General features: G+C 40.1%; 2 long non-coding RNA genes and 1 pseudogene across 2 annotated transcripts; 1 reads left to right on the top strand and 2 right to left on the bottom strand.

Annotated features, from left to right (window-relative positions):
• Positions 1–30,995: 30,995 nt before the first annotated feature.
• LOC139358325 (uncharacterized) lies at positions 30,996–55,643 on the bottom strand. The gene is made up of 3 exons (XR_011613095.1): positions 55,622–55,643; positions 54,817–54,879; positions 30,996–31,011 (listed from the first exon to the last, which is right to left on the bottom strand). It is a non-coding gene; the product is annotated as an uncharacterized lncRNA (long non-coding RNA).
• LOC105487092 (serine/threonine-protein kinase PRP4 homolog pseudogene) lies at positions 33,263–36,286 on the bottom strand (annotated as a pseudogene).
• A 10,462-nt stretch (positions 55,644–66,105) lies between the features above and the next one.
• LOC105487091 (uncharacterized) lies at positions 66,106–70,164 on the top strand. The gene is made up of 3 exons (XR_011613094.1): positions 66,106–66,181; positions 68,351–68,460; positions 69,198–70,164. It is a non-coding gene; the product is annotated as an uncharacterized lncRNA (long non-coding RNA).
• The last annotated feature ends 1,925 nt before the right edge of the window (positions 70,165–72,089 follow it).

The following is a 72,089-nucleotide window of genomic DNA, read 5'->3' as shown; positions in this document are numbered from 1 at the left end:
TCCCATGCCTATGTCCTGAATAGTACTACCTAGGTTTTCCTCTAGGATTTTTATGGTATTAGGTCTAACATTTAAGTCTCTAATCCATCTTGAATTAATTTTCATATAAGGAGTAAGGAAAGGATCCAGTTTCAGCTTTCTACTTATGGCTAGCCAATTTTCCCAGCACCATTTATTAAATAGGGAATCCTTTCCCCATTTCTTGTTTCTCTCAGGTTTGTCAAAGATCAGATGGCTGTAGATGTGTGGTATTATTTCTGAGGACTCTGTTCTGTTCCATTGGTCTATATCTCTGTTTTGGTACCAGTACCATGCTGTTTTGGTTACTGTAGCCTTGTAGTATAGTTTGAAGTCAGGTAGCGTGATGCCTCCAGCTTTGTTCTTTTGACTTAGGATTGTCTTGGAGATGCGGGCTCTTTTTTGGTTCCATATGAACTTTAAAGCAGTTTTTTCCAATTCTGTGAAGAAACTCATTGGTAGCTTGATGGGGATGGCATTGAATCTATAAATTACCTTGGGCAGTATGGCCATTTTCACGATATTGATTCTTCCTATCCATGAGCATGGTATGTTCTTCCATTTGTTTGTGTCCTCTTTGATTTCACTGAGCAGTGGTTTGTAGTTCTCCTTGAAGAGGTCCTTTACATCCCTTGTAAGTTGGATTCCTAGGTATTTGATTCTCTTTGAAGCAATTGTGAATGGAAGTTCATTCATGATTTGGCTCTCTGTTTGTCTGTTACTGGTGTATAAGAATGCTTGTGATTTTTGCACATTAATTTTGTATCCTGAGACTTTGCTGAAGTTGCTTATCAGCTTAAGGAGATTTTGGGCTGAGACGATGGGGTTTTCTCAATATACAATCATGTCATCTGCAAAGAGGGACAATTTGACTTCTTCTTTTCCTAACTGAATACCCTTGATTTCTTTCTCTTGCCTAATTGCCCTAGCCAGAACTTCCAACACTATGTTGAATAGGAGTGGTGAGAGAGGGCATCCCTGTCTTGTGCCAGTTTTCAAAGGGAATTTTTCCAGTTTTTGCCCATTCAGTATGATATTGGCTGTGGGTTTGTCATAAATAGCTCTATTTTGAGGTACGTTCCATCAATACCGAATTTATTGAGCGTTTTTAGCATGAAGGGCTGTTGAATTTTGTCAAAAGCCTTTTCTGCATCTATTGAGATAATCATGTGGTTCTTGTCTTTGGTTCTGTTTATATGCTGGATTATGTTTATTGATTTGCGAATGTTGAACCAGCCTTGCATCCCAGGGATGAAGCCCACTTGATCATGGTGGATAAGCTTTTTGATGTGTTGCTGAATCCGGTTTGCCAGTATTTTATTGAGGATTTTTGCATCGATGTTCATCAGGGATATTGGTCTAAAATTCTCTTTTTTTGTTGTGTCTCTGCCAGGCTTTGGTATCAGGATGATGTTGGCCTCATAAAATGAGTTAGGGAGGATTCCCTCTTTTTCTATTGATTGGAATAGTTTCAGAAGGAATGGTACCAACTCCTCCTTGTACCTCTGGTAGAATTCAGCTGTGAATCCATCTGGTCCTGGACTTTTTTTGGTTGGTAGGCTATTAATTATTGCCTCAATTTCAGAGCCTGCTATTGTTCTATTCAGGGATTCAACTTCTTCCTGGTTTAGTCTTGGAAGAGTGTAAGTGTCCAGGAAATTACCCATTTCTTCTAGATTTTCCAGTTTATTTGCGTAGAGGTGTTTATAGTATTCTCTGATGGTAGTTTGTATTTCTGTGGGGTCGGTGGTGATATCCCCTTTATCATTTTTAATTGCGTCGATTTGATTCTTCTCTCTTTTCTTCTTTATTAGTCTTGCTAGTGGTCTGTCAATTTTGTTGATCTTTTCAAAAAACCAACTCCTGGATTCATTGATTTTTTGGAGGGTTTTTTGTGTCTCTATCTCCTTCAGTTCTGCTCTGATCTTAGTTATTTCTAGCCTTCTGCTAGCTTTCGAATGTGTTTGCTCTTGCTTCTCTAGTTCTTTTAATTGCGATGTTAGAGTGTCAATTTTAGATCTTTCCTGCTTTCTCTTGTGGGCATTTAGTGCTATAAATTTCCCTCTACACACTGCTTTAAATGTGTCCCAGAGATTCTGGTATGTTGTATCTTTGTTCTCATTGGTTTCAAAGAACATCTTTATTTCTGCCTTCTTTTCGTTATGTACCCAGTAGTCATTCAGGAGCAGTTTGTTCAGTTTCCATGTAGTTGAGCGGTTTTGATTGAGTTTCTTAGTCCTGAGTTCTAGTTTGATTGCACTGTGGTCTGAGAGACAGTTTGTTATAATTTCTGTTCTTGTACATTTGCTGAGGAGTGCTTTACTTCCAATTACATGGTCAATTTTGGAGTAAGTACAATGTGGTGCTGAGAAGAATGTATATTCTGTTGATTTGGGGTGGAGAGTTCTATAGATGTCTATTAGGTCTGCTTGCTGCAGAGATGAGTTCAATTCCTGGATATCCTTGTTAATTTTCTGTCTCGTTGATCTGTCTAATGTTGACAGTGGAGTGTTGAAATCTCCCATTATTATTGTATGGGAGTCTAAGTCTCTTTGTAGGTCTCTAAGGACTTGCTTTATGAATCTGGGTGCTCCTGTATTGGGTGCATATATATTTAGGATAGTTAGCTCTTCCTGTTGAATTGATCCCTTTACCATTATGTAATGGCCTTCTTTGTCTCTTTTGATCTTTGATGGTTTAAAGTCTGTTTTATCAGAGACTAGTATTGCAACCCCTGCTTTTTTTTGTTCTCCATTTGCTTGGTAAATCTTCCTCCGTCCCTTTATTTTGAGCCTATGTATGTCTCTGCGTGTGAGGTGGGTCTCCTGAATACAGCAGACTGATGGGTCTTGACTCTTTATCCAGTTTGCCAGTCTATGTCTTTTAATTGGAGCATTTAGTCCATTTACATTTAAGGTTAATATTGTTATGTGTGAACTTTATCCTGCCATTATGATATTAACTGGTTATTTTGCTCATTAGTTGATGCAGTTTCTTCCTAGCCTCGATGGTCTTTACATTTTGGCATGTTTTTGCCATGGCTGGTACCGGTTGTTCCTTTCCATGTTTAGTGCTTCCTTCAGGGTCTCTTGTAAGGCAGGCCTAGTGGTGACAAAAATCTCTAAGCATTTGCTTATCTGTAAAGGATTTTATTTCTCCTTCACTTATGAAACTTAGTTTGGCTGGATATGAAATTCTGAGTTTAAAATTCTTTTCTTTAAGAATGTTGAATATTGGCCCCCACTCTCTTCTGGCTTGTAGAGTTTCTGCCGAGAGATCTGCTGTTAGTCTGATGGGCTTCCCTTTGTGGGTAACCCGACCTTTCTCTCTGGCTGCCCTTAAGATTTTTTCCTTCATTTCAACTTTGGTGAATCTGGCAATTATGTGTCTTGGAGTTGCTCTTCTCGAGGAGTATCTTTGTGGCGTTCTCTGTTTTTCCTGGATTTGAATGTTGGCCTGCCCTACTAGGTTGGGGAAGTTCTCCTGGATGATATCCTGAAGAGTGTTTTCCAACTTGGTTCCATTTTCCCCCTCACTTTCAGGCACCCCAATCAGACGTAGATTTGGTCTTTTTACATAATCCCATACTTCTTGCAGGCTTTGTTCATTTCTTTTTCTTCTTTTTTCTTTTGGTTTCTCTTCTCGCTTCATTTCATTCATTTGATCCTCAATCGCTGATACTCTTTCTTCCAGTTGATCGAGTCGGTTACTGAAGCTTGTGCATTTGTCATGTATTTCTCGTGTCATGGTTTTCATCTCTTTCATTTCGTTTATGACCTTCTCTGCATTAATTACTCTAGACATCAATTCTTCCACTTTTTTTTCAAGATTTTTAGTTTCTTTGCGCTGGGTACGTAATTCCTCCTTTAGCTCTGAGAAGTTTGATGGACTGAAGCCTTCTTCTCTCATCTCGTCAAAGTCATTCTCCGTCCAGCTTTGATCCGTTGCTGGCGATGAGCTGCGCTCCTTTGCCGGGGGAGATGCGCTCTTATTTTTTGAATTTCCAGCTTTTCTGCCCTGCTTTTTCCCCATCTTTGTGGTTTTATCTGCCTCTGGTCTTTGATGATGGTGATGTACTGATGGGGTTTTGGTGTAGGTGTCCTTCCTGTTTGATAGTTTTCCTTCTAACAGTCAGGACCCTCAGCTGTAGGTCTGTTGGAGATTGCTTGAGGTCCACTCCAGACCCTGTTTGCCTCAGTTGAAAATGCAGAAATCACCGGTCTTCTGTGTCGCTCGCGCTGGGAGTTGGAGACTGGAGCTGTTCCTATTCGGCCATCTTGCTCCGCTCTTTCCCTGTTATGGCCATTCTTGCAGGGGTAAGGTGGTATAGCACTGTGGTTTTGATTTGCATTTCCCTGATCATTAGTGATGTTGAGCATTTTTTTTATATGTTTGTTGACCATTTATGTAGCTTCTTTTCAGAATTGTCTATTCATGTCCTTAGCACCATGTTTTTACTGTACTTTTTACACTTAGGTATGTTTAGATACAAATATTTACCATTGTATTACAAGGTCTACTGTATTCAGCACAGTAACATGCTGCACAGGTTTGTAGCCTAGAGCAAGAGGCTATACTACATAGCCTAGGTGAATAGTAGGCTACACCATCTGGGTTTGTGTAAGTGCACTCTTTGATGTTTACACAATGACAAAATCACACAAGCACACATTTCTCAGAACATATCCTTGTTATTAAGCAATACATAACTATTTATTATTTCAACCATATTTACTTCCCAGATATTATGACATTGCCAGTTTTGCTTTGCATCCTCTTTGACACAGAAAGATTTTGTTTTGTTTTGTTTTGTTTTGTTTGAGACGGAGTTTTGTTCTTGATGCCCAGGCTGCAGTGGAATGGCACTATCTCAGCTCTCGGCTCACTGCAACCTCTGCCTCCCAGGTTCAAGTGATTCTCCTGCCTCAGCCTCCCAAGTAGCTGGGATTACAGGCATGTGCCACCATGCCCAGCTAATCTTTGTATTTTTAGTAGCGACAGGGTTTCTCCATGTTGGTCAGGCTGGTCTCAAACTCCTGACCTCAGGTGATCCACTCGCCTTGGCCTCCCAAAGTGCTGGGATTACAGGCGTGAGCCACTGCACCCGGATGACACAAAAAGATTTTTAAATAAGAGTTTATAATTCACATTTTTGTTTTTTAATTTCTAAGAGACTTGAGATTTTGCTATTATACCTTATGCTTTATTACATTGTAGAAAAGAAATATGACCCTTTAAAATGTTATCCAATAGAAATATAATGTAAGCCACAAATGTGAGCCACACATATAATATTAAATATTCTAGTAGTCACACTTAAAAAGCAAAAGAAACAGACAAAATCAAATGTCATATTTTTATACAATCTAACATGCCAAAATGTCATTTGCACATTAAAATATTAATGAGATATTTTACTTTTTCTGTACCAATTTTTTTTTTTTTATTATTATTATACTTTAAGTTCTGGGGTACATGTGCAGAACATGAAGTTTTGTTACATAGGTATACATGTGCCATGGTGGTTTGCTGCAACCATCTACCTGTCACCTATATTAGGTATTTCTCCTAATGCTATCCCTCTCCTTGCCCCCCGCACCCCCACAGGCCCTGGTGTGTGATGTTCCCCTCCCTATGTCCATGTGTTCTCCTTGTTCAACTCCCACTTATGAGTGAGAACATGCAGTGTTTTTCTGTTCTTGTGTTATTTTGTTGAGAATGATGGTTTCCAGTTTCATCCATGTCCCTGCAAATGACATGAACTCATCCTTTTTTATGGCTACATAGTATTCCATGGTGTATATGTGCCACATTTTCTTTATCCAATCTATCATTTATTGATGGACATTTGGGTTGGTTCCAAGTCTTTGCCATTGTGAATAGTGCTGCAATAAACACACATGTGCATGAGTCTTTATAGTAGAATGATTTATAATCCTTTGGGTATATACCCAGTAATAGGATTGCTGGGGTCAAATGATATTTCTAGTTGTCGATCCTTGAGGAATTGCCACACTGTCTTCCATAATGGTTGACAGAATTTACAATCCCACTAACAGTGTAAAAGCTTTCCTATTTCTCCACATCCTCTCCAGCATCTGTTGTTCCCTGACGTTTTAATGATAGCCATTCTAACTGGTGTGAGATGGTATCTCATTGTGGTTTTGATTTGCATTTCTCTAACGACCAGTGATGATGAGCTTTTTTTCATATCTGTTGGCTGCATAAATGTCTTCTTTTTCTTGGTGGGGGGAGGGGATAGAGCCTCGCTCTGTCGCCCAGGCTGGAGTGCAGTGGCGCGATCTCGACTCACTGCAAGCTCCGCCTCTCGGGTTCACGCCATTCTCCTGCCTCAGCCTCCCGAGTAGCTGGGACTACAGGCGCCCGCCTACACGCCCGGCTAATTTTTTATATTTTTAGCAGAGACAGGGTTTCACCATGTTAGCCAGGATGGTCTCAACCTCCTGACCTCGTCATCCGCCCACCTTGGCCTCCCAAAGTGCTGAGATTACCGGCGTGAGCCACTGCGCCTGGCCATAAATGTCTTCTTTTGAGAAGGGTCTGTTCATATACTTTACCCACTTTTTGATGCTTTTCTTTTTTTTCTTGTAAATTTGTTTAAGTTCTTTGTAGATTTTGGTATTAACTGTTTGTCAGTGGATAGATTGCAAAAATTTTCTCCCATTCTGTAGGTTGCCTGTTCACTCTGATGATAGTTTCTTTTGCTGTGCAAAAGCCCTTTTGTTTAATTAGATCCCATTTGTCAATTTTGGCTTTTGTTGCCATAGCTTTTGGTGTTTAGACATGAAGTTTTTGCCCATGCCTATGTCCTGAGTGGTATTGCCTGTGTTTTCTTCTAGGATTTTTATGGTTTTAGGTCTTATGTTTAAGTCTTTAATCCATCTTGAGTTAATTTTTGTATAAGGTGTAAGGAAGGGGTCCAGTTTCAGTTTTCTGCATATGGTTAGCCACTTCTCCCAACACCATTTATTTATTTATTTATTTATTTATTTATTTATTTATTTTCAGATGGAATTTCGCTTTTGTTGCCCAGGCTGGAGTGCAATGGCTCAATCTCGGCTCACCGCAACCTCCGCCTTCCAGGTTCAAACTATTCTCCTGCCTCAGCTTCCCGAGTAGCTAGGATTACAGGCATGTGCCACCATGCCCAGCTAATTTTGAATTTTTAGTAGAGATGGAGTTTCTCTGTGTTGGTCAGGCTGGTCTTGAACTCCCAACCTCAGGTGATCCGCCCATCTTGGCCTCCCACAGTGCTGGGATTACAGGCATGAGCCACCTCGCCTAGCCCCCAACACCATTTATTAAATAGGGAATCCTTTCCCCATTGCTTGCTTGTGTCAAGTTTGTCAAAGATCAGATGGTTGTAGATGTGTGGTATTATTTCTGAGGCCTCCGGCTCCATTGGTCTATGTATCTGTTTTGGTACCAGTACAATGCTGTTTTGGTTACTATAGCCTTATAGTATAGTTTGAAGTCAGGTAGCATGATGCTTCCAGCTTTGTTCTTTTTGCATAGGACTGTCCTTGACTGTGTGGGCTCTTTTTGGTTCCATATGAAGTTTAAAGTTGCTTTTTCCAATTCTGTGAAGAAAGTCGAAGGTAGCTTGATGGGGATAGCATTGAATCTGTAAATTACTTTGGGCAGTATGTCCATTTTCACAATATCGATTCTTCCTATCCATGAGCATGGAATGTTTTTCCATTTGTTTGTGTCCTCCCTTATTTCCTTGAGCAGTGATTTGTAGTTCTCCTTGAAAAGGTCCTTCACACCCCTTGTAAGTTGTATTCCTAGGTATTTTATTCTCTTTGTAGCAGTTGTGAATGGGAGTTCACTCATGATTTGGCTCTCTGTTTCTCTGTTATTTGTGTATAGGAATGCTTGTGATTTTTGCATATTGATTTTGTATCCTGAGACTTTGCTGAAGTTGCTTATCAGCTTAAGGAGATTTGGGGCTAAGATGGTGGGGTTTTCTAAATATACCGTCATGTCATCTGCAAACAGAGACCATTTAACATCCTCTTTTCCTATTTAAATACCCTTTATTTCTTTATCTTGCCCGATTGCCCTGGCCAGAACTTCCAATACTATGTTGAATAGGAGTGGTAAGAGAGGGCATCCTTGTGCCGGTTTTCAAAAGGAATGCTTCCAGTTTTTGCCCATTCAGTATGATGTTGGCTGTGGGTTTGTCATAAATAGTTCTATTATTTTGGGATACGTTCCATCAATACCTAGTTTATTGAGAGTTTTTAGCATGAAGGGTGTTGAATTTTGTCGAAGGCATTTTCTGCATCTATTGAGATAATTGTGTGGTTTTTGTCATCGGTTCTGTTTATGTAATGGATTATGTTTATTGATTTGCCTATGTTGAACCAGCCTTGCTTCCCAGGGATGAAGCTGACTTGATTGTGGTATAAGCTTTTTGATGTGCTGCTGGATTCAGTTTGCCAGTATTTTATTGAGGATTTTTGCATCAATGTTCATCAGGGATATTGGCCTGAAATTTTCTTTGTGTGTGTGTGTGTGTGTGTGTGTGTGTGTGTGTGTGTGTGTGTGTGTGTGTCTGCCAGGTTTTGGTATCAGGATGATGCTGGCCTCACAAAATGAGTTAGGGAGGATTCCCTCCTTTTCTATTTTTTAGAATAGTCTCAGAAGGAATGGTACCAGCTCCTCTTTGTACCTCTGGTATAATTCGGCTGTGAATCCATCTGGTCCTGGACTTATTTTGGTTGGTAGGCTATTAATTACTGTCTCAATTTCAGAACTTATTAGTCTATTCAGGGATTCGACTTCTTCCTGGTTTAGACTTGGGAAGGTGTATGTGTGCAGGAATTTATCAATTTCTTCTAGATTTTCCAGTTAATTCGTATAAAGGTGCTTATAGTATTCTCTGATGGTAGTTTGTATTTCTGTGGGATCAGCGGTGATATCCCCTTTATCATTTTTTATTGCATCTATTTTATTCTTCTCTCCTTTCTTCTTTATTAGTCTGGTTAGTGATCTATTTTGTTATCTTTTCAAAAAAAAAGCTCCTGGATTCATTGATTTTTTGAAGGGTTTTTTGTGTCTCTATCTCCTTCAGTTCTGCTCTGATCTTCATTATGTCTTGTCTTCTGCTAGCTTTTGATTTTGTTTGCTCTTGTTCTCCAGTTCTTTTAATTTTGATGTTCAGGTATCAATTTTAGATCTTTCCTGCTTTCTCTTGTGGGCAGTTAGTGCTACAACTTTCCCTCTACACACTGCTTTAAATGTGTCCCAGAAATTCTGGTACATTGTGTCTTTGTTCTCATTGGTTTCAAAGAACATCTATATTTCTGCCTTCATTTCGTTATTTACTAAGTAGTCATTCAGGAGCAGGTTGTTCAGTTTCCATGCAGTTGTGCAGTTTTGAGTGAGTTTCTTAATCCTCAGCTCTAATTTGATTGCACTGTGGTCTGAGAGACTGTTATGATTTTCATTCTTTTGCATTTGCTGAGGAGTGTTTTACTTCCAACTATGTGGTCAATTTTAGAATAAGTGCAATGAGGTGCTGAGAAGAATGTATATTCTGTTGATTTGAGGTGGAGAGTTCTGTAGATGTCTATTATGTCTGCTTGGTCCACAACTGACTTCAAGACCTGAATATCCTTGTTAATTTTCTGTCTCGTTGATCTAATATTGACAGTGGGGTGTTAAAGTCTCCCACTATTAATGTGTGGGAGTCTAAGTCTCTTTGCAGGTCTCTAAGAACTTGCTTTATGAATCTGGGTGCTCCTGTATTGGGTACATATATATTTAGGATAGTTAGCTCTTCTTGTTGCATTGATCCCTTTACCATTATGTAATGCCCTTCTTTGTCTCTTTTGATCTTTGTTGGTTTAAAGTCTGTTTTATCAGAAATTAGGATTGCAACTCCTGCTTTTTTTGCTTTCTATTTTCTTGGTAAATATTCCTCCATCCCTTTATTTTGAGCCTATGTGTGTCTTTGCATGTGAGGATCTCCTGAATACAGCACACCGATGCGTCTTGACTCTTTATCCCATTTGCCAGTCTGTGTCTTTTAATTGGGGCATTTAGCCCATTTACATTTAAGGTTAATATTGTTATGTGTAAATTTGATCCTGTCATTATGATGCTAGCTGGTTATTTTGCCCATTAGTTGACGCAGTTTCTTCATAGTGTTGATGGTCTTTACAATTTGGTATCTTTTTGCAGTGGCTGGTACCAGTTGTTCCTTTTCATGTTTAGTGCTTCCTTCAGGGGCTCTTGTAAGGCAGGCCTGGTGGTGACAAAATCTCTCAGCATTTGCTTGCCTGTAAAGGATTTTATTTCTCCTTCACTTATGAAGCTTAATTTGGCTGGATATGAAATTCCGGGTTGAAAATTCTTTTCTTTAAGAATGTTGAATATTGGCCCCCACTCTCTTCTGGCTTGTAGAGTTTCTACCAAGAGATCTGCTGTTAGTCTGATGGGCTTCCCTTTGTGGGTAACCTGACCTTTCTCTCTGTCTGCCCTTAACATTTTTTTCCTTCATTTCAACCTTGGTGAATCTGATGATTATGTGTCTTGGGGTTGCTCTTGTCAAGGAGTATCTTTGTGGTGTTCTCTGTATTTTCTGAGTTTGAATGTTGCCTATCTCACTAGGTTGGGGAAGTTCTCCTGAATAATATCCTGAAGAATGTTTTACAACTTGGTTCCCTTCTCCCCATCACTTTCAGGTACACCAATGAAATGTCGATTTGGTCTTTTCACATAATCCCATATGTCTTTGAGGCTTTGTTCATTCCTTTCATTCTTTTTTCTCTAATCTTGTCTTCTCGCTTTATTTCATTAAGTTGATCTTCAATCTCTGATATCCTTTCTTCCTCTTGATCGATTTGGCTATTGATACTTGTGTATGGTTCACAAAGTTCTTGCACCGTGTTTTTCAGCTCCATCAGGTCATTTATGTTCTTCTCTAAACTGGTTATTCTAGTTAGCAATTCGTCTAACCATTTTTCCAGGTTCTTAGCTTCTTTGCATTGGGTTAGAACATGCTCCTTTAGCTCGGAGGAGTTTGTTATTACCCACCTTCTGAATTCTACTTCTGTCAATTTGTCAAATTCATTCTCTGTCCAGTTTTGTTCCCTTGCTGGCAAGAAGTTGTGATCCTTTGGAGAAGAAGACGCATTCTGGTTTTTGGAATTTTCAGCCTTTTTGTGATGGTTTCTCCCCAGTGTCATAAATTTATCTACCTTTGGTCTTTGATGTCGGTGACCTTCGGATGGGGTCTCTGAGCGGATGTGCTTTTCCTTTCTGTTTGCTAGTTTTTCTTCTGTCAGGCCCCTCTGTTGCAGGTCTGCTAGAGTTTGCTGGAGGCTCACTCCAGACCCTGTTTGCCTGGGTATCACTAGCGGAGGCTGCAGAACAGCAAAGATTGCTGCCTGTTCTTTCCTCTAGAAGCTTCATCCCAGAGGGGCACTTGCCAGATGCCAGCCAGAGCTCTCCTGTATGAGGTGCCTGTTGGCCCCTACTGGGAGGTGTCTCCCAGTCAGGATACATGGGGGTCAAAGACTCACTTGAGGAGGCAGCCTGATCCTTAGCAGAGCTCAAACACTGTACTGGGAGGTCTGCTGCTCTCTTCAGAGCCATCAGGAAGAGATGTTTAAGTCTGCTGAAGCTGCACCCACAACTGCCCCTTCCCCCAGGAGCTCTGTCCCAGGGAGATGGGGGTTTTATCTATAAGTCCCACTGGGGCTGTTGCCTTTTTTCAGAGATGCCCTGCCCAGAGAGGAGAAATCTAGAGAGGCAGTCTGGCCACAGTGGCCTTGGTGAGCTGCAGTGGGCTCCACCCAGTTCAAACTTCCTGGAGGCTTTGTTTACACTGTGAGGGTAAAACCACCTACTCAAACCTCAGCAATGGTGGATGCCGCTCCCCCAGCCAAGCTCGAGAGTCCCAGGTCAATCTCAGACTGCTGCTGTGCTGGCAGCAAGAATTTCAAACCAGTGGATCTTAGTTTGCTGGGCTCCATGAGGGTGGGACCCACCGAGCCAGACCACTTGGCTCCCTGGCTTCAGCCCCCTTTGCAGCGGAGTGAATGGTTGTCTTGCTGCCGTTCCAGGCGCCACTGAGGTATGGGGAAAAAAAAAAAACTTCTGCAGCTAGTTCAGTGTCTGCCCAAACGGTTGCCCAGTTTTGTGCTTGAAACCCAGGGCCCAGGTGGTGTAGGCACTGGAAGGAATCCCCCGGTCTGTGGGTTGCGAAGACCATGGGGAAATCACAGTACCTGGGCCAGAGTGCACGGTTCCCCAGGCTCAGTCCCTCATGGCTTCCCTTGGGTAAAGGAGAGAATTCCCCAGCCTCTTGCACTTCCCCGGTGAGGCGACACCCCACCCTGCTTCAGCTTGCCCTCCATGGGCTGCACCCACTGTCCAACCAGTCCCAGTGAGATGAACTGAGTACCTCATTTGGAAATGCAGAAATCACCAAAATTATCAAAAGTTTATTCTCTGTTTTTAGGGTTCAATTTATTTCTATAAAAATATCTTCTAAATTATATATTCACTTTCTCTTTATCTTGGTATCCACTGGATTTGCCAAAGTTCCAAAAAGCTGTAATAAATGTTTCCACTACAATATTGATTCTGTCAAATTTTTCTTATATTTTCTGAAGATTTTACTTCTAATATTTTTGTGCTATATTCATTGGTGCATAACTATTCGTGACAGTTATATTCCATTATGAGTCACAAGCTCTATCACTATACAGCATTTCTTTTTGACCTATTCAACACATTTGCCTTGAATTTTACTTTCCTGATATTAATACTGTGATCTTTCTATATTCTCTCTTGGGTTGTCTTAGCCCGTATGCCTCTGCCCCATCTTATAATTTCAACTTCCCATGTTTCTTTATTTTAAAGAATTTCATGTCTCTGAATCACTTTACTGAACTCAGTTTTGAATCTGTGAGTATAAAGAATCTGACTAAAGAATATTCTCTCGGAAGGGCACTGCGGCTCACACCTGTAGGAGGCCAAGGCAAGCAGATCACCTGAGGTCAGCAGTTCAAGAACAGCCTGGCCAACATGGTGAAACCCTGTCTGTACTAAAAATACTAAAATTATCCAGGTGTGGTGGCATGCGCCTGTAATCCCAGCTACTCGGGAGGCTGAGGCAGGAGAATTGCTGGAATCTGGGAGTCAGTTGCAGTGAGCCAAGATCATGCCATGGCACTTCAGCCTGGGCTGACAACAGCAAGACTCCATCTTAAAAAAAAAAAAAAAGAATTTTCTCTCTTCAACAGTCACAATATAATTGAGTCTTAGAGAACTACATGTTTACTTAGTGTATATTCCTTTTTAATAACATCAATTCCCTATATATTTATAGCATTCTGTAGCCTGAAAATCACTTTCTTATCTATTGTCTCCTTGATTTTTGCAGCCACCTTTGAAGTAGAAAGGGCAAAGATTGTCATTCATCCTGATTCTGAGCATAAGGTAGTGTAATCTGCTCAAGTATTACAGTCATAGGTATAAATTAGCTCAGGTAGTTAAGGGACAAACCAACAATTCAATGTAAGGAAGGTGGTTCAGGACAAATATGCAGTTTGGGAGAGTGGAGCAACCCCTGGAGTGCTGTACTTTCTTCTGTTTTTCTAAGTAACAAAATTTGGCCTTTTATTTTAAAATAAAAAAGCATTCATTGATTATACTATATGCTTTTTTAAAATTTTTTTCTTTTTATTATACTTTAAGTTCTAGGGTACATGGGCTCAATGTGCAGGTTTGTTACATATGTATACATGTGCCATGTTGGTATGCTGCACCCATTAACTCATTTACATTAGTTATATCTCCTAATGCTCTCCCTCCCCACTCCCTGCACCCCACAACAGGCCCCAGTGTGTGATGTTCCCCTTCCTGTGTCCAAGTGTTCTCATTGTTCAATTCCCACCTATGAGCGAGAACATGTGGTGTTTGGTTTTCTGTTCTTGCAATAGTTTGCTGAGAATGATGGTTCTCAGCATCCATGTCCCTACAAAGGACATGAACTTACCCTTTTTTATGGCTGCATAATATTCCATGGTGTATATGTGCCACATTTTCTTAATCCAGTCTGTCATTGATGGACATTTGGGTTGGTTCCGAGTCTTTGCTATTGTGAATAGTGCCGCAGTAAACATACATGTGCATGTGTCTTTATAGCAGCATGATTTATAATCCTTTGGGTATATACCCAGTGGGCAAAAGATATGAACAGACACTTCTCAAAAGAAGACATTTATGCAGCCAACAGATACATGAAAAAATGCTCATCATCACTAGCCATCAGAGAAATGTAAATCAAAACCACAATAGATACCATCTCACACCAGTTAGAATGGTGATTATTAAAAAGTCAGGAAACAACAGGTGCTGGAGAGGATGTAGAGAAATAGGAACACTTTTACACTGTTGGCGGGACTGTAAACTAGTTCAACGATTGTGGAAGACAGTGTGGCGATTCCTCAAGGATCTAGAACTAGAAATACAATTTGACCCAGCCATCCCATTACTGGATTATACTAGATACTAAACTATGTTAACCAGTGAGAATACAAAGTTGAATAAGGCATAATTCCTGTTTCATAGCACATAATAGTTCAATGGTTCTCAAATCTGGCTGATCATCAAAATTGACTAGAATTTTTTTTTAATTATGGTTCCTTTTGGTCCCCTTCCAAGTACACTCAACAATCTTGGGATTAAAATGCAAAAATTGTATATTTTAAAACTCTACAGGCCCAGATGAATTGAGAACACTGACATTCTATTAAGTTGGTGAAAAATTAATTGTGGTTTTTGCCACTGAAAGTAATGGTAAAACCACAATTACTTTTGTACCAGCCTAACAGTAAAACAAAATTTTTGGCATATGTATCAATTTTTATAATATTTTGCTTATGTCATCTCATTTAATTCTCATAGCAACACAGTGAAGCAAGATTAGATTATATTCACTTTATAAATGTGAGAATTCAAAAGCAAAGTGGTTTCCCAAATCACAACCAGTGATTGATAAAGTATAGTCAGGAATTGCAATTCATTTCTCCCAGTCCTATGCTCCTTCCTCTTCACCTCCACTTCATAAAATCAAAGGAAGGAAAGCAGTTCATAGGTAAAGAGCAGAAGAGGAAAAAGAGAGAGTCCTATTCTTATTACTGAGAGCTTGGCCAAGAGCCTAGCACAGTGGCTGGCTTCCAGTAGGAGCTCAATGAATTTTTCCATTTAACTAAGCTCCTATGTGTACTACCAATGGCAAAAGGCCAAGATAGGCTGATGTTGTAACTCCCAAGCCCAGAATCCCAGCCCTGGGATGATGTAAACCGTCAACCAGTGCTCACCAAATGTCAGACACTGTTAGTGTGACATCAAATGTATATAATCACATGCACGTGCACACACACACACACACACACACACACACACAATCTAGTCCTCACAACAACTTTATGAAGTGGGAACCATTATCAACCCCAATTTATTGTCTAGGTGAGGAAGCTGAGAGACAGAAAAGTTAGTTAACTTGCCCAAAGTCACAAATACAACAAATGTTGGGTTTTGGTTTGTACCAGAGATCATGTTTTTAACAATTTCACCATAGAGCCACTTTGTACCATACTGGATTTCCAGCCTTTGTCTCTGTCTAGAACTGAATTATGACTCTTTGTGTCCATATTTTTTTGCAGTTACACCATATTCTCTACAGCCCTAGAATCATTACTCAGCTGGGAAAATTATACCTTGCCACAGCCCCTGGGCATTGCCCTGATTTCAGCACACACTAGGCTATTTCACACATGTGGACAGGTTCTTACTTACGTGTGTCATGGTGCCTCTGCTTTTCTGCCTCAAGGATTTCTCCAAAACCATGGAAGTCTGCTCAGCCCTAATGCAAGTGTAGCCTGGAAGTTTGAAAATAGTGACATTTCCAGAGTCAAACCTGATCCAGAGATGGATGGCAGTTGATGGATAAATCCTCCAGGCTCATCGTTCTTCAGAGAGACAATTCTGAGGCATGGGCTACAGTTTTCTCAACCTTGGCAATATTGATATTTGGAGCTGGATTTTTGTTGTTGTTGTAGGGGTGGGGGCTGTCCTGTGCATCATAGGATGTTTAGCAGTATCCCTGGATGCTGTAGCATCTCCCAGTTATGACAACCCAAAATGCCCCCCACGCATTGCCAATGCCATCAGGAAAGAAAAACCACTCCCACTTAAGAGCCACTGAACAATACAGATTGACAGAGGGTCCCCAAAGGGATTGAGCTCCAGCTTCTCATAATAGTGATCAACTCAGTGACACACTCTTAATATTGGAGGTAGGGCCTGGTGAGTGGTGTTTGTTTGAGTCATGGGGGCAGATTCTTCATGAACAGCATGGTGCCTGGTGCCATTTCCACAGAAATGAGGGAGTTCTCACGATGCATTCCCATGAGGTTGATCATTAAAAAGTCCTTTCCCTTCCCTTCCCTTCCCTTCCCTTCCCTTCCCTTCCCTTCCCTTCCCTCCCCTCCCCTCCCCTCACCCTCTCCTCCCCTCCCCTCCCTTCCCTTCCCTCCCCTCCCCTCCCCTCACCCTCTCCTCCCCTCCCCTCCCTTCCCTCTCTTCCCTTCCCTTCCTCTCTGGCTATATAATGCTGGCTGTACTTTCCCTTCTGCCACGAATGGCAGCTTCCTGAGGTCCTCACCAGAAGGGGATGCTGGAGCCATGCTTCTTGTACAGCCTGCAGAACCATGAGCCAAATAAACTTCTTTTCTTTATAAGTTTCCCAGCCTACGGTATTCCTTTATAGCAATGCAAAACGGAGTAAGACATCCTTTATTGGCTTTTTCCCTTCCCCCTCTTCTACTCCCTGGGTTACCTCTTAAGGAAACATCTCATCTAAGTCTTGCCTTAGGCTTTGTTTCCAGGGGACCCTAAATTCAGATAGTAGATATTAGCAAGCAGCTCTTAATCACATGCAAATATACCAATTGATGGAAATGGATGTCATTAACCTCCTAACAGTGCAGAAAGAGTTCACTTTTGGTTCCATCTGAAGCCTTCAGGCAGATCTTCATGGCCCACTGGAGACCTATAGGCAGAACCGTGGGCCTGGACAATAATTCTGTGCAAGAAGAAACTTGCTTAAATCCTCTCACGCTCCAATAGGTGGGTGAATGGTGCCACACAGCACACATGGAAGACATCTAGAATTATCTGTGCAGTTGCCTCAGGTCAAGAACAATGATTCACAACTCGTTTTGGATTTATCTGACCTAGAATCTCTGACAGTGAGGTCTGGACCTGTATATTTTTAATAAAATACCCTTAAGAAGTCCTAATGTATGGAACTACACATCCATTCTAACCTGTTGACTCAAAGGTCTGGGTTTGATGAGGCAAATGACCTTCTCAAGGACCCAGGGAGAATAAGAGGCTGAAGAACAAGCACCAGACCCCAAGCCCTGATTCCCAGGCCTGACATATGGTAGCTATGTGGCAGCTCTGGACTCCTCACTGTCACTGCTCAATTCCAAGGGACTGGGACTGGGAAGATGGAGGAAGAGGGAAGAAAAGGCCCAGCTGTTGTCTTCTCTGGGAAACTTGCCTCAGAGAGAGCCCAAATGTTCTTGAACCTGAATGATTCAGGCCAAGGGTTTGCACAAAATGTTCTTGTTCAGGAAATGTAGATCATAAAGCATAGCACTGTGGGGGGTAGGGGAGTGTAATCCCTCATCCAGAGACCTAGATAAAGAAAATGATCTTAGGGAATATTTCATGAACCCAAGACCATACCACCCAGCAAGGAGCTGAATCAGGCATTCCCACATTCACTGCAGCATTACTCACAATAGTCAAGATACAAAAACAACTGGCTGGGCACGGTGGCTCACGCCTGTAATCCCAGCACTTTGGGAGGCCGAGGCAGGTGGATCACCTGAGATCAGGAGTCTGAGACCAGCCTGACCAACACAGAGAAACCTCATCACTACTAAAAATACAAAAATTAGGTGGGCATGGTGGCACACGCCTGTAATCCCAGCTACTCGGGAGGCTGAGGTGGGAGAATCACTGGAACCCAAGAGGTGGAAGCTGCAGTGAGCTGAGATCACGCCATTGCACTCCAACCTGGGCAACAAGAGCGAAATTCGTCTCAAAAAAAACAAAAACAAAAAGTAAGTGTCCATCAATGAAGGAATATATATTCACATAACGGAATATTTTTAACCTAAAAAAGAAAGAAATCCTGCCATTTGCCACAACATGGATGTACCTTGAGGATATCATAAGTGAAGTAAGCCAGACACAGAAAGACAAATGCTTCATGACCTTACTTATATGTGAAATCTAAAAAAAAAAAAAAAAACCAGCAAACTCATAGTAACAAACAGTAAAAGGGTGATTGCCAGGACTTGGGAGATGGGAGAAAAAGGGAAATACTGGTCAAAGTATACAAACTTTCAGTTTTAAGATGAATAAGTTCTGGATACCTAATGTACAGCATAGCAACTATAGTTAATAATACTGTATTGTATACTTGAAATTTGCTAAGAGATCAGATCTAAAGTGTTCTCACCATACCAAAAATAAAATGGTAACCATGTGAGGTGATGTATGTTAATTGGCTTGATTATGGTAATCATTTCACAATGTATTCATATATCAAAACATCAGCCAGGTGTGGTGGCTTATGCCTGTAATCCCAGCACTTTGGGAGGCTGAGCCAGGTGGATCACCTGAGACCAGGAGTTCAAGACCAGCCTGGCCAACATGGCGAAAACCCATCTCTACTAAAAACACAAAAAAAGTAGCCAGGCACTGTGGCAGATGCCTGTAATCTCAGCTACTTGGGAGGCTGAGGCAGGAAAATTGCTTGAACCCAGGAGGCAAAGGTTGCAGTGAGCCGAGATCAAGCCAATGCCCTACAGCCTGGGTGACAGAGGGAGACTCCATCTCGAAAGAAAAGAAAAGAAAAGAAAAGGAAAAGAAAAGAGAAAAGAAAACAAAACAAAACAAAAGAAAGATCATATAAAAAACATTTGTCAATCGTACCTCAATAAAGTTGGGAAAAAATATTTTAAATTTTAAAAAGTAAACACTTAAACAGGCAAATAAATAAACAAAGGTCAAGCTTCAGACCCTTCCTCTTTTTCAGTATATCAGTTATGGTTTCCTGAATGCTAAGGGCTGTTTTCTAAGTCCCTAAGCAGATCCTGTTCAGTTTGGCCACATAGTAAGTATAGTTTGTTCTTTTTTTTGTTTTTTAAGCTGGAGTTCAACCATTCACCCTTATACGCTAGGTGTCCTCTGTTTAGGAAGATGCCAGAACAATGTTATGACAGAGTCTTGTATTTTTGCAATGATCTAGGTGGAAAGGGCTCAAAAGACTAAAGCATGCCTTTCTTTAAGCAGATAGGGAAGCTGAGTCCCAGAGAGAGCAGGTGACTTGTGCATGGATCACACAGCCAGCCAGTGACAGAGGCAGCCCAAATTTCATGTCTCCTAGTGTCTTGTCCAGATTGCATCAGGAAGAATAAAGAGAAAGAGACAGAGAAAGCAGGCAGTAGAGCCAACTGACCTCTTAATTGTCTTCTGGCTCTGTCACCTCCCCCAAAGTTGGAGTCCAAGATTTCATAAATTGAAAAATGCAAACACTTTCTTCAGTGAAAATTTAGTTGATGGCCAGGCGCAGTGGCTCACGCCTGTAATCCCAACACTTCAGGAGGCCAAGGCAGGAGGATCACCTGAGGTCGGGAGTTTGAGACCAGCCTGACCAACAGGGAGAAACCTCATCTCGACTAAAAGTACAAAATTAGCCGGGCGTGGTGGCGCATGCCTGTAATCCCAGCTACTGGAGAGGCTGAGGCAAGAGAATCACTTGAACCAGGGAGGTGGAGGTTGTGGTGAGCCGAGATTGTGCCATTGCACCCCAGCCTGGGCAACAAGAGTGAAACTCCATCTCAAAAAAAAAAGAATTTAGTTGGTTTTCCTGTGGGATCAAACAGTACATACTTTGCATTTACTCAGAAAGTTATCTGGAACAATGAAAGCCCTGGTGTGATTTTGCTTCTCTGCTTCCTCTCCAAGTTTCCAGTTCAGTGGATCCATGAGGGCTATTTCCCACGTGTCCTTTGTGGGCTATTCTTAGCCTTTGCTGTGACCTGGACACACGTGTACAGCCCAAAGCAACTATGAATGTTTCCTGTTTTATTTCCAAAGCAAGTAGTCACTCTGCTGCTTCCCCCACCGCTAGTAATCACAGCCCTAGTTCACAATGTTGTATTCTTGGCATCTAAAAACTAGAAAAACACCATTAATAAGGCCAGATGTGATTTTCCTAGCTAAGTAATGATTCTGGGGGTATGGAGAACATAGGGCCACTAAAGGAACAATTATAGATCAAAAACTTTTATAATTGAATTTTTATTATTGAGAGTTTATCTTCATTTTTATCATTCTGTTGTTGTTAAATTAGGTCACTGTGGGTAGAGCCTAAGCAATGGTATTTTTTAAAGTTTCCCAGAGTGCAGCCTCAGGGCTGGTAATGGGTTGCAATAGTATTTCCCAGCTTGCCTGTAATTTTTAAAAAAGAAAATTACCTAGATTGCTTGATAAATATACAGAAACCCAGACCTCTCCCCTGATCACTGTTTCTGGAATCTGGGGCCCTGGAATCTGTGTCTCTAAGAAGTACTTCCAGATAATTCTTGTTATTTGGGAAAGTTGAGGATCTGGCAAGTTCGGAAAACACTGGGTGATAGCATAGACTTCCAAGCACACCCAAGAGAGCTGCTTTCCGGTAGCTTAGAAGACGTAATGAATGTTTCATCAGTTACAGAAGAAAACTCAGCCTTAGACTACAAGTTCCTCACCATAATCCTCCTTCTCCATACAGGCAGGCCCCTAGATCCCTACACAGTGAGCAAAGATCTCATTTCTACCAGCTTTCTCATCTCTTCCCACACCTAGCCTGGCCTCTTCTACTCAACTCAACTCTCTTAAACTTGTCTGTCCTTCTGAGTTTAATTCCAGTCCCAGAAACCCTTCTCATACTGGCCTATGCTGATTTCTCCATCCTCTGAACTCCTTCATCCTGAGAGCTGTGCACAGTAATATCTGAGCTGTATTCATTCTTCTGATTTGTTTAAAGATTCCACACCAGTGTCTTGCCTCCCTAGATTCAGAACTCCTTGGGGCAATACAACCACTGAAGGGAGAGCTGCAGGAGTGAATGTCACAGCCAAGCTCCATGAGAGCGGACTTTCTTCCCATGGTAATTCCAATGCTTAGTCCAGCACCTGGTGCACAAGTGCTCAACAAATATCCATCAAGTACATGAATAAAATGTCAAGCTATATGAACTAACTAGGTAAACTACATTTCAAGCTATAAATATTTCAGCACATATACAGAATTGAAATTATGATTTCAGAAACTAATCTAGATACACCTCATGACTTGGATTTGTCCTAGTTTCTCTGCACGTGCAGTTCTCAAACTTTTTGGCTCCCTCACATTCTTGCAAATTATTGAGTATCTTAAAGAACTTTGTTTATGGGGGTTATGTCTATCAATATTGACTATATTAAGAATTGAAAATTCCAATTTTAAATAACTATAGTAAACTCATCATATGCTAATGGGTAATGCAAACAATGTACTTTTACGAAGAATAACTCTCTTTCCAAAACAAAATAATTTAATAAGAAAACTGGCACTGTTTTACATTTTTGCAAAACCTCTTTAATGTTTGGCTTCATAGAAGTCAGCTGGATTCTCAGATCTGCTCCAGCATTTAACATGTTAACCGTATTATACCTTAGGTGGCCTCTGGGAAACTCCACTGTATACTTGTGAAAGAATGAGAGTGAAAAAGCCAGACAAAATCTTTGGGTTATTATGAAAGTAGTCTTGGCCACATGGACTCCCTAAATGGGTTTAGGGATCCCCAGGGATGCACAGACACACTTTGAGAACTGTTGTTCTACACATTTCAGAATACAAGTTCTAGATGGGGTAGGTAAAATTAATCAAAATCTTTGGTTTTCTGCTTTGAAAGAGATATATAAGGGTTTATCACACTAGGATAAATCCTTGGATGTTAGAATGTTACTGCAGAGAAATTAGAATGTATATCCTCATGAAATGACATCATGGATGCTAAAATTCACAAATCATTTATCTTCATGAAACAGAATATTTATAGTAGCAGCACAAAACCTTAGACTCTGTAATGCTCCTTCTAATTTGTATCTTATCATTTTTCTGGATCTTTGGCTGTGCCTTTCAGATCAGCAGGTATTCTAGCAAAGAGACTACGAGTGACACACGATGGTAGAAAATGATCATTGTTCCTATCTCTTAGTGGTGTTATGAGGATTAAATAAATGCATATAAAGTGTTTAGAATAGTACCTGACACAGAGCAAATTGTCTTGGTTATTATATTATATGTCTTTTAAAGTTTCTTAAAAGCAACTAAAAAAGTAAATTTCTATGTTTGACTTCATTCCCCATAATTTAGCATGATTTATACAGACTTGTTTGTAGTAGTAATTTTAAGGCTGAATTCATTTAAAATAGTCCTCCCACAAAAGGACCGATTAATTGAGGTATCATTACAGAGTTGTCTTCTGACAAACCAAAACTAAGGCTTGAAAATCCATACTGCAAACAGACGATGGAAAACACTTCTTTCCCCCAAAGCTTTTGTGCATATAGTGGCAATCAGGCTTACTCTAGAAACTGCTAAATGGCAATTAAATTTAAGTTGCCCCCTGGGTTAATTGTACACCAGGAGGAATTGTTAATGTCAAACATTTACTGAGCACTAATAGATTCAACAAGCACACACTGAACATTCACTACATATGAACCCCAGGAGGGAGGAGGACGCAAGCACAGACAAAAGTCCTGCCCTCAGGGCATGACAGAGAGCTCCACATACATGGAATAGTGATACAGGCAAGATGTCTCAAATACACAAACACAAACAGGAAAAAAGGTTGACAGAGGGAAAAAAAGAAGGTCATTCTGACTTGAGGCATCTAGGAAGACTTTGCCAACATGGTAGTTTTTGAACTGACCATTGAAAAATGGGTGGGATTTCACCAAGGGGACTTGGGAGGAAGGAAAACAGAACTAGCAGAAAGCAGGATTGGGCATGGTCATTTGATATAATGAGAACAAAAGGCAACAGTGAAAAGAGTTGTTTGGAAATGAATGAAATGGGCTTACATGATAGGATAAGAAGTTCAGACTTGATTTAGCAAGCAAGAGGGCAGCCTGAGCAACAATGGGTACAAAACTGTGTCATCCACAGCTTGGTGTTTTGGTAACATTAACGTCACCTAGGGTCTGCAGGAAGAATGAAAAGGAAGGCACTAAGGTGAGAAAACCAATGAGGAGGAGGCCGTGGCAACAGTCCAAAGGGCGAAGTGATGGGGGCATTTGCAATGGAGATAGGAAAAAAGAATGAGACATTTATTTTAAAAGAATAATCCAGAAGATTGGAGGATGACTAGTTAGTCAGTGAGTAACTATTCTGTGTTGGACCAAGGCTGTGTGTGTTTTTAGAGAAAGTTTTTGAGACATGTCCAAGAAGGTAAATTCGGAAAGTAGGTGTGAGAAAAATAAAGAACCCAGGATTACCTTATTCAGAGTAAAGGAATGAAGAAAGAAAAAACAATCCCACTAGAAAAATAATAAGGGCTCTTGCAAACCAACAAGAAAAATAAGCATACCAATTGACAAATCAGCCATGGACACGAGCTGCCAACTCACAAAAGAAGAACTAGAAATGGCCAAGCAACGTGGGAAAAAAAATGCCCAGCTGAATTATAAAGCAAAAAATTAAAAATATAAGATCTCACTTTTGCCTGTAAGATTGGCAAAAAATATATAAAGATTGGTGAGGCAGACAATGTCAGTTGCCTACCCATCAGCGTCCTTCCTTGCCAACAAAGCCCTAAATTTGGTTATCCAGGCTTTTTCAGTTTGCTTTGTTTTTCTAGGCACCAGCCTAGCCCCAGCCCAGTAGGGAAGAATCTTGATTAGTCTGAACCAAAATTGGTGATTCCATTCTTCTTATCAGTGATTGACTTGGGAAAGGGGATATGTTCCAATTCTGGCTAAGATATGTAAGAGAAAGCCTCCATGGAGAAAGATGAAGAAGGTTTGAGGAACAGTTCTTAGGTTTTATAAGAAGAACTCTAGGTATTGCAATACCCACTTTATTTGACCCTAGATATTGATGCATGAGGGTGCAAGGCCTGGAGCTGCTGTAGCTCTATTGAGAACATGAGGATAGCCAACTGCTGAAAACTACAGAAAAGAAAAGTAGAAAGAATCTGGTATTTTATATGATTCACTAGTTGAATTAACCTATTCTGGAATCTTCCTGTCTTGGGATACCTTGTTATATAAGGATTTTTTTAAGTCTTATTATTTAAGCTACTTTTAAATTTGGATTCTTAGTTTCTTTTCTTATTATTTTAGGATCAGGGAATACACATATAGGTTTGTTACATGGGTAAATTGCATGTTGCTGGGGTTTGGTATACAAATGATTTCATCACCCAGGTGGTGAGCATAGTACCTGACAGGTAGTATCTCCCCTCAAGTAGGCCCCAGTGTCTATTGTTACCTTCTTTGTGTCCACGTATATTCAATGCTTAGCTCCCACTTATAAATGGCAACATGCAGTATTTCGTTTACTGGTTCTGTGTTAATGGATAATAGCCTCCAGCTGCATCCATGTTGTTGCAAAAATCATGATTTTGTTTTTTTATGGCTGTATAGTATTTCATGGTATATATGTACTACGTTTTCTTTGTCCAGTCTGCCACTGATAGGCATCTAGAGTGAGTCCATGTCTTTGTTATTGTGAAAAGTGCTGCAATGAACATATGGGTGCACATGTCTTCTTAGTAGAACTATTTATATTCCTTTGGGTATATACTCAGTAATGGGTTTGCTGTATCAAATGGTAGTTTTGTTTTAAGTTCTTTGAGAGATCTCCAAACTGCTTCCCTGAACTAATTTACCTTCCTACCAGCAATGTATAAGTGTTTCCTTTTCTCTGCAACCTTGCCAGCATCTGCTATTTTTTGACTTTTTAATAATAGCCATTCTGACTGGTTTCAAGTGGTATCTCATTGTGGTTTTGGTTTGCATTTCTCTAGTGATTAGTGATGCAGAGCATGTGGACTAGTTGTGAGAAAAATTTCTACCTACGCAGGACTACTTAATAAGTATTTGTTGAATTAATGAATCAATTAAAGAATGAATGGCTGAGGCCTAAGAGGATGACAATGCCTAGAAGGATTATAGACTTTGGGTTGGAAAGAATCTGGGGGATAGTATAGAGTTGGAGTATATTCAAGTTTACAAAAGGAAACAATGAAAAAATGGAAACTTGAGCAGATTTTGGACTTCCCCAGACCGGTCTCCACAAACTCCCCACCCTACTTTCCTCCAAGTTAGTTGCTCCAGAGGTCCTAGTTTCCATTTGGCACCAGCTGAGCTACAAAAATTTGCAGTCATGATATTTCCCCATGGGTCCCAAGATTGGCGACTTGCCTCAAAGACACTGAAGAGAAAACGGACCTCCACCCAAGAAAATTGAGCAGGTCCTCAAGAGAATCTCCTGCTTTGTTCTTCCCTGATTGTTGCAGCAGAACGAGGTGACAGAAATCCAGCTGGGAGTGTCCAGTAGAAGTGGCCCTCAGGGTTTCTTCTTTCATTGTATAAGTTATTTGTTCACACCAATTTGTTAAAAGCTGTGGATTCCACTGGTGAGATCATGAGCACATTCATTTTCTCCTCCCAGAAGAAACTTTTTCTTGTGTCATCCTCAGCATTCTCGCCAGATGAAGCATCTTTTCTGTTGTCATTACTGCATAATTACTCCTCTTGGATTCTGCAACTTGACATGAAATATTCTCTTTCTTACTGCCAAATTTAAAATTCATGTGTTAGCTAACTACTGAGAAAAAAAAAAAAGGATCTTACCTTGTGTCATAAGTCAATATAAATCCTATGAGATTAAAAATTTAGGGTTAAAAAATAAGCCACAAAAGCAGTAAGAAAAGTATAAATGAGTATTCATAACACCTTATAGTAGTGTTGTAACTTCTAAATATGGCACTAAAGGTAGAAGCCATACAGGAAAAAAAAAAATGAATGGATTCAGCTATAAAAAAAAATTAAACTTCTGGAGTGAAAAACTGAAGACTGGGGGTCAGAAGTGAGGAGGTGATCAACTTGTCATTATGCACCTTTTCGTACTGCTTTTGTGACTATGGATTTCAAATCCACAATTTTTTAAATTTGAAATTATTTTCAAATGAAATAATCATGTGAAAAATGTAAACTTCCATAGTCAAAACAATAAAAGACAAATAATAGAGTAAAAAGGAAAATGCAACATCTATCATAGACATAGGTTACTACATTTAATATGTGAGGAGCTAATAAATATTAACAATGCCATGTAACCTTGTGTTCAGAAATGGTCTTGGCAGACAGACAAATCAAGTCAGCCCCAGTGCTCCTTCTTGCCAACTGTATGACTTGGGCCATGTTCTTTCCTTGCCTCCTTCCTTCTCTGCAAAATGAGGGAAATGTCCTCCATGGTATAATAAGAAAAATAACTGGTCTTTGTCCCAGTTGCTGGCACAGAGATCCTTAGAATCCTGGGAATTTCTTTAGTGATGAAGGTGGTTGGAGCAGTTTCTGTTCTATAAGGTGACCCTTGGTGGGCTCCTAGATAGCTTTGGGATGGGGGATGTTCACCAGGGAGACTCACTCTTGATTAAAAGATTGGAATTTTCAACCCAGCCTCCAGGCAGGGGAGAGGAGCCGGGGATTGAATCAATGGCCAATACATAATGATTTAATCAATCATGAGTACATAATAAAAACCTCCGTAAAAACTCATAAACAGTGGGGTTCTGAGAGCTTCCAAGTTGGTGAACACATCCATATTTCAGGGAAGTGGCACCCCACAACTCACGTGGACAGAGGCTCCTGCCATCTGGACCCTTCCAAACCTCATTCTATGAAGGTTTGGCTGCTGAATTGTGTCCTTAAAATAAGTGAGTAACAGGCCAGGCATGGTGGCTCATGCCTGTAATCCTAGCACTTTGGGAGGCCAAGGCATGTGGATCGCTTGAGCTCAGGAGTTGGAGACCAGCCTGGGCAACATGGTAAAGCCCTCCACAAAAAATTAGCTGTGCATGGTGGTGTGCACCTATAGTCCCAGCTACCTGGGGAACTGAAATGGGAGGATCGCTTGATCCTCCTTGAGCCCAGGAAGCTGAGGCTACAGTGAGCCATAATCCTGTCACTGCACTCCAGCCTGGGTGACAAAGTGAGACTCTGTCTCAAAAAAAATTAAAATTAAATAAACCAGTAACAGTAAATAATGTGTTTTCTTAGGGGGAATATAGAAGGAAAAAAAACTACAATACACTGTTACAAAAGTATAGGAGAGAAAAAAAAAGTTTTAAAATAATAAAGTGCTTTCCTGAGTTCTGTGAGTCATTCTAGCAGATAACCAAACCTGAGGAGAGGGGTCATGGGAACCCCAGTTTATAGCCATTGGTCAGAAGTACAGATGGCCCAGTACTTGCAACTGCCATCTAAAATGGAGGCAGTCTTATAGGACTGAGCTCTTAAACCTTAGAGTCTGACACTAACTTCCGGGAGTTAGTGTCAGAATTGAATGGGATCATAGGACTCCCAGGTGGAGTCAGAGAGTAGAAGTGGTGTTGGAAAAGACACCACATACATAGTGTCAGGAGGAAGTAAGACCCCTCCTACTTTTTCACACAGTTACTATAAGGATAAGATAACAGAATTTAGCAAACAATGGGCCCCAGTATTAGTATTATCATTGCTACTAGAAAAAAAAAAAACCACCAATTGGAACACGAACAAAGATGATTAATAGGTAATTCACAATAGAAGAAAAGCAAATGATCAAACAGCAGCTAGGATGTTCAATGTCATCAATCATTAAAGAACTGCATCTTAAAGTTAGATACCATTTTCTACTCATCTAATAATTGCCAAATATTAAAAATAATGGCAATGCCAGGTGCCAACAAGGAGTCACTTCAATGGGAGCGTAAATGGTACACTTCCTTAATGGCAAAGAGGCCATTTGTATCAAAAGTCATGAAAACTATACGTATGTCCTTTGACCTCACTATTTTATTTCTAGGAATACATCCTAAAAAGCAGAAGAAAAACATAAATTTGCACAAATATTAGCTGCAAAGATGCTCCTTATGGCATTACTCATACCAACAAAAGGAAAAAAATTGGAAGCCATCTAAAAACCCTATATCCAGGGAAATCATTAAATAGAATATGTTTTATCTTTAGTAGAATATCATGCAGCTATGAAAACAAAAATATTTAATGACAGGAAAGATTTTCATGATATAATAGGTGATTAAGGGAGGTTATAAAATAGTTTGTACAGTATTTGAAATTGCATATATTCATATTTGTTTGATGAAATGTAAGCAAATATGTCAAAATATTCAGTGTAGGTTGTCTCTAGGTGCAAATTTACAGGAGGTTGTACTTTGCTCCTTACTTATCTGTAAATTCTAAAGTATCTACAATAAACATGCATTACTTTTGACGTGATTGTTTAAACAATAAACTTTTTAATGCAATTTTATTACCCTATTATGAAGACTGAAAATCTATCAAGAAAATTTTCTCTAAAGTAGTCTAAGAAACTAAAAAAAATTATTCTAGTGGGCCTTCTCAGCCTACTCTCCGTTATTTTATTCACTAATTCATTTATTTATTCTTCCAATCTCTACACAACCATAGTGACTGGATTACAGACACAATTCCAGTGGGATTTCTGTCCCAGTGAGCTCCCAGGTTAGTGCAAATCTGAGAACTCAGGACAATAGAGGCAGGCAGAATCAAAGAAAGTCAACTGCTGGGAGGAAAAAAGTGAGCATATGGGGAAGACCACAGAGAACAGCCCAGCATGAGCCTATTACAAGGAACAGCCAGTGTAGGAGCCAGACTGGTGGAGAAGAGCAGGTAGCAGAGGGCAGTCCAGGCAGAGGGCCCAGCTTGGACAAAAGCAAGACGACTTGAAAGTACAGGCACGTGTTAATTGACATGGCCAGGACATGGGGTGACTTTAAGGGAATAGCTAAAGAAAGCTGGTTTGGTCAAGATCTGGTTTGGCATTTTTCTTAATTTGCAAAAAAAGAAGTAAGGAAGCCATGCAGAGTTCTTGCCACCCCATTCATATTTGATGATAGGGTGACCCTGATCGTTCTAAATATAGTAGACTGGCCCCTCTGCCCTGAGCTGATGGCCACAATGACTTCCACAAAAGAGCCAGGAAGCCTAAGAGGTCTGAATTTCAGTAGGAACTGGATGGGCCAGTTGTCCCCAGGGGTTCCTTCTTTCTTGTAAAGGTTAAAGGCATAAAACTTTCTCTCTTGTTAAACATTGTACACACCCCAGTGTCAGCCACTCAGCTGAAAAGAAAAAAACCACAAGTAGAATTTTTGGCAGAGCAGTATTGCATTGAATGAAGAACTGTTGCACAACACTCCTTCCTTACCCTCCCTCCTTACACAAATACACATTTTTACTTTGACGGGTGAGAAGGTCGGGGGGAGTGGGGAGATTAAAATTGGAACAAGAAATGAAAGTGGGCTGCGAGAAGAAATGTCTGAAATTTCTCAATCAAGAGGGAGAAGCATCTCCCAATAAGGACCAAACATCTGCAGATTCTTCCTGTCTGTTTCTCTTGAGGTTCATCCCTGTGGTCAGAACCCAAAGAATAACCTCCCTTGCCCTTCTGCATCTATCCTTTGACTGTCAATTATGTGCCAGGCACTGTGTCCAGCCAAGGATCTCTCCAGTAAGGACTCTGGGAAAATTCAGAGAAGAATTTCCAAAGCCTCCAGCTGCAAACAGTGGTTAGGTTACTAACCAGCACATTAACGATTCAAAAGTGATGCATGATAATCAAATCTACCCTTTACTCAGCTCTTACTATATACCAAGCATGGTGCTGGGTGGTCTACAAGTTTATCTCATTTAATCCTCACAACAATGCATGCATCAGGGTCTGTTATTATTGTCCCTACTTTAAGATTTAAGAAAATCTGAAGCTGGGAAACATTAATCCCAGTTTATTCAAGGCTAGTGAGTGGCAGATCTAGGATAGTTATCACCTCCCCACCTCTGCTACCCCCCCTCCTCCATTCCAATCTGTTTTCTGGTCTGACTGAGCAATTTGTATTTTCCTGAAGGGACCAGGCATCCACTTCCTCTGAACCTTTGTTCAGGATATGGTTCTCACTCAGAGAGCCCTGCCCCTCTTCCCCCTGATTAGCTGGCAGTCACCCCTATCTCTTACCCATCAGCTCAACTGTAACTTCCTCCAGGAAACCCTCCTAGACCTCAAAGGCTTCAGATTACATTACATTCAGCACAGGGATCCCCTTGTCCTTCTCTGAAAGTAAAACAACCATGCTTATCGCTAGGCTTTTTGGACATGGTTTCCCTTCCACTTAAAATGATCTTCATTCACATGTACACATATGCACACACATATATACACACTTGTTCACATGTATGCACATAAACACCTCTTTCCTCTAATCCCACTCATCCTTCAGGTAGCATAAAAGTCAACAACTCTGAGAATCCTGGTCTGAACCATTCCCACAGCCCACCCCCTCAAGACGGAGGTGCCTCTGCTCCTCAGCCCTGCAGGACACAATGCTTGCTGTGAATCATACTCTTCACACTGTTTTGTCATTGTTTCCATGGCACAATTAAACTTTAGGGGAGCAAATGCCTCTTGCCTCAGAGCCAAGCACATAATAAGTACTCAATACTTACGTGCCCCAATGTCTTGACTTGGCTTTGGTTGATATTTTCATTGTAACCAGAGATCCCATGCTTCTATGACAAGAAATGAAGAATCCTGGAAGAATAAAAACAAATCCTTGCTATACGTGTTTTTGAGAACAAACCACATTGGGGTATGTAATATCATTTTTCCAAAGGTAAGAAGTAACTTGGAGTTGGGGAGGGGAAGCCATTAGTTAAGAGGAGGAAAGACTTTACTGAAAATCAAGGCTCTCATCCTACATCCAAACATTATGAAAATGAGTTAATTATTTGTAAGGAATTCTCACAAGATATACTTTCTTTTGTTTAAAGTGACATTTATTTAATTTAAGAGGTCTATATTCAGATAGGTCATTCCTACCTCTATTCTTATCTACTCCATTCCATTCCCGAAGCCTCATTTTGGTAAAAACTTACATAACTTCCTTTAGTATCTGTCCAGTGTTTCTTTAATGTAAATATAAGCATAAATTTATTTGTTGGTTCCCACCCAAACTCTTTTTTTTTTTCTTTTCTCAACTTTTATTTTAGGTTCAGGGGGTACATGTCCAGATGTGCTGTGGGTAAACTGTGTGTCACCGGGGTTTGATATACAAATGATTTCATCACCCACGTAGTGCGCATGGTACCCAATAGGTGGTATCCCTCATCAAGTAGGTCCCTGTGTCTATTGTTCCCTTCTTTTTTTCCTTGTTCACAAAATACTTTATTATCTAGTGGTGCATACTGAGAACATACAGAAATCTGCATGGCCCACTTCACATGCAGTAGAACAATCTTCACTTTACAAGAAGTGAGTGTCAACTGTTTTATGCAATAGACAACACTTTAAAGTCACATTCTTAAAGAAAAGCTTCATTTACAAAAGAAATAAAAAGTAAAGCAGCAATTACTGCTTTTAAAAAGTAGCTGCTTTGTTCAAGAGTGGAAGGTTTATGCTTGTATTGAAAGACAACATGATCACAGATAATGAAAACAATGAACACATGAAAACGCTTTTACCATAAAGCAGTACACTTTCAAAATGAGATACACATAGTTAAAAATTTCATTACGCTGTCTATCTAACCTTTAAATATGAGGACTTTCAGAATTAGGCCTCAACATTTGTAATTAGTAAATGAAAACTATGCAGTGTTTCTATGTCACTAGGAACTGTATTTTACAAAATGTATATAAAGTCTATAGCAAGTTGATTTTTAAAAAGCAAAGTTAATAAGAAACAGTACACTGAAGGCGCTCTATCCATTAAGCGCGTTCTCTTCCAATTTTAAATGTGATGAACAGAACAAAAATTGTAACTATGCCACAGTTGCAATGCCAAAAAAAAAAAAAGATTAATTATCACACATGCAAGTAATTCTGCCACAAAGCTAACATTCCCCATTTGTCAGTTGTTCCAATAAAATGACATCTTAAAACACCAGAGCTGTCAATGGTGTAGCTTACCTTCAGTGTACTGAATGCGGTACACAACCTGCTTTTTCTTTTTTTTTTTTCTTAGTTTTACTTTACTTGAAGTCTGGGATATATGTGCAGAACGTGCAGGTTTGTTACATAGGTATACATGTGCCATGGTAGTTTGCTGCACCTATCAACCTATCATCTAGGTTTTAAGCCCTGCATGCATTAGGTGTTTGTCCTAATGCTCTCCCTCCCTTTGTCCCCTACCCCAACAGCCCCGGTGTGTGATGTTCCCCTCCCTGTGTCCATGTGTTCTCATTGTTTAACTCCCACTTATGAGTGAGAACATGCGGTGTTTGGTTTTCTGTTCCTGTGTTATTTTGCTGAGAATGATGGCTTCCAGCTTCATCCATGTCCCTGCAAAGGACAAGAACTCATTCTTTTTTATGGCTGCATAGTATTCTGTGGTATATATGTGCCACATTTTCTTTAAGGAGACCATCCCTGCAGGCAGGCTCAAGAAGGAACAGACCCCTTTCGGCACTGAATACATCAACGGCATGCTGCACCTAGGAAAACATGAATATAAACAGCATTTATGCCGGCCATTTTATCTGAAGACCAAAATGAAGCCAAGTCTGCTAAAAACAAATCAACCACCCAATATTACTACTCGTTTTATAACAGATGCTTTTGTCTTTCATGTGAACTGCAACCATATACATTAGCACTGTAATTTTCTTCAGTCTTGGCAATTTAAAACAGTTCTGTGGTGAAATTTCACATAAGACACAAAACGGATTAACTAACATTTCTAAAAGAAATTCAAATATATCATGCTTCCTCAAATCTGCTGGAGAAATATTTATAAGTTTATATTCATTAATAAAGTGCTGTGAAATTTCTTCAGTCCCTGTATTTACTCAAACCCTTGGAGTTTCTTCATCTTGCTTAAATTTTGTCCTGGATGAAGGCATGCTGTAGGGCCTGGTTGATGCTAATTCATTTAGCTAGGCCCAACATTAGAATCTGGTCCAACAAGTCCTTTAGCTGGTATACTTTTTTACATCAGTCTTCAGGAAGTGTCTGGCACCCAATCAAGTCAGCCAATAGGTCCTTAGTTGGATTAATGGTGCTCATAACAATAACTTTCTCCCTGTCTGTTACTTTATCAACTTCTATGTACATGAAGTTGAGATTTTGATCAAAATGCTGATCTTTGAATGCACCTTTTGAATCATCGTATTTGGCATCTTTCCTTTGAGATTCATCACAAGCTTCAATATACAGTTATTTGTTTTGCCAGGAAATAAAATTTTTCCAGTATAGAGTCCATTTAAGGTGCAACCTACTGACCACATATGTATACCATAGTCACAGCTTTTACCTATAATGATTTCAACAGCACGATAAAATCTACTGACAAGATAAGGTATAACGTCATTACCCGCAACATGTGAAGCCAACCCCAGAGCACAAACTTTAAAATAGTTTCTGATGATTAACCAGGATATTGTCTGGCTTGTTGTCTACATGTAGGATATCGCATATTTTGAGGAATTTCAATGCCAGGAAAAACTGCTGACTATGGGATCTTACAGCTTTAATATGAATACCAGTATCTTTATCATATTTTTTAACACCTCTTGTAAGTTTATACTGAGAGGCTCGAATATGAGACAGAGATATTTGTGATAGAAGCACCTGAAGAGTCGCAGACAATGAAGTTTGTCATCAGGATCGGCATCAAATTCTTTCAAGAACTCTAGTTCTTTTAAACCAGTCTTTTGCATGAGCTCATTGTTTCTGATGACCTTGACAGCCACTTCTTGGCTGGCTCTTGCATTATCTCTGGCTCATAAAACATTACTGAATATACCTTGCCCAGTGTAGCCATACACATTGTAACATTTATCTAGGACTTCACCTATGTTCACATGATAATAGCCTTCTGAATCAGTCCAGTTATCTCTGAGGTTGGGATTCTCTTTGAATCTTATCCATTGCCAGCAGCCCAGAGACAAGCACTATCAAAATCGTCAGCAAACATATCATCAGATTCTGTAAAACATATCAAGTACTAACAACTTCTTCTGAGATGAACCATTATTCTGTTCAACTGTCATTAGATTATGCTTGGCTTTCACTGAGGCCTCAAATGTATCAACATTTTCCCATTCATACTCTTTAACAACAGCAGCTACTCGCTCCAGAAGGATAGGTGATCATGTTTTCGTACTGCTCTGGGGGATGCTTGGTTCAGATGACACGGACATATTGCTATCTTCAGCAAGATATTTATATTTCTGAACAATTGCCTGCCTTTGGATTCTTCTCTGTTCTATTAGGGCTTCTTCATCTTCTTCCTCCACATCAAAATCTTCAAGGTTATCATCAGACAAATATTTCTGTTCAACTTTCATTTCTTCAGAAACACTTCCTTTAAATTTATCTTCCTTTACTTTGCTTCTGCTCCTTCATCTATGACCACCCCATGACTGAGACCACCTTTTCAAGCATGATCTGCTCCTCCAACCTCTGTCCCTTTCCCAAGGAGACCTGCATCTTCTTCTTGGAGACCCAACGTTTTGTGCTACGTCTGAGTGGGGAATGAGACTTCCTTTTAATGGGAGATCTACTTCTTCTTCGAATTGGAGACCACCTATTAATGGGGCTGGCATCTTTTGATCTTTCATATCTATTGAGGATATCATCTCAAGGTCGTGTTCTTGAAGAAGAAAGTTGTCCTCTCTCTGGTTCTCTTCATTTTCCTTCTAAGGATCGGCTCAGCTGTTCCACCAGGAGACAGTGTTCAAGAGGGAGATTTGCTCTGCTTAGATCTTCTATCATTTAAAAGTGGAGACCTACTTCTTCATGATTTATCACGTGGTTTTGGAGACAAACTTCTTTTAGGACTACAACTAGGTCTTCTACTGGGTGACCTATTTTCTTTCTCAGATGAAGTATCTTTTTTTAATTGGGTTCTTTTCTTTATCAGCTTCAGACTGTTTTCATTTTCTCTTTCTGGACTGTGACCTTCTGTCTTTGGATTTACCTCTTAAATCAACTGGGGATCTCAATTTTTTACCTTGATCGTGACTTCTACTTTCATTTACAATTGGGGATTTGTCTTGTTTTTTTATTTACTCTTATCTTCAGTTTTAACCTTATCATCAGCAGGAGATCTGGCCTTACCAATTTTCTCTTAAGATCACCTTCTAAGGGTAGGGGATTTTAATTCTCTTGCTTGATTTTGAGACTTACTTCTTTTGATTGGCTTTTAGACTTTTTCCTCTCCTTTGACTTGCTCCTAGTTGTTTTCTGTTTAACTATTTCAATACCCCCCTTACTTTTCTTCTTATCAGACCTACATCTACTCCGTTCTTTGGATCTGCTTTTACTTCGTTTTTTGTAGTACTTTTATTGTCCACAGTTCAAGTTTCCCCTTTGTACTTGAAGATCTAGTACTAGATCTATTTCCATTTCTTGCCTTTCATGAATCTCCCCCTCTTCTTCAGAGCCAGACTCACAATCTTGTAAAATGAACCCCATACCAGATTGGACCTTTCCTTCCATTAACTCACTATCAAGTTCAGCCTTAATCAAGGCTCTCTGTTTTTCCAAGTCTTCTAGCAAAGCTAAATCATCAAGTTTAGTTCTTTTTGCTGGAGACATACCCTCTTTATCAGAAGCATCCGTAACCTCTTTTCTTTTGTGTTTCTTGCATTTATGCTTACGCTTATGTTTTTTATCCTTGTCTTCTGAGGAATGTTTATGTTTCTTATGTTTACTTCTGTGTTTATACTTTTTTTACTTATTTTGTTCTTATTTTGAGATTGGTCTTCTGATACTTCTCCATTTTCTTCATGTATACTCTTTTCAGAATTATCAGCATCTTCCATCTCCGGCTGTTCCCGCAGCGTCTGGGTCTCCGCCGGGGCCATCTTGAACTTCCTGACTCTGCCGCCTCTGTGATGGTGGCTTCCTGGACCGTGAAAGGCAGTGGAAATGGAAGAAGGAAAAGAGGTGCCGCACATGTGCCTCTTGTTCCCTTTTTAGTGTTCATGTGTACTCAATGTTTAGCTCCCACTTTTGAATGAGAACAGGCAGTATTTGGTTTTCTGTTCTGCATTAATTCACTTAGGATCATAGCTTCCAGCTGCATCCATGTTGCTGCAAAGACCATGATTTTGTTTTTTATGGCTTCATAGTATTCTATGGTGTATATGCACGACATTTTCTTTATCCAATCTAGGTTGAGTCCATGTCTTTGCTATTGTGAATAGTATTGCAATAAATATACGGGTGCATGTGTCTTTTTGGTAGAATGATTTATTTTCCTTTGGGTATATACCCAGTAATAGGATTGTTGGGTCAAATGGTAGTTCTTAGTTCTTTGAGAAATCTCCAAACTGCTTTCCACAGTGACTGAATTAATTTGCATTCCCACCAGCAGGGTATAATTGTTCCCTTTTCTCCGCAACCTTGCTAACATTGTTGTTTCTTGACTTTTTAATACTCGTCATTCTGACTGGTGTGAGATGGTATCTCATTGTGGTTTTGATTTGCATTTCTCTAATGATCAATGTTGTTGAGCATTTTTTCATATACTTGTTGCCACATGTATGTCTTCTTTTGAGAAGTGTCTGTTCATGTCCTTTGCCCATTTTTTAAAGAGGTTGCTTGTTCTTCACTTGTTGATTTAAGTTCCTTATAGACTCTGGATATTAGACTTTGTCAGATGCATACTTTGCGAATGTTTTCTCCCATTTTGTAGGTTGACTGTTTATTCTGTTGATAGTTTATTTTGCTGTGCAGAAGCTCTTTAGTTTAATTTGACCTCACTTGTCTGTATTTGCTTTTGTTGCAGCTGCCTTTGGAGACTTCATCATGAAATCTTTGTCAAGGCCTATGTCCAGAATAGTAACTTTTAGGTTTTCTTTTACGGTCTTTATAATTTTAGGTCTTATATTTAAGTCTCTAATCTATTTCGAGTTGATATTTATGTATGTGGTAAAAGGAAGGAGCTTGGTTTCAATCTTCTGCATATGGCTAGCCAGCTATCACAGCACCATTTAATCAATAGAGAGTCCTTTCCCATTGCTTGTTGTTGTCGGCTTTCCCAAAGATCAGATGGTTGTGGATGTGTAGCTTTATTTCTGGGTTCTCTAACCTGTTTTATTCGTCTATGTGTCTGTTTTTATAACAGTTCTATGCTGTTTTGCTTACTGTAACCTTGTAGTATAAAGTCGGGTAGTGTGATGCCTCCAGCTTTGTTTTTTTACTTACGATTGCTTTGACTATTCAGGCTTTTTTTATTCCATATAAATCTTAGAATTGTTTTTTCTAATTCTGTGAAAAATGATTTGGTAGTTTGATACAAATAGCATTGAATCTGTATATTGCTTTAGGATGTATGGCTATGGTTTTTTGGTTTTTGTTTTTTGTTTTTTGAGACATAGTCTTGCTCTATCACCAGGCTGGAGTGCAGAGGCACAACCTCGGCTCACTGCAACCTCCACCTCCTGAGTTCAAGAGGTTCTCCTGTCTCAGCCTCTCAAGGAGTTGGGATTACAGGTGTGTGCCACCACTCCCAGCTAATTTTTTGTATTTTTAGTAGAGAGGGGGTTTCACCATGTTAGCCAGGATGGTTTCAATTTCCTGATCTCGTGATCTACCCGCCTCGGCCTCCCAAAGTGCTGGGATTACAGGCATGTGCCACCCTGCCCAGCCGGCCATTTTAATATTGATTCTTCCTATCTATGAGCACGAACCATTTCTTCATTTGTTTGTGTCATCTCTGATTTCTTTCAGTGGTGTTATGTAATTCTTGTAGGATATTTCACCTCCTTCTTTTAGCTGTATTCCCAGGTATTATTCTTTTGTGGCTATTGTGAATGGGATTGCATTTTTTATTTGACTCTCAGGTTGGACATTATTTGTGTATAGAAATGCTACTGATTTTTGTGCATTGATTTTGTATCCTGAAACTTCAGTGAAGTTGTTTATCCATTCCAGGAGCCTTTGGGCAGAGGCTATAGGGTTTTATAGGTATAATAGCATCTGTGAAGAGAAATAGTTTGACTTCCTCTCTTCCTATTTGGATGACTTTTATTTCGTTCTCTTGCCTGATTTCTCTGGCTGGGACTTCTAGTACTATGTAAATAGGAATGGTGAAAGTGGGCATCCTTGTCTTGTTCTAGTTCTCAAGGAGAATGCTTCCAGTTATTTCCCATTCAGTAGGATGTTGGCTGTGGGTTTGTCATAGATGGCTTTTTTTCTTTTGAGATATGTTTCTTCCATTTTTAGTTTGTCGAGGAATTTTAGTATGAAGAGATGTTGAATTTTATCAAAAGCCTTGTTGTTTTTAGCCTTGTTTATATAATGAATCACATTTAGTGATTTGCATATGTTAAACCCAACTTGCATCCCAGGAATAAAGCCTACTTGTTTGTGGCCAATTAGCTGTTTGATGTGCTTCTAGATTTGGTTTGCTAGTATTTTGTTGAGGATTGCTGCATCTATGATCATCAGGAATACTGGCCTTAAGTTTTCTTTTTTTATCTTGTCTCTGCCAGGTTTTGGTATCAGAATGATGCTGGTCTCAGAGAATGAGTTATGGAGGAGTCCCTTTACTTCAACTTTTTTGGAATAATTTCAGTAGGGTTCATACCAGTTCTTCTTCGTACATCTAGTAGTATTTGGCTGTGAATCCATCTAGTCCAAGGCTTTTTCTGGCTGGTAGGATTTTTTTTTAATTACTTATTCCATTTCAGAACTTATTATTGGTCTGTTCAGGATTTCAATTTCCTCCTGGTTCTATCTCGGGAGGTTGCATGTTTTCAGGAATTTACCCATTCATTTTTCTTTATTTTTGTCTGCCTGCATTGATTCAAAGGAACAGTCTTTGAGCTCTGAGATTATTTCCTCAGCTTGCTCTATTCTGTCATTAATGCTTCCAATTGCATTATGAAATTACTGTAATGAATTTTTAATTTTCTGAAATTCAGTTTGGTTCTTTCTTCAAGTGGCTACGTCATGTTTCAACTGTTGGACTGTTTTACTTGGATTCAGTTTCAACTTTCTCTTCTATCTCATTGAGCTTCCTTGTTATCCGGATTCTGAATTATATGTCTGTCATTTAGCCATTCCACTCTGGTTAAGAACCATTGCTGGGGAGCCAGTGCAGTCATCTGGAGGTAAGAAGACACTGGCTTTTAGAATTGCCATAATTCTTGCACTAGTTCTTTCTCATCTGTATGGGCTGATGTTCCTTTAATCTTTGAAGTTGTTGTCCTTTGAATGGGTCTTTTTGCTTGTATATTCTTTGATGTCCGTAAGGGTTTTATTGTGGCATAAGTTGGGTCTAATCAATTGGCTTCATTTCTGGATGCTTTCAGGAGGCCAAGGCTCTGCTCAACACTCCTGAGCTTCATGCTCTCATCCTGAGGAGCTGGCATCAAGCCTACAGCTTTGCTCTCTGGCCCCTCTAGGTCAAGCACCTGTTGCACTGGAGAAGCTGAGGTGTTCCCAGTGTGCTAGCAACAACATTCAGACGGGGGATGCCATCAAAAGTGCTGTGACAGGATGGTGGTGGGTACACAAGAGAGTACACTGTGACAGGGGAGCCATGGATGACAGGGGAGCCATGGGCAGCAGGGCAGCAGGGAGCTGCCAGCAAGTGCACACCAACAGGGCAGCAGGAGGCCATGGGTGAGTGCCCACCAATAGGGCAGCAGGGGGACTACATATGTGTGCATGCTGGCTGGGCAGCAGTGGGGCTGTGGCAACATGGCTGGGAAGAGTCTACAGGTTGGTATGTACTAGTGGGAATCTCTGCAAAAGTATTCCATTGGGAAGGAGGGGGCTGCCAGTGAAAGAGATTTGATGGTGGCTGCTGACAAGCATTTCAGTGGGGCAGCTAAGGTTGTGCTGCAAGTGGGTGTAGCCAGGCAGGGACCCTAGGAGAGGCTGGCAGATGGGACATTCATTTGAGACTGGCCCCATCCCACAGGAAAGATAGCCCTGCTGTCTCCAGATCCAGCAACTAACAAAGGCTAAAGTCACCTAGAGGAATATGGGTGCTCATGGGATGGGTGACCATGGCTTGGGATGGGTGCTCATGGCTGTGTGCTCCACTGCAGCCTTTCCCATGCCAACCCTCTGGGCTCCACACAGACAGGAGTTCTGTCTCTGCTAATTCTCTGGACAGTTCTCCCTGCCAACTCAAATGTCTGTAAGGGTTGTGGGTCTCTTGTAGCTAAGATCCCAAGGTCTGTGGCAAGAGTGGGCCTCTTCATGCCTATTTCATTCACCCTTCCCCTAGGAGCCCCTCAGGGCCAAGAACAGTTCCAGTGGTCAGCAACCCTGTGCAGGTTTCCCACCTTCCTCCCCTTTCAGCCCCAGGGCTTGCATCTTCCCTGTATCCACTCTCAATTCCTTCTTTTCAAAGATCTGTTTGGAGTATGCCAGTCTGCTTGATGTTCTGGTTGCTCTTGGTGGGAGAAGCTCTTCCTGGCTGTGTCTAGTTGGCCATCTTGGCTCTTCTCCCTGAAATACTCTTTCAACTCTAATGGTTCATATTTGATATAATCTTTACCTTGAAACGAAGATGTTTCCTTTTTTGTTTGCATTGGGAAATTGTATTTACTGCCTGTTGTGGTTTCAATGAGCTCTCCAAAGTTCATGTGTGGGAAACTTTATTCCTAAACCAACCGTGTTAAGAGGCAGGACCTTTAAGAGGTGAGTAGGTCATGAGGGCTCTGCCTCATTAATGGATTAGGGCTGTTATCATGGGAGTGATTTCTTATAAAAAGATGTTTTCAGCCCCCTTCCCTCTCTCTCTTATCGTCCATCACATGATGCTACAAGAAGGCCCTTACCAGATGCCAGCACCTTGATCTTAGACTTTCCACCCTCAAGAAATGTGAGGAAATAAATTTCTTTCCCTGAAAAATTACTCAGTTTTGAGTATTCGACACAGAATAGCACCACAAAACAGACTAAGAACTCGCCTTATATTTGTTATGAGAAATTAAACTTATTTATCATGCTTATAATAGTTAACCCATTGACTTAAAATCTCATACATCTTCATGCATTTAATCCAAGTAACAACTGAAATGGTACAAGGTCCCTTGGGATTAGGAGAATATATTTGTAAGTTTATCCCCCATTATATAGTTTATACAATTAAAAATAGAGTTTTATATAAGATTCATTTTAAAATCCAATGCAAGTGAAAATCAACAATGATAAGTCATGTTAATAGCATGTACCCTTGATATAATATACTAAAAACGAACCTCTGTGGTCTTCGCCCCCCAAACGCATAACTCCCGTCTAATAATGAGAAAAACATCAAACTCCAATTTAGGGAATTTTACAAATTACCTGAACAGTATGCCTCAAAATTGCCAAAGTCATTGGGGGGGAAAAAAAAAAAAGTCTGAGAAACAGTCACAACCAAGAGGAGCCTATGGGACATGACAACTAAATGTAATATGATATCCTGGATGGGATCTTGGAACAGAAAAAGGATATTAGGTTAAAACTATGGAAATCTGAATGTAATTTAGATCTTCCCCACAATCCTAGTTGAACCAGCTTAGTTCAACCAATAGTCAGCCTACTCCTAGACATGTGATAAAGTTCATCCAAGATAAACATAGCTACATAACTGACTCATAGCTGTCCACAAACACATCAGCGAGCCCAGCCAAGACCAAGTCTAGTCCAGATCATCTGAATCCCACTGAATCCTAAGTTAAATAAATATTTTGTGGTTGTTTCTTACACAGTATTTTTGTGGCAATCTACAGTGGATTGCCCAACTGGAACACGATTATTGGTACATCCTAACAGGAAAAAGATATTTTGGTGAAGAAGAAAGAGGGGGAAAATTCCAGGAGATATGGAGGTTTATGTACTCCAAAAATCTAGTATACTCACTAAACTCTAGTATAGTGATTAAGCATGTTGAGCTCTTGCATAAGACTACTTGGGTTCAACTCACCATCAACTACTTGGTTCTGTGACCTTGAGCAAGTGACCTGAATAACTCCTTTATATGTAAAATGGTGATAACAATAGTACATATCTCCTATGTACAGAACTGTAAAGTTCAAAAGAGTTGTAAGTATAAATTTATTACAACAGTGTCTGGTACATATAGTACATACTCATTAATGTTATCTAGCAGTAGTGATACTAGCAGTAGTAATAAAGTAGTAGTGGTATCCTCAAGTGAATCTGTCTACCCAGAATGTCCTTTCCACACTTCTTTACCTGAATAATTTCTAATCCTCATTAAAAATCTTGTTATCTCCCCCAAGGAGACTTTCCTTTATATCTTTCCTTTGGATTTGCATAGAACCCAGTACTTTTCCCTTTCCCTGTAGCTTGGGACATAATTTTGAAATTTTCTTTCTATGTATTTGCCTTATCCTCTAGACTTTAAGTTTCTTGAGGATACATTCTATACCTTGTTATTATCTTTGTAACCCAAATGTGAGCTTCATGCCACAAGCATATGCCCCTTAAGATCTAGACAAGATAAAAAATGAACAGCTAAATAAAATGTGATCAACGGACCAAGATGACCAATTAGAAGCAGCTGCAGTACATGGCACTAACGAAGAGGAATAAAAGTAGCAAGTGAATTCAGCACCACCAACTGAGATATCCAGTTTCTTGTACTGGGACTGACTAAGCAAACAACTCAACCCACAGATAATGAAGAAAACCAGGGTGGGGCAATGGCCCAGCCAGAAGCTGCATGGAGCCAAAGGAACCCCCACCCCCAACCAAGAGAAGCAGTGAGTAATTGTGTGACCCTGCCTGAGAAACCACAATTCTCACACAGAACTTTGCAACTTGTGAATCAGCAGATCCCCTCGTGAGCCCATGCCACCAGGGCCTTAGGTCTGACACACAACGCTGTGTGGAGTCTTAGCAAAGCAGCTGCTCAGGCATGCACAGAGACCTAGGAGTGTTACATACTCCAGCCCTAGGATCCCGAGCAAGGCAGGATACCTGTTCATACCCCTAGGAAGGGGGCTGAATCCAGGGAGCCAAGCAGCATCATTCTGCAGGTCCCTCTTCCATGGCACCTCATACTGGCTTGGAATTCCAGCCAGCCAACAGCAACAGGTTGGAGTCTGCCTGAGACAGGACCAAGTTCCTGAGGGGAGGGGCAGCCCATCTCTGTGGTTCAGTCACCTCAGCCATTCCCGCCTCCTGGCTGTGGAGAATCCAAACGGTCTAGACAAGGAAGGGTCCCCCTATGACACAGCACAACTGTTTTGCCAGATCGTGGCTAGACTACTTCTTTAAACAGGGCCCCAATCCATTCCTCCTCACTGGGTGGGACCTCCTTGTGGGGGTTTCAGCCACTCCAACCAGGGTTATGCAGACACAGCTCTGATCTCTCCCTGGGATGGAGCTCCCAGGGGAGGGGCAGCCACCGTCTCTGTCGTTCAGGCAACTCAGCCATTTCAGTCTGCCAGCTTTTGAGAGTCCAAATCGTCCAGACAAGGAAAGGTCCGCCTCAGTGCAGCACATCTGCTCTACCAAAAAGCAGCCAGACTGCTTCTTTAAATGGATCACTGATCCTGTTCCTCCTGACTGGATGAGACCTCCCAACAGGATTCTCCAGCCACCTCCTACAGGTACATTCAGGCTGGCAACAGGTCAATTCCACCCTGGGACAGAGCTTTCAGAGGAAGGAGCAGGTTGCCATCATTGCTGTTTCACAGCCTTCACTGATGATACCTCCAGGTACAAAAAACACTGAGGCAACTAGGGTCTGGAGCGGATCCCCAGCAAACCACAGCCACCCTATAGAAGAGTGGCCTGACTGAAAAAAAAAAAAAAAAAAAAAAAAAAAAAAAAAAAAAAAACGAAAACAACAACATCAACAAAAATGACCCCACAAAAACCCCATTCAAAGGTCAGCAACCTCAAAAACCTAAGGTAGATAAGCCCACAAACATGTGGAAGATTCAACACAAAAATGCTGAAAACTCAAAAAGCCAGAGTACCTCTTCTCTGCCACATGACCACAACACCTCTCCAGCAAGAGCACAGAACTAGATTGAGGCTGAGATGGCTGAATTGACAGAAGTAGGCTTCAGAAGGTGGGTAATAATGAACTTCAATTAGCTAAAGAAACATGTTGTAACCCTGTGCAAAGAAGCTAGGAATCATGATAAAACAATACAGGAGCTGATAGCCGGAATAGCCAGTTTAGAGAGGAACATAACTGACCTGATGGAGCTGAAAAACACAAAAAGAGAATTTCACAACCTACAACCAATTGGCATACCTGAAAGAGATGGGGAGAATGGAATCAAATTGGAAAACATACTTCAGAATATCATCCTGGAGAACTTCCCCAACCTAGCAAGACAGGCCAACATTCAAATTCAGGAAATGCAAAGAATCCCAGGAAAATACTGCACAAGAAGCTCAACCTCAAGACATGTAATCTTCAGATTCTCCAAGACTAAAATGAAAGAAAAAATGTTAAGGGCAGCCAGAGAGAAAGGCCAGGTCATCTACAAAGGGAAGCCCATCAGATTAACAGCAGACCTCTCAGCAGAAAGCATTTAATCCAGAAGAGATTGGGGGCAAATATTCAACATTATTGAAGAAAGGAATTTTCAACCCAGAATTTTTTATCTGGCCAAACTAAGCTTCATAAATGAAGGAGAAATAAGATCCCTTTCAGACAAGCAAATGCTGAAAGAATTTGTAACCACTCAGCCTGTTTTGCAAGAGCTTTTGAAGGAAACACTAAATATGGAAAAGAAAAACTATTACCAACCATGACAAAAACACACTGAAGTACACAGGCAAGTGACACTATAAAGCAATCACATAAACATATCTGCAAAATAGCCAGCCGGTATCATGATGACAGGATCAAATTCACACATAACAATACTAACCCTAAATGTAAATGGGCTAAATGTCCCAATTAAAAGACACAGAATGGCAAGCTGGATAGAGAACCAAGACCCATTAGTACGTTATCTTCAAGAGACCCAATTCACATGCAAAGACACATGTAGGCTCAAAATAAAGAGAAGGAGGAAAATTTACCAAGGAAATGGAAGACAGAAAAAATCAAGGGTAGCAATCCTAGTCTCTGACAAAACAGACTTTAAACCAACAAAGATTAAAGAAAGACAAAGTAGGGCATTACATAATGGTAAATAGTCCAATTCAACAAGAAGAGCTAAATGTCCTAAGTATATATGCACCGAATACAGGAACACCCAGATTTATAAAGCAACTTCTGAGAGATCGATCTACAAAGAGACTTAGATTTCCACAGAAAAATAGTGAGAGACTTTAACATCCCACTGACATTATTAGACAGATCATCAAGGACAGAAAATTAACAAAGATATTCAGGACCTGAACTCAGCTCTGGATCAAGCAGGCCTGATAGATATCTACAGAACTCCCCACCCCAAAACAACAGAATATACATTCTTCTCATTGCCACATGGCGCTGACTCTAAAATTGATTACATAATTGGAGGTAAAACACTCCTTAGCAAATACAAAAGAACTGAAATCATAACAGTCTCTCAGACCACAGTGCAATCAAATTAGATCTCAAGAAATTCACTCAAAACCACACAATTACATGGAAATTGAACAATCTGCTCTTGACTGACTCTTGGGTAAATAGTGAAATTAAGGCAGAATCAAGAAGTTCTTTGAAACTAATAAGAACAAAAAGGTAATGTGTCAGAATCTCTGGGGTGCAGTTAAAGCAGTGTTAAGAGGGAAATTTATAGCACTAAATGCCCACATCAAAAAGCTATAAGGATCTCAGGTTAACAACCTAACATCAAAACTAAAAGAACAAGAGAACCAAGAGCAAATAAATCCCAAAGCTAGCAGAAGACAAGAAATAACCAAGGTCAGAGGGGAACTAAAGGAGACAGAGATACAAAAAATCCTTTAAAAAATTAATGAACCCAGGAGCTGGTATTTTTTGTAATTAACAAAATAGATGGACTGCTAGCTAGACTAATAAAGATAAAAAGAGAGGAGAACCAAATAAACACAATAAAAAATGATAACGGGGATACTACCATTGACCCCCCAGAAATACAAACAACTGTTGGCGAATTCTATCAATACCTCTATGCACATAAACTAGAAAATCTAGAAGAACTGAATAAATTCCTGGACACCTTTGCCCTCCCAAGACTGAACCAGGAAGAAAAGTGAATCCTTGAATAGACCAATAACAAGTTCTGAAATTGAGGCAGTAATAAATAGCATACCAAACAAAAAACAAACAAACAAACACAAGTCCAGGATGAGATAGATTCACAGCTGAATTCTACCAGACATAAAGAAGAACTGGTACTATTTCTACTGAAACTATTCTAAAACATTAAAGAGAAGGGACTCCTCCATCATTCTATGAGACCAATATCATCCTGATACCCAATCCTGATAGAGATACAACAAAAAAGAAAACTTCAGGCCAATATTCCTGATGAACATTGACGCAAAAATCCTCAGTAAAATATTGGCAAACCAAATCCAGCAGCACCTCAAAAAGCTTATTCACCACAATCAAGTTGGCTTCATCCCCAGGATGCAAGGTTAGTTCAACATATGCAAATCAGTAAATGTGATTCATCACATAAGCAGAACTAAAGACAAAAACCACATGATTATGTCAAAAGATACAGAAAAGGCCTTCAGTAAATTCAACATCCTTTCCTGTTAAAAATTCCCAGTAGGTATTGAAGGAACATACCTCAAAATAATAAGGGTCATATATGACAAACCCACAGCCAATATCATACTGAATGGGCAAAAGCTTGAAGCATTCCCCTTGAAAGCCAGCACAAGACAAGGATGCCCTCTCTCATCACTCCTTTTCAACATAGTATTGAAAGTTCTGGCCAGAGCAATCAGGCAAGAGAAAGAAATAAAGCATATTCAAATAGGAAGAAAGGAAGTCAAATTATCTTTGTTTGCAGATGACATGATCTTATATCTAGAAAAACCCATCATCCCAGCACAAAAACTTCTTAAGCTGATATGCAACTTCAGCAAAGTCAATGTGCAAAAATTTCTAGCATTCCTATACACCAAGCAACAGGCAAGCAGAGAGCCAAATAATGAATGAACTCCCATTCACAATTGCTACAAAGAGAACAAAATACATAGGAATATAGCTAACATGGGAAGTAAAGGACATCTTTAAGGAGAACTACAAACCACTATTCAAAAAATCAGAGAGGACACAAACAAAAGGAAAAAAAATTCATGCTCATGGATAGGAAGAATCAGTATTGTGACAATGGCCATACTCCCCAAAGTAATTTATAGATTCAATGCTATTCCCATTAAACTACCATTGATGTTCTTCACTGAATTAAAAGAGAGTGTTTTAACATTCATATGGAACCAAAAAAGAGCCCAAATTACAAGACAATCCCAAGCAAAATCAACACAACTGGAGGCATCACACTACCTGACTTCGAACTATACTACAAGGCTACAGTAACCAAAACAGCATGGTACCGGTACACAAACAGACACATAGACAAATGGAACAAAATAAAGAACTCAGAAATAAGGCTGCACACTTACAACCATCTGATCTTTGGCAAACCTAACAAGATAAGCAATGGGAAAAGGATTCCCTATTTAATTAATAGTGCTGGGAGAAATAGCTAGCCATATGCAGAAAATTGAAACTGGACCCCTTCCTTTCATCATATACAAAAATTAACACAAGATGGTTTAAAGACTTAAATGTAAAACCCAAAACTATAAAAACCCTACAAGAATGAAAACCCAAGAGATAGACTAGAGGAGCCCTAAGGTATCCATTAAACATTATTCATTAACTTCTCTCCTCTGCATCCACAATAGTCCTAGTTATGAACCACCCGTGGGGGAAATGACAAAATAATCACTCAAATTATTTTCTGTGTCCGTGGCTCAAATGAGGCTCCCAGCTGAGAAAGACTGGAATAGATTGAGGCAGGTCTAAGGACATGGAGTCTGGGTTCCTAGAAATATGATATGAGAAGAAGGGTTTCTTGGCTATTTCAGGCCTGGGAGGAAAAGAATGACCCAGAACTTTAAATATTAGAAGACTCTTTTGATCTCCTTATGTGGCCTTCTCCTATGGTTTCTCTTTTCTCAGGAAACCACATCAAGGTCCCAACAAAGGGGCCTCATGTCCATGGAAGACTCAACATTTAAACGTTTCTACCTTAATTCTAATTATGGTTATACATCACAGACTTGTGATGTCAGGACTGAAAGAAGCATTCATCATACACCTTTAAGCTTGTGTCCATAACCAAACAACATCTCCTAGAAAGTCCAATGAATGATATGTATGCCCAAATGTAAGCCAACTCTATATGTAGGAATAAGTCCCATTTTTCCTATCAGAATACCAATTTTAAGAAAAATTCTTGGCCAAGCCAAATATTAAAGCTTTTAGGAGTACACATAAACTAGTCATATTTTTATTCATAGTATTTAATATGGCCATTAAGTTATACAAACACATCTAAAATAACCTAATAAAAAACTATATTATGCAGAAATACTGCTTTTTCCCATTCTCATGTATATTACAATGTTTATTCAAAATCTTTATTGTGTATCTTCAACATCTTTATAATCATTAAATCAGCAGAGTGTATCATCTATACTTCTGTGTAAGTTAACCCATGAATTGTACTCATACTGCACACGTAATCTCAAGCAACAGGTGCCCATTTTTATAACATGCAAAGATTTTGTTTTCATTTGTCTTCTGGTGCATACTTGTGATCTTCAAAGAGTAACCACTTAAATTTATCATTTTATAAAGCCATCTGTTAAAAAATTATTTACACTCCTACCTACCACTTGTATTTGGGAAACTGTGCCTACCCCAAGAAAAAGATTGAATCTGGGTTAGAGACCTTTGCTGCATTCTGACTATACCATGTTATTTCTGTAATCATCTAAAACTAGTGTTGCTTGAGATCATTTCAGGTTAGTTGTCTTCCTCCATCATTATACTGATGATGGAAAAAAAATTGTTAAGATAGCACATAATCAGACACTTCACAAGGATTTGAATATGAAGAAACTCCCTCTTCTCTTTGAAGTAATAACAAAGTGAATTGAGTAAAGAACTTGCCTTATATTTGGACATGGAGAATAATACTTTTTATTATCTGTTTCAGCCTATGAATATCACAAATATACTGCAATGTACTTTTAGTGTTAAAAGTTTTAAATTGTAAGTGTTTTTCATTTAAAATAATATATATAAATGCTATATTTTATTTTGCTGATTTTTACGTAAACTGTAAGGCTCTCAAAATATAAATGAAGCCTGCTTACATTAGTTCCTCTCTCCATATATAGAGATCTCCATCCTTCTTGTTTTGTCTGTAAGCTTTCTCATTCACCATCCTGAAATCCATTTATTTACTCAAGGAACACTTTGTAAGCCACTGCAATCATCAGGTTCTACTAGTTCATGAACATCAAAGGGCACAGAATGATCTCAAGTTGTCAAAAGTCAATGGTATAGAACACAAATTCATTTCAAAATATTTGTTGTTTTCCTTAAATTTACATTTTTTGTTTCAATTTGAGAAGAGTTGAGTAGTTTCTTTGCTGTCTTTACTGAATTTAATTTAAGTTCCTTTATTTGTCTCTTGACTTTTCAAATAGCTCTCACCACGACCAAAATATGAAGGCTTGAATGAACCAAATATTGAAGGGGATTCCAAGAGTCTGACCTGGCCCAAGCAGCAAGTTCATTCTAGAAAATGGTGAGAAGAATGTACAACAGGAGAACTTGACCAGGTATTTCCTTTTAGATAATGGAGAGTCACTGAATATTTTTTAGCTAACAGCTGATGCTGTGGTTTGAATGTTTGTGTCTCCTCCAAAATTCATGTTGAAACTTAATCCCCAATGTATCTGTATTAAGAGGTGAGGCCTTTAGGAGGTGATTATGCCCTGAGGGCTCCACCCTTCTTAATGGAATTAGTGCCTTACAAGAGGGCTTGAGAGGGCTTGAGAGGGTGACTTCAGCACTTCTCTTTTTCCATGTGAAAACACAGTACAAAGGCACCAACTATGAATCAGAGAGTAACCCCTTATGGAACATCTAATTTGCTAGCACCTTGATCTCAAACGTACCAGCCTACAGAACTGTGAGAAACTGATTTCTTTTGTTTATAAGTGTATGCTATTTTGTTGCACTTTAAGGAACTAGAAGAATAAGAACAAACAAAACCCCAACTTGGCAGGAGGAAGGAAATAATAAAGCTCAGAGCAAAAGTAAACAAAATAGAGATTTTTTTAAAACTCCAAAAGATCAATAAAATGAAAGTTGTTTTTTTGAAAAGATAAACAAAACAAACCTTCAGATAGACTAAGAAAAAAGAAGACAACTCAAATAAATAAAATCACAGATGAAAAAGATATAACAACACAGAAATACGAAGAATCCTAAGAGACTATTATGAAAACTATATGCCCATAAATTTAATAACATAGAAGAAGTGGATACATTTCTGTACACACATGGCCCATATTAACTTATGAAGAAATAGAAAATCTCGGTAGATTGATAACAAAGGAGAAAATTGAATCAGTAATTTAAAAGTCTTCCATAAAAGTAAAGCTCAGAACATGATGGTTTCACTGCTGAATTCTACCAAACATAAAGAATTGACACCAATTCTCAGCAAACTATTCCAGAAAATCGAAGAGGGGGGAATTCTTTCAAACTCATCTAATTAATGTGGCGTTACTCTAATCCCCAAACCAGAAAAGGACATACCAATAAAAGAAACTACAGGCCCATGTTCCTGATGAACATAGGTACCAAAATTCTCCAAAAGATACTAACAGACTGAATCCAACCACGTGTTAAAAAATCATACCAGGGATGCAAAGTGGGATTCATCCCAGGGATACAAAGATAGTTTAGCATACACAAAACAATAAATGTGATATACCACATTAACAGAAATAAAGACTAAAATTATATGATCATTTTAATATATGCATAAAAAGCATTTGACAAAATTCAACATCCCTTCATGATAAAAACTCTCCACAAATTGGATAGAGAACATATGTACCTCAACATCATAAACCCATATTTGAAAAGCTCCGAATGACGAAAAGCTAAAAGCTTTTTCTGTAAGATCAGAAACAAGACAAGGATATTCACCTTCACCACTTATATTCTACCTTATATCAGAAGTCTTAACCAGAGAAATTAGACAAGAGAAAGAACATAAAGGCATCCAAATTGAAAAGGAGAAAGTCATATTGTCCTTGTTTACAGAGGACATAATCTTATAAATAGAAAACTCTAAAGACTCCACCAAAAAACTGTTAGAACTAACTTAAAAATTTGATAAAGTTGCAGGATACAAAATCAACATATAAAAATCCATAGCATGTCTATATGCTAATAGTGAAATGTCTGAAAAATAAATCAACAAATCAGTCCCATAGTATAATAATTTAAAAAACGTAAATAAAATATCTAGGAATAAACTAAACTAAGAAGGTGAAATATCTCTACACTGACAACTATGAAACTTTGAAAAGAATTGAAGAGGACACAAATAGAAACATATCCTATGTTTATGAATTGAAATAATTAATATTGTTAAAATGGCCATAATACCCAAACTGATCTGCAGAATTAATGCTATCCCTATCAAAATACCAATGGCATTCTTCACAGAAATAGAAAAAACATATGTAAAATTTATATTAAACCACAAAAGACCCCAAATAGATAAAGCAATCCCGAACAACAACAAAGTAGGAGGCATCACATGACCCGACTTCAAAATATACTATAAAGCTACAGTAACCAAAACAGCATGATGCTACCATAAAAACAGACCAATGAAACAGAATTAAAAGCCCAGAAATAAATTCACACACTCATAGCCAACTGATTTGTCCAAGATGTCAAAGACACACACTGGGGGAAAAATAATCTCTTCAATAAATGGTGTTGGGCACGAACATAAGGAAGTGAACAATAGACACGGGGGACTACAAGTTGGGGAGTGAGTTGGCGGGGAGCAAGAACTGAAAAACTACCCATTGGGTACTATGCTTACTACTTGGGTGATGGGTTCGATTGTACTCCAAACTTCAGCACCACACAATAAATGCCTATAACAAACCTGCACATGTACACCCTGAATCTAAAATAAAAGTTGAAAGTCGAAATAAATAAATAATGAGTAAATTGTGCTGGAAAAATTGGGTATTCACATTCAGAAGGATGAGGCTAGACCCTTACCTCTCAGCGTATACAGAAATCAACTCAAAATGGATTAAAAACTTAAATGGAAAACCTAAAACCAAACTACTAAAGGAAAACATAAGGGAAATACTTTATGACACTGGATTGGGCAAGGATTTTTTTTATGTAAGACCTCAAAAGCACAGGTAACAACAACAACAAAATAGACAAATGGAATTACATTAAACTAAAAGGCCTCTTTGCAGCAAAGGAAACTGTTAACAGAGTGAAGAGACAACCTACAGAATAGGAGAAAATATGTGCAAAACATACATCTGGCAAGGGGTCAGTATTTAGAATATATAAGGAACTTAAATAACTCAACAGCAATGCATAAATAAAATAACCCAATTAAAAAATAGGCAAAAGGCCCAAATAGACATTTCTCAAAAGAATACATACAAAAAGCCAAAAAGTCTTTGAAAAATGCTCAACATCATTAATCATCAGGGAAATGCAAATCAAAATCACAATGAAATACAACTCCACTACAGTTACAATGACTATTTAGAAAGAAAGAAAAGAAAGAAAGAAAGAAAGAAAGAAAGAAAGAAAGAAAGAAAGAAAGAAAGAAAGAAAGAAAGAAAGAAAGAAAGAAAGAAGGAAGGAAGGAAGGAAGGAAGGAAGGAAGGAAGGAAGGAAGGAAGGAAGGAAGGAAGGAAGGAGGAAGGAAGGAAGGAAGGAAGGAAGGAAGGAAGGAAGGAAGGAAGGAAGGAAGGAAGGAAGGAAGGAAGGAAGGAAAACAAAACAAGAAAACAAATGTTGGCAAGGAAGTTTGTGAAGAAAAGGAAACAGTTACACACTGTTAGTGGGATTGTAAACTAGCACAGCCATTATGGAAAACAGTATGGAGAGTCTTCAAAAATTAAAAATAGAACTACCATAAAACCCAGGAATCCCACTACTGAGTATATATCAAAAAATAAAATGATTATGTCAAAGAGTTATCTGTACTCCATGTGTACTGCAGCACTATGTACTGCAGCACTATTTACTGCAGCCTAAGATATGGAATCAACCTAAGTGTCTAGCAGTGAATGAATGCATAGAGAATATGTAGTGTATAAACACAATGGAATACTCTTCAGCCATAAAAAAAAAAAAAAGAATGAAATGCTATCATTTGCAACAATGTGGATGAACCTGGAGAATATCATGTTAAGTGAAATAAGCCAGACACAGAAAGATAAATGCCATGTGATTGCACTGATACGTGCAATCTAAAAATATATATATTGGTATCATAGAACCAAACAGTAGAACAATGATTACCAGAGAATGGGGATGAAAAGGAGAATGAAAGGATTGGGAGAAGTTTGTCAATGGGTACAAAATTACAATTAGATAGAAGGAAAAAATTCTGATGTTCTATTGCACAGCTATGGGAGACCATGGTTAACAGTAAAACATTGTATAATACGAAATAGCTAGAAGAAAAGTTTTTGAATGTCTTCACCACAAATGATAAATGCATGAGGAGATGGATACACTAACTACTCTGATTGGATCATTATACAACATAGATATGTGTCAAAGCATCAAATGGCATTTCTATAAATGTGTTCAGTTACAATGTGCCAATTAAATAAATAAATATACTGAGTTTTGTTGGGCAGTAGAATCATATAATATTAATAGTAAAACTTTCTCTGATGGAGAAGAGTTGGGGTCTGCTTGTGGAAGCCAAGGGAAGAGGGATTTCCAAAGTTGTGGATGCAGTCAAGAGCAACAAAACGGTTAAGAAGTCTGTAGAACAGAAGCACTGCCATTCTCTGCATGTAGTTCTAGCTTGAGGAAACAGCCCAGTTGGCCTAGATTACTAAAACAGGACCTCTTTTAGGGGCTCTTATCAAGGAGGATCTAGCCATGTCCCTAATGGAAGGGAGAAGGCAGACTGAGGAGGAAAACCAGGTTAGCTCAGATCACATCTGCTTCTGCAGCACTTCCCTGCCAGGTGGGGACTCTCCATGCTCACACCTCACCAGCTCTGCGGGGTGCTTTCCTTTGTTTCATTTCTAGATTTCCAGCCTGGCATTTTCTAGTGCCAACGTGTCATTCTCTCGCCATCCCACTGGAATGAACGCCATCTTCTGGGCATACTTTTCAAGTACAATCAATACCTACCTCCCTTAGAAACATCAAGAGGAAGAAAGAAGGCAGACATGGAAAGCCCAAATCTTCAGATAACTGAAAAAAACCATATTTGAATAAGCTTATGGTCAGATACATTCAACAATCAGGTTTCCCAAGGGACTTTCCTCTGTAGGCATCCAGCCTTTTCAAGAGGTCTCTACTACCATCACAATATGGGGAATAACTCCGGCTAGCCTCAGGAAATCAACCTTATGTAGATCGAAGTAACTGCACCCCTTCCATCTGCCAAAAGAGTTCTACTGTCTGTCTCCCAGGCAAAATATAGACTTCAGGAAATATTGCCATTAGGCAATCTGAGGGTGGCTGCAGTAAAGCATTCTAGAATGCCTGAGATTGCCCTTGGAAAAAAAAAAAATACTACTAGCTTTGCTTCCCCTCCCTGGAGACAAGGATGAAATAATAAATCAGACATCCCTGCCCCTCTAACATCAAATGTATTTCATAGAGTATGGAATGAACCAACCTGCGTGGATTCACTGGTCTGTGGCAGAGGTGGCTGCCAAAATTAGGGATTTAAACCACAAACCCAAACAGAAAACCACACATTGAGAAAAGCATGTGCACATCCCTCTCCCAATCCTCTTGCCCCAGAGGGGGAAACAATCTGTGGACAGTGTCCAGCACCACTTTTCCTTCTCTGCAGAAGTAGCAACTTTGACAACTGATAATCACTCTTGTTTGAAAGAGGGGAGAGAAAGGGAGTTTTGCTAACCCCAGAGGCAGAGTTTGCCAGGCCCAGGCAAGGTCTGGTGACAGCAGAACACATGATTCTTACCCAGTTTGCTGGGTATTCCAGTCATTCTAGAATGCTTTACTGCAACCACACTCAGACGGTCTATTGGCAATATTTCCCAAAGCCCATATTTTGCCTGGGAAACAGACAATAGAACTCTTTTGGCAGATGGAAGGGGTGCAATTATTTTTATCTATGTAAGGTTGCTTTTCTTAGGCTAGCCAGAGTTATTTCCCATATAGTGATGGTAGTAGATTAATTTTAACAAAAGACGTCTGGCATATCAGCAACGAAAGCACTTCTGGAGAAGGTAACAAATGTGCAGAGTTGGTCCATAGAGTTCTGATGACTTCCTTTCCCACCAGTATTTCAGAAAGAGCACTGATTTTGGGTTGGACAGATCTGGTCTCAAAGCCTGACTGGTAAATTCATTCTGGTAAACATGCTGGTAAATTCCAGATTCTGGTAAATTCAGGCAAGTCATTCCACCTCTCAGAGCTTCAGATTTCCACCTGTAAAATAGAAACAATAACGTCTTACATGGCTTGTGTGAGACTTAAACAGACAGGGTAAGTAAAATGCCTAATACATCACCTGGTCCATAATGGTCTTAAGTGTCCTATATCATTGCTGGTATTGTCATCACCACCAAGGTGGAGGAAGAGAGAACAAGTAATGAGTTACCTCCTGATGTCTATTATCTCCATTATTCTCTAGACACCCTTCCGCCTTCTGCCCAAGTTCACGCTGGCAGAGAACCAGGCTTGGCATTCAGGAGTCTAGAGGCCCAATTACCATAAAGCTTGATGTATCTTAGCCCGTGGTTGGCTGGTAAATGTTTAATGAGGGAGAAAGAGGAACTTGATTTGTAACTTTTGCTGATTTTCATGGTGTAAATATTCTCTCTGTGGCAAATTTCAAGCTGCCAATGGGATGTCACTAAAAATAGAGTGGGAAAGAGATGAGCGACAACAGAGCATTATATGGCATTTTCCTCTTTTGGATACAATACATGGGAATAACTTCAAGAGTATATTAATTACAGTAATAGTAAAGTCTAGCAAAATAAGAAGTAATGAGTTTTGAATATCCCTTACCTTTGTTTTCAATATAATTCACTTGATTATGAGCTTAAATAATTTTCAGTAATGGTTGTGTTTAACAGCCAGCTCAAAGAATTCCTGAAATTTTAACCAGCAAGCCAGTATATGTGAGCTCCAGCTCACTGCTGATTCTAGCCTGCTGGTTTGTACCCACAGTATCAGTATCATCAGAATGGAGTTTGAACATAGGCAACAGGCTTGGCCATTAAAAGATTCAAATGACTTAGGATGGGACTTCCCCAGAATTCAAGACAACTGTCAGGGAGACAAATCCTCTTTTAACTCTAAAAATCTCTCCTAGAGAAAGTAGCCACCTTGGGGTCCTTAAATGAGGGGATCACTTGGTTTTCAACATTCAGGGCAAATCCAGTGCAAGTCAGCACACTGGAATGCCAGGGATTTAATCTGTAAAGTTGGAGTGGTGAATGGAGAAAAACCCATGGGCCATCATTGTGCCTCTGCCCCCGCGTGGCTATGTGACTTTAGGCCAGTGACTTCATCTCCTTTAGGCTCATTTTCATCATCTGCAGAATGGGGACAGCACCTACCTGCAAGTGTGGTTATGAGGCTGATGAGATAATGTATTCCAGCTGGCATTGTGAACTGCCAACCATTATAAAAATGTAAGGCATGGCTTCTATGTGGGGAATGAGACAGAAACCTGGAGTGAGAAAGATCTAGGTGGGGAAGGAAGGAGGAAGGAGGTAGTCAGCTTCGCTAAAGGACAATGGAAGAAACTGGGGAGAAGAGGTTTGGAGTAGGAGGAGGATAAGGGAAGTGAAGGTAAGAGAGGGTAGTACACAGCCCATTGCATTTAAAGTCATTGCCTCAGTGTTTTTCCAACCCTTTGGTCACACTCACTGCAGCAATTTCTTCCTTATTTCTTAACAGCTCCCATGTACATCGTAGTGATTGTGATCATACATTCTAATGATCATGAGTTTATGCTTGTATTCATGCTTTGACATCATCCCCACCACCTAGAATAGATTCCTGTTTTCTCAGACTCCACCTTGTGCCCCTCCTCCCCACTATGGCCTCCTCCATGAATGGAACTATCTCAACTGTACTGTTGGCATTTTATTTACCTGGCTATCAGAGCTCCATTTTGACAAAAATCCTTCTTGAGCTCTACCATGTTTCTGTCTCTGTTTGACACGCAGCTTGAAATACTATTGGGCCTCAAATGAGAAAAATTGAAAATCAATTTCAATCAAGGTGATGACTTGCCTTTTTCATGCCTTCATGTACTGGGTATTTTTGTGCAAGGATTCTTAACACAGTCTCTTTCAAAGACACTCTTTCCTCTGGCCAAGGTGGAGCAAAAATGGGACAGATGTGTTGATACGCAATTTGAAACTTCTCAGCAGTGGAACACGCTATCCAGGAGGCAAAAGTCTTCTCATTACAGGAGAGATCCAGAGACTGGACAGTCTCTTGGTGAGCAGGTTGTAGAGGTGTTGAGAGCACCCAACAAGTTGGCTTCCAAAGCTCTTCTAACTCTTGCCACCATTCAAATATACCTAGCCTTAGAACCCATCATTCAAGGTCCATAGCACGTTCTTCACCATTTAGGACTATTATAAATATTGAAACACTCACTGCACACCCCCATGAAATATATCTAGCCAATAAAACAATAGGGAGTCTACAAAATCTTATTCCAGGAGTCCACTCATTTCCCAGGGATCCCAAATCCTAGTTGCAGTTACACTCTATTCTAGCTTTGAAGCCATCATAGAAACTTTGGTTCTGAAATATTCAACACAGATAGGGAATCTGAGGCCATGATGGATCATATCTCTTAATGTTATTTTCACCTATTCCTCCACCCCATCTATCTGGCCCCTGCCTTAAGCATCTCTCACCTGGACAAAGGCAACTTCCCTCCATGGGGGGCCTTGCCTCCAGCCTCTCTTACCGCCAACTCACCTTCACACAGCTGCCAGAATGATTATTCTGACATGCAGATGTGATCAAGTCCCTCCTCTGCTGACAATCTACAATCACAGGTATAAAGCCCCAGTGAGCCTGGTTTACCAGGTCTTCATTATTCTTTGTGCCCTCCTTTCCTCCCGTTTCTTCTCCAGGCAGCCTGTACTCTAGCTGTGCCAAGTGGATTACTGTGCAGGTGCTTACTCCCCTTGAATGCTTTAGCCCTTTTCATCCTCTGCTTGGTTCCACTCTTGCCAGTCACTGAGGACCAAAAGAATTGGGCTAGATTCAGTTCTGACTGGCCACACCAAGTCAGCCTTTGTCAAGCAAACACCATGGTGATACCAGGTTATAGATAATGCTATATACCAGGTAACCTAAAATACCTGCTGCCAAATCTCTGTGTGAAACTGGGGAGTCCTTTCCCTTTCTTGGGCCTCAGTTTCTCTTTCTGAGGCTAGGTGGGTATCAGTCCAAGTGAGTTTTTTGCACTCTAATAGGCTAAATATTTCTGGACCCATATTCATTTTTCCAGTAGGTATTTGTTGAACACCAGATATCACCTGTCACTGTGTCAAGTGATGAGGACACAGCTGTGACTGAGACAAATACAATTCCTACCTTCACAAACTGATTATCCTGCATTTCTCCTTGAAGCACAATAGAGTTCTTTTTCTCCCAAAGGTTGTTTATTCTAGCCAAGAAGAGCAACTTATGGTTCTGCTATGATTTAGTAACCATCCGCTTAGACCAAACTCAGCAATGCTACGTGCTTTCATAGGTAAGACATCCTTAAATCTTCACAACGATCACATTGCTGTCCCCCATTTACCAATAAGGAAACTGAGGCTAAGAGGGGTTCAGAATAATATCTTAATATAACCTAAGATCAAAGAACTAATAAGTGCTGAGATTCACATCCAGGTCTGTCTGCCTCCATCGCCCCTGCTTTTATGCCATAGGCAGTTTTCTGTTTTTCTTTTTAACCAGGCATTTATCAGGGCCTACAGCTTGTGGCACTATATTGGGTCTTATAGAGACAAAGAGAAAATGAGCTTTCAGTCTGATAACTTTGATCTGAAATATGTAACTCTGACCTCACCCAGCTTTCCCATACTTGCAGACATAGCTTCGGAGAGAAGAAATATTTGAATCAGATGAAGACAGAGCTGGACTGGATTTGGAAATGCCAAGCAGAGGAGTAGGGGCCTGCCTGGCTAAAGGCTTCAGAGGGTCCAGGAAGCTGTGAGTCACAGGGGGCTTGAAGAGGAGAGGATATGCTGAAAAATGAGATCAGCCAGGTGCTTTGGGGCCAGATCATTAACAACTTTAATTAGATCTCACTCCAGTTCAGCTGAAGATTAGTCTGAAGTCCCTGAGGAGGTAATAGGTACACTGGAAGAGGGATGGAAACAAGTCTAAATTAGAAATTCACCAGGAATAAGCAAGAAATGACTCCAGCATCCTCAAGACTTAATAGAACTCAGATGGTCCTCAAGGTACTAGCTTCCTGAACAGGAAAAGATCTACTACTTAAGATGAGAACTTGGTTTATTTTAGTTTGTAAAGGTGCAAAGCATGCTAATGGGATAACTTGGGGCAGCTGAGATTTTCTGAAGGTCTGAATAGTTAGAGGGGGTGAGCATGGCCCAGGGCCAAGAGTGTAGCTTTGGAGTTAGCCAGGTGTGAATGCAAAAGTCCTCAGTCTGCCATCTCCTCCCTGTTTGAACTTGCACAGTTTCCTTCCAGCTCTCTGTGCTTCCATTTCTTCAGTGAGAATATGAAGTAAATAATACGAACTTCATGTTATTTTTGTGAATTACAAATGTAAGCTCACTTAGCAATGTGCCTGCACCAAGCTAGCACTTGTTAAATCATAACTGACAATTAGCTAACTTTAATAACTTGTGCTAAAGAGAGAAGACTAGGTATCTAGTAAACAGACGCTTGGTGCCACGTGCTCTGCAGACATTACTTTATTTAATTCTCAGAGCAGTTTTTCTAAGGAGGTATAATCCTCCCACCTTAGCCTTCTAAGTAACTGAAGTTCAAGAAAGTTATGCTATACCTAATCATTTTTTTAAATCTGATTTTAATCGTTTATAATCCTGAGCCAGATTGCTTGGGGTTCAACTCCTGGCTCTGATACTTTTAACTTTGTTCCTGAATGTAGTAACTTTGTGTCTTAAACTGTCTGCCACTTTGTATTCTCTTTCATAAACTGTAAACCCTTCTTCTCACAGTCCTTATAAAGTATATTAAAGTAATATATAATATAACCGCCCACAGTGACTATTCAAAAACATGGTGTTACCTTTGTGGTGAATTCACATAGCTATGAGATGATGGAGCTGGAATCTAAACCCATGTCCAAAGCCCAGGCCCTTCCCTCCAAATCACATGATGGGAAATAACCCCAGTGTGTAACCCTATAATGGTAGACTAGATGGCTTCCAAGAATGGGGGAGTTTCCCAAAAGGGCCTAGCTGCTCCAAAAGTCTTTCTGAACCTAGCTAAGTGCCTCAAAGTCTTACCATTAGTTTCGCTTCATTGGATTAAAACTCAATTAAAAACCAAATGTTGAACTAGGGATGTAAAGTAAGCCCATTATTTCTTGCTAAAGTGTTACAGTCCTACTTTCACATAAGATGGCTATCACCAAGCAGAAAGCAAGATGCAGGTAGTGTAAAACTAAAGACATGTGACTTTCAATTAAATAAAAAGAAAAGTCTACAATTAAAAGTTCCACCAAGACATGGGAGTGGGCTCCCACAGTTAGGTAGCCCAGAGTCAGAGACAGAATACCACACTATGAATTTTAAAATTTGGATAAATAAGGGGTCTTACTCTAACTCACTATATGACCTCAGCCAAATTTCTTCCCTCCTCTGAGCCTCAGTTTGCCCTTCTGTAGCAAAGGGCTGATATCAAATGTTTCTAAGCACATTTCAGCCCTGACAGCCTGAACTGTTAGAAAAAAAAGGGAAGCCCGGAAATGACTGGGTGAGACAGAGTCCTCCCTGGGACATCTGGAAAAGCCCAAGGAAGAGAGCAGAGCTAGCCTGTGGAGACAAACCATCTGGAGCCAGCAGGGGCCTGAATCTTATCATCTGACTGTGGTTGCCAGGCCACCAATTCCCATCCTGAGGTCTGAGCTCACCCATCCCTGAGATCACTCCTAAGACCAAAGCTGAACTCAGAAGTATCAACAATATTCTGGACTTGCATTATTCTATTACCTGAGATGAGAAGGCTGCTACCCAGCAGGTCAAGCTGTTTATCCAGAGTCAAGCAGCCTGACCTTGAATTCAGATAGAACTTAAAGAAAACATCTTCACTAAATTGCAGAGTTCGCAATGGACTTCAAACTCAACCCTCATCCAGTGCTTCTTTGGTTCAATTAGATGGGCTCCAATTCCTCTAGGACAGTAATTCTTAACCAGGGCTGACTTTGTCCCCACAGGGCAATGTCTGAAGGCATTTTCAGTTGTCACAATAGGAGTGGAGGGAGTTCTACTGGCATCTAATGGGTAGAAACCAGGGATGATGCTATGCATCCTACAATGCACATAGCAAGTCCCCACAACAAAGAATTATCTGGTCCAAAATGTCAGTGGTGTCAAGGGTGGAAAATCCTGTTCCAAAGCATACCAAAAGCTCATCCTGTTTTTCAAGTTACCCCAACAGAGAGTCTTGTTAATAAATTCTTTAACATCCCAGCTAAGAATGAATCATAGGTCCTATAGCTCCTGGTTCTTGAACCTCCCCATCTGACATTCAAATCACACAAAAGGAACACAGCTTTCTTGTCAGGTGCAAAGATGTTTTGGTTTTGGTTTTGGTTTCCATTTTTCGTTTTCAACTTTTATTTTAGAATCAGAGGGTACATGTGCAGGTTTGTTACAAAGGTATATTGCCTGATACTAAGAGGTTTTTTTTGTTGTTTTTTTTAAATCTTATTTTTGGAAGTCACTTTATTTTTTTAATTTTTTTTATTATATGTTAAGTTCTAGGGTACATGTACATAATGTGCAGGTTTGTTACATATGTATACATGTGCCGTGTTGGTGTACTGCACCCATTAACTCGTCATTTACATTAGGTATATCTCCTAATGCTATCCCTCCCACCTCCCCCCACTCTACAACAGGCCCCGGTGTGTGATGTTCCCCTTCCTGTGTCCAAGTGATCTCATTGTTCAGTTCCCACCTATGAGTGAGAACATGCGGTGTTTGGTTTTCTGTTCTTGCGATAGTTTGCTGAGAATGACGGTTTCCAGCTGCATCCATGTCCCCACAAAGGACACAAACTCATCCTTTTTTATGGCTGCATAGTATTCCATGGTGTATATGTGCCACATTTTCTTAATCCAGTCTGTCATTGACGGACATTTGGGTTGGTTCCAAGTCTTTGCTATTGTGAAGAGTGCCACAATAAACATACGTGTGCATGTGTCTTTATAGCAGCATGATTTATAATCCTTTGGGCATATACCCAGTAATGGGATGGCTGGGTCAAACAGTATTTCTAGTTCTAGATCCTTGAGGAATTGCCACACTGTCTTCCACAATGTCTTCCACAGTCCCACCAACAGTGTCAAAGTGTTCCTATTTCTCCACATCCTCTCCAGCACACTGTTGTTTCCTGACTTTTTAATGATCACCATTCTAACTGGTATGAGATGGTATCTCATACCACTATGAGATACCATCTCATAGTGGTTTTGATTTGCATTTCTCTTATGGCTAGTGATGTCGAGCATTTTTTCATGTGTCTGTTGGCTGCATAAATGTCTTCTTTTGAGAAGTGTTTGTTCATATCCTTTGCCCACTTTTTGATGGGGTTGTTTTTCTCTTGTAAATTTGTTTGAGTTCTTTGTAGGTTCTGGATATTAGCCCTTTGTCAGATGAGTAGATTGCAAAAATTTTCTCCCATTCTGTAGGTTGCCTATTCACTCTGATGGTAGTTTCTTTTGCTGTGCAGAAGCTCTTTAGTTTAATTAGATCCCATTTTTCAATTTTGGCTTTTGCTGCCATTGCCTTTGGTGTTTTAGACATGAAGTCCTTGCCCATGCCTATGTCCTGAATGGCATTGCCTAGGTTTTCTTCTAGGGTTTTTATGGTTTTAGGTGTAACATTTAAGTCTCTAATCCATCTTGAATTAATTTTTGTATAAGGTATAAAGAAGGGATCCAGTTTCAACTTTCTACTTATGGCTAGCCAGTTTTCCCAGCACGGTTTATTAAATAAGGAATCTTTCCCCATTTCTTGTTTTTGTCAGGTTTGTCAAAGAGCAGATGGTTCTAGATGTGTGGTATTATTTTTGAGGGCTCTGTTCTGTTCCTTTGGTCTATGTCTCTGTTTTGGTGCCAGTACCATGCTGTTTTGGTTACTGTAGCCTTGTAGTACAGTTTGAAGTCAGGTAGCATGATGCCTCCAGCTTTGTTCTTTTGCTTAGGATTGTCTTGGCAATGCAGGCTCTTTTTTGTTCCATATGAACTTTAAAGTAGTTTTTTCCAATTCTGTGAAGAAAGTCATTGGTAGATTAATGGGGATAGCATAGTGTTGGAAGTTCTGGCCAGGGCAATCAGGCATGAGAAAGCAATAAAGGGTATTCAATTAGGAAAAGAGGAAGTCAAATTGTCCCTGTTTGCAGATGACATGATTGTATATTTAGAAAACCCCATCGTCTCAGCCCAAAATCTCCTTAAGCTGATAAGCAACTTCAACAAAGTCTCAGAATAAAAATCAATGTGCAAAAGTCACTAGCATTCTTATACACCAGTAACAGACAGACAGAGAGCCAAATCATGAGTGAACTCCCATTCACAATTGCTTCAAAGAGAATAAAATACCTAGGAATCCAACTTACAAGAGATGTGAAGGACCTCTTCAAGGAGAACTACAAACCACTGCTCAATGAAATGAAAGAGGACACAAACAAATGGAAGAACATTTCATGCTCATGGATAGGAAGAATCAATATCGTGGAAATGGCCATACTGCCCAAGGTAATCTATAGATTCGATGCTAAGGTTTGAGGTATAACTAAATCCATCACCCAGGAAGTGAGCATAGTGCCTAATAAGTGGTTTTTCAGCCCCTGCTTCCCTTCTCTCTCCCCTTTAGCAGTCCCCAGTGTCTATTGTTCTCATCTTTCTGTCCCTGTGTACCCAATGTTTAGCTCCCACTTGTAAGTGAGAACATGTGATATTTGATTTTCTGTTTCTGCATTAGTTTTTTTTTTAATTTCTCTTAATGTCAGAGATAAGGTTGCCTTGAGTCACACTTCCACAAATAGGATAATTTACCTGTTGAATTCCTGGAGATTTCAAAATGGGGTGAGGGGTTGCTGAGCCAGTTTCAAAACTTGTCACAACTGCTTGTTTGTCAGAGTCCATAGCTTCCTGCCTTGGTTTCTTCCCACCTCCTTATGCTACTCTTTAAGTCATGCAACACCACCTATCATCCATTTGTGCTACCAACAATGATCATAGCAATGCCTGTTCTGGGGTCTGCGAATTGTAGAAAAAGACATACTTGCTCCTCTCAAAAAAAAAAAAAATCTCAGTCTGGTGGGGAATACAGACATGTCAATGGATGGTTATTGGCACACAAGAGTAACTACCTTAGTGGGGAAGCCCTAAGTAGATACAGTCACACGCCACATAAGGACATTTTGGTCAATGACAGACCACATGTATGATGGTGGTCCCATAAGATTATAATGGAGCTGAAAAATTTCTATCACCTAGTGACATCATAGCCATCACAACATTGTAGCACAATGCATTACTTACATGTTTATGATGATGCTGGTGTAAACAAACCTACTGTGCTGCTAGTCATATAGCACATGCAATTATATGCAGTACATCATACTTGATAATGATAAGAAATGACTATGTTATTAGATTATGTATTTACTATACTATACTTTTTATCATTATTCTTCACATGTACTCCCTCTTCTGAATTTAAGTTAACTGCAAAACAGCCTCAGGAGGTTTTCCACAAGAAAGCATTAGTATCATAGGAGATGACAGCTACATGCATAGTATTGTCCCCATAGACCTTCCAATGGGACAGCATGTGGAAGTGAAAAAACAGTGATATTGATAATTCTGACCCTGTGTAGGCCTAGGCTGATGTGTGTATTTGTGTCTTTATTTTTAACAAAAATGTTTTAAAAATAAGAAATTTTTTAAATATTTTAAAATAGATAAAAGCTTATAGAATAAAGATATAAACAAAATATTTTCATACAACTGTACAATGTGTGTTTCAAGCTAGGTGTTACAAAAGAGTCAAAAATTTAAAAAATAAAGTTAATAAGTTAACTTTTTAACTGAGTTAAAAAGTTAAAGTTCATAAAGTTAAAAAGTTACTGTTCACTAAGGTTATTATTGAAGAAAGAAAATGTTTATGTCAATTTAGTGTAGCCTAAATGTAGAGTGTTTATAAAGTACAGGAGTGTACAGTAATGTCCTAGGCCTTCACATTCACTCACCACTCACACATTGACTCACTCGGAGCAACTTCCATTTCTGCAAACTCCATTCATAGTAAGTGCCCTATATAGCTTTTCCATTTTTTAAATCTTTTATACCACATCTTTACTGGACATTTTCTATGTTTAGATAGACAAAATTTCCCACTGTGTTACAATTACCTAAGTATTCAGGACAGTAGCATGCTGTACAGGGATACAGCCTAGGAGCAGTAGGCTCTACAGTATAGCCTGGATGTGCCATAGCTGTACCATCTGGGTTTGTGTTAAGTACACTCTATGATGTTCACACAACAACAAAATTGCCTAACAACACATTTCTCAGAATGTATTTCTGTCATTAAGGATGCATGACTGTACTTGACCCATGTTGAGGGATCAGAGAAGGCTCCCAAGGGGAAGTGAACTCTAAGCTGACGCTTAAAAGAGTCATCTAAGCCAAAGCAAAAGTAGCAGAGAAGAGCTCTAGGCTGGACAAAAGTATATTCTGATGGCTAAAGAGAAGAGAGAGCATGATGCCTTCGAGAAACTGTGAATGGTCCCCTAGGACTGAAACAGAAAATTAAGGGGAGAGAGGCTGAAGAGCAGGGTGAAGAGAAGACAAAGCCAGAATGAGAGGGATTTTATGTGCCAGGTAAGGAGATAAGCTTTATCTCGGGACAAGGAGGCAGAGACCTGGTCAGATTTCCAGAGGAGAAGGATTGTTCTAGCAGCACGGTCAGTATAGACGGTGAGGGCACTGTCAGGATAGATGGTGAGGGCACTGTCAGGATAGAGGGTGAGGGCACTGTCAGGATAGATGGTGAGGGCACTGTCAGGATAGATGGTGAGGGCACTGTCAGGATAGATGGTGAGGGCAAGAGGGGAGGCAGGGAGACTAGTTAGAAGGCACTTTCAGCAGTCCAGGTGAGGGGTATGGCAGCCTGGCCCAGGGAAAAGGCCACAGGGATGAGACACGCAAACAAATGCCAGTGGGGCTGCCTAAGTACGGCAGACATTGCCTGGCTATGGAAGTGAGGTGTTGGGAGAAGTCAAGTATGACTCCCAGAGTCCTGCCTTGGGACCTCTCTGGTGGTCACTGAGAAAGCCACAGGGGAGTTGCAGATTGGGGGCAATGTGCCTATTTCAGTTCTGGTTATATTGAGTATGAATTTTCCAGCAGCCCACTGTCTATGCCGGTACGGGGCTCAGAAGAAAGCCTTCAACACCCAAGGGACAGTGGTACCAAGATGGGGGTGATACACTGTGTCATGAGGTCTTCATCTACCCCAGGAGAGCTGACACCAAATGTGGGATGGTGGGGAAGGAACAAAAGCAACGTTCACAGAGCTCTCCATTGTTGTCAAGCATATAGTTTACCTGGAGAAGAGCCTGATATGTCTGGTGTCCTACAGCCTTATTCTATCCTCCAACAGTCTGCATGGCTGGTATTACCCCCAATTTAACAATGGCAGAAATGGGGGTCAGCGTGGAGACAGTGATAAGCTCATCAGCATGGAGTTGAGGTTCCAAGTCAGGTCCACATGGTCCCAAATCCTATGCTTTTACTACATCAAACATTTTGCCTTGGTCTTCAAAAGACCAACCCTGTATTTCAAAATTTTCAGAATGGTGAAGCTCACGGGCTCTGAAGTCAGGAAAACACAGATACGAATCCCAGCTTTGTGATTTATCAGCAGCTCATCACCCTCGTTTGCAAAGCAAAAGATAATTACTGACTTCACAAGGATGTCATGAGGATTGATTAAGATTAGGACATGGAAATCACTTAGCACAGTAGCTGGAATAAAGAAGTACTCAGTAAAGGTGTTCAGCATTGCTATGTTTAAGTACTCTTAAATCATGGTTTTCAACCAAGGCCATTTGGCCCTCAGGGGATGTTTGGCAATCTCTTGCCAAATTTGTGGTTGTCACAACTCAGGAGAAGGTTGCTACTGACTTCTAGTAGGCAGAGGCAGGGATGCTGCTAAATGTCCTACAGTGCACAGATCAACAAAGAATTACTTGGTCTGAAATGCCAGTCGTGCCAAGATTAGATGAGAGGCACACATTTTTTTCCCCTTTATTGACACAGGGCCTCACTGTGTTGCCTGACTTGGTCTCAAACTCCTGGGCTCAAGCAATCCTCCTGCCTCAGCCTCCCAAGTAGCTGGGATCACAGGCACATGCCACTGTACCCAGAGATAGATTAGGAATGATCTAATCTAATTTATTCATTTTACAGAGGAGAAAATGGAAACCCAAAAAGGAAAAGTGGCTTGTGTCTCAAGGAACGTTTGGATGGAGAGGAAGAAGACTCTGAAAATTGCAAGCTGGCTGTCTGGAACCTTATCAGTAAGGATGTTTCTGTATCCTTCTTGCTCTTTGTTCAGGGAGAGTTGCTGGGGCGACTATTTTCTAACCACTTTCAAGGGGGAAGAGGCCAGTCAGCGGTGCCCTGGGTGAGGGCATCCTGGCCCAGTCCTCCTGGCGGTCATACCCCAATCCAGCCACGTCTGACCCAATGAAGGGCAGTAATCAGGAATGTGAATTGCAGAATGTACCCAGGACTTTATGAGCATCATGTCACTTTTTCTTCATAACAAGTAGTTCTGTCATCCTGTTGTAGTCTATGAGGACTCTGAGGCCTAAGGAGGCTCCATGGTTTGCCTGGGGTTACACAACAGAGGGACACGTGGAAACCAATGTGCTCCAGAGTTCACATTCACTCCCACCTCTTGAGACTGTCCAGTGAGACCCCAACCTGGGCCTCCAAAACCCTCATTTCCTCTACGCTTATAGGACCTAAGCAGGCTTCATCTGAACACAGGGTTACAGTCACTAAAGTCCCACTTAGCCATGATCATCAAAACGCACATTTCACTGGAATAGCCCACTCCCCAGCTACACAAAAACCATGCATCTGGGTGGATTCTCAGCCCTCTTGTTTTTCTGGAGACCAGAGACAGGGGTGTGAACAGCCTGAAGTCACATAGCAAGTACGTGATGGGTCTCCTGACTCCTTGTCTGTTTCGTATTTGGAAACAGAAAAGCAAAACTAAAAATACCAACTCTGAATTATGCCTTTTCAGGAGTGGAGAGGGGGCTGACCTTCTGACAGTTTCCTTCTGATGCAAAGACATTTGCATGAAGTGATTCCCCAAAAGATCTTGGAGAAAAGACCTTAGTTTCTCGTCTCCTCCCTTGCTCAGCTAAAGCAAATGAGACTCTGGATTGTTAATATAGCAACTTAAAATGGGTAAGTAAAACTACAGAATGCAAAAAGAAAAGCTCTTTGAAGATCCCAACCCCAAAATGTTTCAATTCTGTACATCTTTAAACCAGAACTCAAAGCTCCACTTTCCTTTTTAAAAAAGGAAAGAGGCACACAGCGGTTCCCTGATTTCTCTTTCACAGCAGCCGTGTGCCAGCAAGAATGTTTTTACTTCATTCATTAGTTTATAGCTTATCTCATCCCAAAGGTGTTTTGACAGTAGTGGGGAGCAGGAAGGAGAAGAATCAAAGTAATGGGCAAATGTCAGATAATAAGAAAAGCCAGGAAACATTAGTAAACAGCAAGGAACAGTTGTTATAATGAGCTGCCTAGTAGCCAAATCAATGAGGAAAATCAATCCATTAGCAGGCTTACACTGCCCATGAGAGAAAAAATATACATCTGATGATCAGAAGAAAAATTTTCTTTGACATGATGTGAAAAAATAAAACTTTATTGTTTAATACACTGAGTGAGATTTGGGGGGTTTGTCTATTGCAGCAACTAGCATTAATTACCCTGACAAATCCCCACTGCTTTACCTCCCTCAACCTCCCACAGATACTCAGTGTCTGTTGAATGAAGAAATGAGCACCAACTCCACACCAGGCTCTCTGATTTCCAGGTGACATCCTATAATCTTCCTATTAGGTTGGGATGTTGTGCCTTTTATTCCCTAGACAAGGGAATAAATGCCTTGGTCATGTAGATATTTTAGAATGGATAATTCATTGTCATGGGGGTACTGTCCCCTGCATTGTAGAATGTTTCATGGCAATCCTGCCTTCAGCCCACTAGCTGTCAATATCACCACCGCCTTTGGTTGTGACAACCAAAAATGCCCACTGCTATTAACAAAAGTTCCTACAGCCAAAAGTACCCCCAGTTGAGAGTCACTGCCCTAGGCCTATGATCTGTAAGTACATTTTCTACATCCTTCTCTGCCAACAACCCCTATACCCCACTACACACACTACAAATCCAAGATACAAAGATGGAACAGGACGGGACAGCCGCAGGAAACACACCTGCTGGAAAGAATGGGACACACACAGAAGTCACAGATTCAGAGCTGCTCTGAAATCCTGCTGGGCAGATGTCCTGAAGGCTCCAGCTCTGGGTGAGGGGCTGTGAATCTTCTGTCAGGGAAGCTCAGCCTTGTCCATTGTTCTCATGACCACTGGATCCACTCTTTGGTTGGGAGTTGCAGGAGAGTTCTCCTTCCCACAACACTCCTTGGAGTTTAAATAGTTTCCTTAATCCACCTTCTGTTCATGGGAGGCTGGCATCCCAGGGATTGCTTTAACTCTCAAAGATTGTGCAGCCCAGACTTGAGGCTTCTTTGGTGTTGCATTTCACTCAATAACTTAAGAGGCTTCTGATGTCTTTGCCAGTGAACACAGGCAAAGTTCTTTTTAAGATACATTTCCTAAATCTGCCTTTTCCTTTTCTTTTTCATCACTTTGTTTCTCTCTCTCTTCACCTAATAGCAGCTACCTTGAGGCTACATGGAAAAATCAATGACAAGACCACACTTCTAATTTGATCTTTGACCTGAGTCATTTCCCAAACAGGAGATTTTACTGGGCCTTTGCCACGTAAATCCCTTTTAAATTCCATCTCATATTGTGTGGAACCTAGAAATAGTCTGCTGTTTCAACTCCAAGGTCCCATCTTTCTGGGCTCTATTATTCTGAATTTCTGTTTGCAACTCATCTAACAATTTCTTGAACTCATGTAATACTCCTAATACCTTGCCAAATACAGCTATGCTACCATCACCCTATTTTCCTACTTGTTACCCTGAAGTGATGAGTTCAATGAGCACTCTTTGCCCTTCTAGTCATCACAGGTGACAACTTTCCAAAACCTTGCCCCTGCGTAACCTGATCTCCATCTTTCCAGTCTACGGTTCAGTTTCCAATCACCTGTCTCTTGACCACTAAGCTAAAATCATTTCTATTACCCTTTTTTTAATGAAGCACCCTCACTACCAGTATCAATTTCTGCATTAGACTAATTGGCACTAGCTGCTAAAACAGACAAATGCTGAAAATTTCAGTGGATTAATAAAATAAATGTTTATCACTCACTCATTCAAAATCCAATGAAAGTAGGGAAGACTTTTCTCGTCTTGGAGCTACAGAGGAGAAAATTGCTTCTAGAACTTAAGCAATAAAGGACAAGATTGTTTAAAAGGCTTCGAGTGATAAAGGCCCACTTAACCTGGGTAAAGAGATCAGATTAAAGGTGTGCTTCCTCTCTCTTCATGGCCTTGGCAAACTCAGTGGACACGTAATGTATATGGTGTAGCTCTAAGACACAGGAGGACCATTCATGAGTATGATCACCTGGTGCCCCGTGACCATCACCTCCCTCCAAGTGGCTTGTTCTGTACTGGCTCCCAAATATCAAGAGAAACATCAATAAGCTTGGAAGCCTCCATGAACAGGGGAGTAGCTTCTATAGAGAGCTAGAAACTGTGGGATGGGAGAAGCCAATTGTAGTAGACTATTATTGTTCACAAATATTTGCTGTCCCTTCCTAAGAGCAAATTTCCCTTCCCCACCTCATTGGCATAGGCTATGGCCAATGCCACATGAGTGAAGGTGATATGTTTCACTTCTGGTAGAAACTTTCAGAAACAGGGTATGAAGACTCGTGTTCTCTTTTTCTTCAATCACCATGATCAGCAATGTTTTAGATAGAG

This window comes from Macaca nemestrina, chromosome 14, assembly GCF_043159975.1.
Source record: "Macaca nemestrina isolate mMacNem1 chromosome 14, mMacNem.hap1, whole genome shotgun sequence".
Taxonomy (NCBI): Eukaryota; Metazoa; Chordata; class Mammalia; order Primates; family Cercopithecidae; genus Macaca; species Macaca nemestrina.
This window is presented reverse-complemented; position numbering and strand designations above follow the sequence as displayed.